Below are 72089 nucleotides of genomic sequence, written 5' to 3' on the forward strand. Positions count from 1 at the left end.
GATCAGTCCAAATTCCAGAGCTGAGGAACTAGATTCCATCCCTGATGAGAGGAGCTACAAACTCACTTTGCAAAGGATGTGGCTGAAGGGAAGGATAGAAAATAGGGGTCATTTTGTGATCAATTTCTCACTATCCCTTCTGCAAGTAAAACACTAACTAGCTAACCCAGTTGATATCCTAAGAAATGGCCAGACACATCTAAATGCTAAGGTGAAAAACAACTTGTATTCTCTAGCTGAGATTTCTAGTGTATAAATTACAGCTGTTTGAGTATGCATTACTTCTGCCTATATCTGAGGATAACAAAAACATCCCCCAAAACATAGTTCTCCATAGCCATGTATTCCAGGGCCAAACTTCTGCTTCTCAGGTATAACTTGATCCTGTCCAATCCTGCATGTGCTCGACAGACCACCTACTGAGAGATGAAGCTAGCTGGCCTTCTGGGTCGGGTGGGGACTTGAAGAACTTTTGTGTCTAGTTAAAGGATTGTAAATGCACCAATCAGCACTCTGTGTCTAGCTAAAGGATTGTAAATGCACCAATCAGCACTCTGCAAAATAGACCAATCAGCAAGATGTGGGTGGGGCCAAATAAGGGAATAAAAGCAGGCGAGGCACGCCAGCAGAGGCAACCTGATCGGGTTCCCTTACATGCTGTGCAAGATTTGTTCTTTTGCTCTTTGCAATGAGTCTTGCTGCTGCTCACTCTTCGGGTCCGCACTGCCTTTATGAGCTGTAACACTCACCACGAAGGTGTGCAGCTTCACTCCTGAAGCCAGTGAGATCACGAACCCACCCAGAGGAATGAACAACTCTGGATGCGCCACCTTTAAGAGCTGTAACACTCACTGCGAAGGTCTGCGGCTTCACTCCTGAAGTCAGCGAGACCACGAACCCACCAGAAGGAAGAAACTCCAGACACATCTGAACATTTGAAGGAACAAACTCTGGACACACCATCTTTAAGAACTGTTACACTCACCGCGAGGGTCCGCTGCTTCATTCTTGAAGTCAGGTAGACCAAGAACCCACTGGAAGGAACCAATTTTGGACACACTACCATTTGTTTAATCTTGGAAGAGGGTTGCTACATAATAGGCTTGCCACATAATTACAAAATATTTTCCCTGGATTCCTATATCTCCCTCCTCTAGTTTGCTCTTAAATATACTTTGTATTTTAATAACATTTTCCAAATACACTGCACTAAAAAAAATTAGACGAGTGTTTTTAAAAAAACACTTTGATCTTACTTCCCAGATTAAATCTCCCCAAATCCATTTAACTCTAATTTCATATTAAAATGCCATGTATTGTTTCCTTAATAGAAATAATGACAGCATTACCACAGGAGAAGGTCAAAGAGATGAGAAGACTCAGTGAGCCATGTCATATTTATGCTGCATGTGGATATTTTTTCTTCTTTATTCTTTTGCTATTGACATTAGCCTTTGAAAATCCTTTAAGAAATTTAAAATTATAGCTGCCTATTAGGATTTATTAAAATATCTATGGAAGCCAGAACTCATTTTTAACACTTTGTGCTCTTATAGGAAAATCTTCCCTAAGATCAGGCTCCAAATGGTAATATTATGCAAAAAATTCCATAAATGAATGAATATTGTATGTAGCAACCCTGGAAGTTTGCTGATGAATATTGCTAGAGTATCTACTGGGGCAAACCAATCTATAGGATCTCTTCCCTTCCTTTCCTCCACGTTTCCCTTCCTGTATGCCTCCTTTTATACAAATGTATATCAAGATTCATCTTTGATGAAAAAAATTCACAAAAGAGCAATATATCTTCTCACACAGGAAATCTGTGTAAATGGAGTGGATGGGTTTTTTTCCATTTCACTCTAGTGACACTTGGAAGGGAATACATGAGCTCATTGTATATGCAGTGGAGATGAGATTCCTTGGTTACAATTGTTGCAAAAGTAAAGCTCTATGTTCTACCACTGATCCCTACTCTGGTTCCTCCATTATGGCTCAGAAACAGAAAAATCTAGCACAATATAATCTAATTCGAAAGTCAATTTAAACTCAGTTATTTTTTAAAGGAATTTTCAAAGCTTATTCTGTACTCCTACTCACCATCTACAGAAGGCATGGAAAATTTGAACAGTCAGGTACAACAAGTAAGTATATGGTGAACAATACAGGAGCGGGGTAGTATATTCTCATTCTTGGTATGATTTTGCTCATCTTCTCAGGTACATGGGCATTTGGCTGTACATAAAGAATTAACACCTGATACAGACTCAGGCAGGTAGTATTCTATAGCCACCCAACTGGGTGCCTGTGCAACTTCCTGGCCTGAATGATCTTGTGGTAGCGTGGACATAGCCCCCACCACCAGTGATCAGTCTCCTGCATAGACTTCATTCATGAAGTGTGCTCACTTTGCCTAGTGGCCTCTTGGATCCTGTTCACAGCTAATGTCTTTGCTTTGTATTCTGAGTCCAAGGAAACTCATGGGCACTTGCCATCCATGTAAGGAGCTCAGGTTATTAACTAGCCTACCTCTCATCAACTTCTGCCACCATACTTCTCAAGCTCCCCAACTTTATGGGGATATAGGCCCAGCCTCTTTCCAATCCCTCCATGGAATAACATGTGTGTGTGTGTAGTGGTTTAAAATATTTAACTTTACCTTAATTTTTAAACCACATTCACATGTTTATGCAGCCTAGGAGAAGTAAAACTCAAAAGAAAAAATATTTCTGTAATTATTGACCCAAGAAAACCCAAATCTATTAATATATGGAAAATGAGAATTAAAAATGAAAATTCAGTCTGGGCACTGTGGCTCATGCCTATGATCCCAATGCTTTGAGAGGCTGAGGCAGGAGGACTGCTTGAGCCCGGGAGTTCAAAACCAGACTGCGCAATGTCACAAGACCCTCGACTCTACAGAAAATTTAAAAATTAGCCAGGTGTGGTGGTGCACACCTGTAGTCTTAGCTACTCAGAAGCCTGAGATGGGAGGATTGCATGAGCCCAAAAGTTTGAGACTGCAGTGAGCTATGATTGTACCACCGCACTCCAACCCACGTGACAGAGCAAGAACCTGTCTCTAAAGAGAGAGAAAGAGAGAGAGAAAGAGATAATTCACCTTATATGTTAGCTACGAAAAAATGGCCAGGCGCGGTGGCTCATGCCTGTAATCGCAACATTTTGGGATGCCTAGGCAGGTGGATCCCTTAAGGTCAGGAGTTTGAGATCTGCCTGGCCAATATGGTGAAACGCTGTCTTTACTAACAAAAATTAGCTGGACATGGTGGCAGGCACCTGTAATCCCAGCTACTTTTCATGCTGAGGCACGAAAATTGCTTGAACCTGGGAGGGAGAGGTTGCAGTGAGCCGAGATCAAGGCACCACACTCCAGTTGAGGTGACAAAGTAAGATTCTGTCTAAAAAAAAAAAGAAAGAAAAGGGAAAAATTGACCCCCAAATTGACCAAACCAATATTTATGACTGGACAAAATGTCCTACTTTTTCCATAACAGATTCACACATAAATTTAAATTATACAGTAAGAATTCCTTGTGTACTTAAATTGGTCACAGTAGGCAGGTGAGTAATTAGGAGTTCTGTAAAGAGATAACTGCATCAATAAGCTTGAAATATATTATTATATTTGCTAATTAAATCAAAGGATTTTTCTCTGCTATGAATTTCAGACCCTATAGCTATAGATTGAGCTCTACGCTAATTGCTCTGAGAGTATTCATGATCTCTCTCTAGAGAGACAGTAAGCTTCACTGGGACAGGTACACTGTCTCATATTTCTTCAGATGCCTCAGCAAAAAATATAAAATTGAACACATAGTAAATGAATTCATAAGTACTGATGATTGCTTGATTAATTGAGAACCTTAAATTCAGAAAATTCCTGTAAGAAAAAGACGTCTTTTGTTAGGATGATCTTATATCTGGATCATATTCTTCTTCCTCAGTCAACACTTCATCTCCGAATTTATGAAAAAGATCTTTCCACGTTTGTGGAATTGGATTAAGATAGGAGAGCATAGTTGACGAGTGCTACATTTTTAAAGAAAATACGTTAACCACACAGCCACGAAAGTTCTTATCCATGACAGGAAGGTTGATTAGACCATATCAATGAGCTATTGGGAAGGCAAGAATAATAAATAATAAATAAATAAAAGATCCTTTCAACAAAACAGAGAGCTGCAAATATATAACAATGCATAATTTATTTCCATTTATGTGTTAGAAGCTTGTGAAACAAAATGACAATTTTTTTGTAACATAGAGCTGCAGACTTAGGAAGCAAACCTCTTTGTAGCAACTATTAAAATCACTATAAATTTTAGCATACTCTGGAACAGTGTTTCCCAGTGAGTTTTGTTTTAAATGTTAATAGTCATTATGTGGACAAAAAAAAAAAAAAACCCTAGTGTCAAATAATTTGGGAAATACTGGATTAAATAAAATTAAACAGGTTTCTTAAGTGCAGGACTTCTCAAAGCCTTAGCTATGCTAATGGGCATAATGAATCTCAGAGAGAGAGTTATAATGAGTACACTTCTAAAATTTAAGAAATACTTTGCCTCAGAAGGAAAAGGTTTGCATTTCTGAAGAAAAATAAATGTATTTGCAAGAACTAGACATTTAAAATAGTGAACATGGTTCAAACATGCATCAAAGGATTTATTTTAATGCTTTTAGGTATTAAGTCTGTCTAAATGGTTTGAATCCATCTGTCAAATAGCTGAATCTACACTATTCTAAACATTTACCATTTCTAAATATCTGGATATTTGGCATTCTTTGAATAAAGAAGCTTAGCTGGTGGGTGGAACTTTTGACTGTAGTCATAGGCAAAATCTATACAATAGGTATCATTTTTTAAAAGAAAGAAAAAAGTCATAGTTTCTACTACATAAGGTTTATTTATTTATTCACTCAACAAGTATTTACTGAGCACCTACTATGTACTGGGCATCCTTCCAGGGCTGAGGCTAGAGTGGTGAGCAGGTAGGGACCCAGGGAAGATATAAATAATACGTAAGGATGCAAGATAATTTCAAATGATCCATGAATTTAATAAAACAGAGCTATAAAGAGAGAGAAACCAGATGGATACTTTTGTGTGAATGATCAGGGAATGTGTTGCTGTGGAGTTCATAATTTACATTCAACTGAATGATTCATATGAGACAACCAGCAAAGATCTGGGGGAGAATATTCCAGCCAGATGAAACAAATGTCAAGCCCTAAGGTAGAAACATGCTTGGCATTTTCAAGCATCAAAGAATCTGGCTGTGTGGCAAGGGCAGAGTAGGGAGAGGTAGATGATAGGTACTGATTTAACAGGCTATGTGAGAGTACCCTAGGATTCTACATGACCCACAGTAAGTGCTCACTTGGTTAAGGCAATGATGATGATGATGATGATGATAATGACGACGGCGACGATGATGAGGATGACAATGATGTTTTAGAAATAGAAATAAAATAGAATAAAATCTCTCTCTCTCTCTCTCTCTCTCTCTCTCTCTCTCTTCTGTTTTTGTTTTGTTTTGTTTTTTAGAGATAGAGTCTTGCTCTGTCACCCAGGCTGGAGTACAGTGGCATGATCTCAGCTCATTGCAACCTCCGCCTCCCAGGTTCAAACTATTCTCCAGCCTCAGCCTCCTGAGTAGCTGGGACTATAGGCATGCACCACCATGCCTGAATAATTTTTGTATTTTTAGTAGAGATGGGGTTTCACCACATTCGCCAGGCTGATTTCAAACTCCTGACTTCAGATGATCTGCCTGCCTCAGCCTCCCAAAGCGCTGGGATTACAGGTGTAAGCCAAACTGTCAAATGTCCATGTCAGGAAAAACTTTTAAGTAAACTTAGAGTTAAAATAAATGCCAGTGGTTCTTGACCTTTCTGTCATGGTATACATTATATATTACATAAGTATTAGTCAAGGGAAGCAACACTAATAAATAACAGTTCATTTCTCTTAATGAATGAGAAATCACAATCTGAGAATCACAGTCTGCTTTGATTTCACAGCTCTCCCCTGAGTGGTGATGGAAAGAGCCCGAAACAGAGATTCAGGCTCTTTTCATCATGCTGCTCTGCCATCTTGGAACCCTCCATTTCTTGTCCCAAGCAAACAGGAAGGAGAGGAGAGAGTTAGGAAAGTTACACCAGATACCTCATGACCTCCCAAAAGTAATATACACATCTCCTGCTCACACTTCATTGGTGTGGATTAGTCACATAATCCTATCTAGATCCAAGGCCTGGGAAACATAGTCTTTCTGTGCACCCAATAGAGAAATGAAACAGTTTACTGACTACCTATAAGCACATTGCATTTGCCTTTGCCACAATATGCTTAATGTCATGGGCAGGGCCAGATTTTGAAAAGAAAAAAAATTCACCCTCGAATTGGATGAGAAGTATAACAAATAGTGCAGCAAACTTTTTGAGAGATTTTAAAACTCTCACTTCAGGCTGTGAAAACACCAGACAGATTCTGAGTTATCTTAACCTTTTCTTCCCATTCAAGAAGTTTATCCAATTCTCAGTAATGGCCTTGAATCGGACTGTAAACTATTTTTGTAATAAATTATTGGTAAACTGTTTTAACTCTTTGTGAACAAGCCTCAGGATGGTTTGCTACACAGTGTTGTGTGTAAACATCATGGTTAGGAGCTGCTAAATGTATTACATCATAGTATAATACATACACCAAACATAAAAGACTGTATTCATCCCTGTTCAGTTCATTTGCCCATTCTTTCAATGATTACTTACTAAGCACCCACTATGTGCCTTGGCAGTCATATCAGGACCTTCATGGCTCAAGAACAGTTTTATCATCCTCATTCTGAAAGTCCAAGCAGACTCCCTTCCCTGAGCCTTTCCCCGATGATGGCTCCACATTAACTAAAGGGTAGGGAGTGAGAGGCGAAGAGACCGAAGTCTCTTGTAGACTTCCAGGTCTGAGGCAATTGTGGAACTGCAAGTGGAGAGAAGATGTGGGCACCATTGCATTGGGAAAGAAGAAAACAGAGGACAATATGCAGGAACACAAAATTTTTAAAGCAGTGGGACATTGCAACAGGAAGTTACTTCATCTCCCTCTGCCTCAGTTTGCTTATCCATGAAATAGGTGTCAGGGTTGTGATGAGGATTAAATGAAAAAATGCATATAAACACTTATGTCAGTGCCTATTTTCTAAATAGTGTCTATACATAGTAGGGTAAATGGAGGATCTAGGTAGGAATCCAGGAAACATGCTCCGTGGGATTAGCTGAGGTAACTGATAAACACCGTCCAAGAGCAAACCAAAGGAAGGATGACTAACATGATGAAGTGAACAGATTGTGGAGAAACCACAAGGAAATAACTTGGTGAATGTTTTGCTTGGGGTGAGGACAGACAGGGAGTAAGGGGAGAAGCAGAAACACAGCTGCCCTGCAGGAGAGCTCAAGGCTTGACCCATTGTGCTCCATCCCCACCACGCTGCGGAAAGGAGCCTTCCCTGAGTGAGGGCCCCCCACTCCCTGATTTGACCCAGTCCTGCCAGAATTTCTGATATAATGCAGCAGCTACACAACCCATAGCCTGTGGCCAGAGCACCCTGTAAGGGGAGGAAGAGACAGATCCTATTGAGAAAAAAAAAGGAGAACATAAAAGAAAATGGGGGCCAGTTGCTGTGGCTCACATCTGTAATCCCAGCACTTTGGGAGGCCAAGACAGGAGGATCACTGGAGGCAAGGAGTTCAAGGCCAGCCTGGACTACATAGTGAGACTCTATCTCTATAAACAAAAATTAATAATAATAATAATAATTTTTTATTAAAAAGAAAATGGAGTGCAAGGAGAAACCAAATGTGTCGATGTTAGCTATATTAGGTGCCTGGAATCAGAAAAGGTAGGACACTGAAGTCTAGACAGTCTGCCATTAAACTAAACTTAATTAGTATAATTAAATACAAGTTAATGCATACATATAATTAATATATACTAATTAAATCATAGTACCATGCAAAGCCTGCTGATTGATGGGCTAGATTAGCAATTCAAGTCATTAACAAGAACAAAATTCCAGCATGCAAGACAGACTGTCCTTAAGAGTTAAGCAGGTATTATTCTAATCCTTGGAATCTCACATTGCCAAACTTATTTCACAAGTCATTAACTAATTTTTAACATTCTGTATCTGAGAAAAGAAAACATATCGAAGTGTATCCATTGTTCAGGAGACATCAGTCACAATGAACAAGCCCAGCTTTATAGCCTGTGGTATCTCCCCATCAAGTTTCTGAAATCTTGTTTGTTTTACTGTTTGTTTCGAGACTTGTGATTCTAGGTCCATATATCCCAGAGAAGGGCAGCACATGAACCCATTATCAGCTGTTAAAAACTAAACATAGGCTATTGTATCAAAAATAACTAGAGATCACCTTAGAACGGAGAGTAGAGTTTTGAGGGAATAAGATGCTGTACAAACTTCCCTAAAGGAAGATCACAATGCACCCAGACAATGGCTAAAGGGGAAGAATCTCAGCCCAGAATCCAGAGGAGAGCATTAGCACCTTGGGTAGAGAATGAGCATAATGGCACGAAGAAGACCTCAAAGGCAAAGCTTCTCCTCTGTAACTGTGTGTGAGTCAAGTCTATACAAGATAGATGAACACATGCAGTCTGTGAAAACTGAGTTCAGATCCTACACCTAGAAGTGGATGATACAACACAGGAGAGCTATGACCCCACATGTAGGTCTAAGAATGCTCTATTCCATTGGGAAGGTCAGTATTTTTATTCAATTACATCAGAAGGCTTTGGGTCCCAGCCTATAAATATGTAGAATCCTCCGGAGGATTGTAAACCCTTGTTATCATTATCAGAATGTTTCCAGGCTAGTGAACATTTTGGTGAGTTCAGAACCTTTTTAAATCTTTCTGCAAGTCTGATTACATCCATCTGGCCCTGATTAATATACAATTAACCTGCCAAGCGCTGTCTCAGAACCGCAGAGTCCAAACCATCTCTGAGCCATCATCTTGCTAAAACTGGATATTACAAGAGAATATGAGGCCAATAAGAGTACAAAGGAGGGTGGTATGACTGAGAGTTGGAGGCGTCAAGAGAGTCCTTGAAGTAAAGGGAATGTGGGCCAAGCTGGCAGGAAGCCAGAATTTATATGCCTTTCGAGCCACCCCAGTGTTTAACAAATAATAGATGCATAATAACTATGTGTTGATTGAAAAGGGGGCTAACGAGGACTAATACACTTCACAATAAATTACCAAGGGCAACGTCCCCAAGATTTCAGTTAGTAGAAGCATTCATTAAACATCCTTTCAAGGTTTTGGTACCCCACATGTCCCCAGTGAGAAACTGTGCCTTCCTGAGCATCTAGCAACCTGCTAGGGAGGAATTTGGAAGCCCTGAAGTTCCCAATCACTTCTGATAGAGGCTTTTGTCCAAATCAGTTTGTCTACACGTGGATAGTGAAAAATCTTATCTTTACATGTGGAGAGGCAGGGAGAAGACGACATAAGAATTGATTGTTTGATTAAATTTGTTATGTTTACTTGTGGGTTGTTGTTTCTTTTATTCTTCTGATTTCAGTCCAACATATTTGGGTGGGTCAGGCATTCAGCCTCAGTGTGGTGTACCCAAAGCATTAGAGGGGGAAAGGGAAATAGTATATTCAGGGACAAAGACAAGTCCAGCATGATGTGATGATGTTTGAGCACCTACTTTCTCACTTTTTAATAAGCTATTTTGCTATTTCATAAAAATACAGCATATTTCAGCCTTTGGTTTTTAAAGAGAAATGTTTTCTGAAGACTCAACATTCAATGGTTCTCTCTTTTCTCCTTGAGGTTGATAAATTTGTCCCCTTTGATGTCATCAGTGGCTTTGGCCCACATTGACTTTCCTTTTCCCCGTCCTCCATGGATGGCTCATCTTCCTGGATCTCTGCCTAAGCTTCTGCCTTCAATCTCTTCTCTTCTTATCCTGCATAATCTTCCTTGCTTATCAGGTATATTACATTACCACATATTTGGTCATTTCTTATAGACTGATGATTCACAAGTCTATATCTTTACCCAGATCATACTCTGGAACTCTAATGATTACTGGACATATCATGTTCAACTTGAAGACATTACTCCCTTACCCATGCATTTTCCTGTTTTTCCAGTTTCAGAGAATATAAAATAGTTATCCACCCATCACTCAAACCAGATACCTACAAACACACCCTTTCTTTCTCTCTCACTTCTCATTCCCAGAATATCACCAAGCCCTGTTAATGCTGACAGCTAGATGTCTCTCAGAGCTATCCACTTCCCTCCATCTTTAATGTCACCACCCTAGCTCCAGCTGCCCAAGTCTCACCATGACAACCACAGCAGGCTTGATGGATCTCCCACAAGGCTCCACTCTTGTTCTCTCCAATCCATTCTCTATGCTGCGGCCAATGTGATCTTTATAAAATTCATACAGTTCAAATAAGGTCAGATCACACACACACACACACACACACACACACACACACACACACACACCACTTTGCTTAAACCTCATATTTGCCCTGAGGATAGATGCCAAAATACTTTGCACAGCCTTCATGGCCCTGCATGGCTCCCTTCTACCTCCTCTCCAGCTGTCCCTCACATCACTCCCTACTTTTTCTTTATATTCCAACTCTTCTGTTCTTCTTTCAGTTCCTCACTCTAGTACATCCCACAATCACAATGCCTTTGTCCATGGTGGCTCTGCCTGTAACTCTCTCCACCACCACAACATCCCTTCCAGCATCGATTTTATTTCCGTCTACCCTTAGGATCCCAATTTAAACCTCTCTTCCTCGCAGCAATCTCCCCTTAACTGTGGACTAGGCTAGGTTCTCTGTTATACGTACACAATCCATACCATCCTGCCCCCATATTTCAGACCACTTAGGATTTTATATTTATTTGCGATTATTTGACTTTTATGTCCCCTACCAAAATATAACATCCATGAACAGAGACTACCTCTGTTTTATTTACCATTACTTCTCCAGAGCCTAGCATAGTGCTTAGTACATTGTAACTAGCTAAAAAATATGTGATGAATCAATGAATGAATACTGTATTCCTCCTTCAAATAATATGTAGCCAAGTTTTTTTTTTCCAAGTCTACCTCCTTAACATCCCTCATATTTATCTCTGCTTCTGTTTCCCCAGTTCTCCTCATTCAGAGCTGAACAACCTCTCACCTATCTATTACAAAGGCCTCCCAAAGGCTTCATACGTCTGATCTCCTGGTACAGGTACATCTCTTTTTATGGCACTTCCCAGATACTGAGGTTTTGTTGTTGTTTTGTTTTGTTTTGTTTTTGTTTTTGTTTTACAAATTGAAGGTTTGTGGCAACCCTGTATAAAGCAATTCTACCGACACCAGTTTTTCAACTGCATGTGCTCACAGCGTGTCTCTGTGTCACATTTTGGTAATTCACAAACTATTTCAAACGTTTTCATTATTATTATCTCTCTTATGGTGATCTGTAATCAGTCATTTTTGATGTTACTATTGTAATTGTTTTGGGGCCCCACAAACCACACAAATCAACAAATGTATGGGTTCTGACCGCTCCACCAACTGGCCCCTCCCCTCTCTCCCTCTCCATGGGCCTCCCTTTCCCTGAGACACAATAATATTGAAATTAGGCCGATCAATTATTTTGCATTGGCCTCTAAAGTACAAGTAAAAGGAAGAGTCACATGTCTCTCACTTTAAGTAAAAAACTAGGAATGATTAAGCTTAGTGAGGAAGGCATGTTGAAAGCTGAGATAGGCCATAGGCCAAAAGCTAGGCCTCTTGTCAAGCAGTTAGCCAAGTTGTGAATGCAAAGGAAAAGTTTTGTAAGGAAATTAAAAGTGCTACTCCAGTGAACACACAAATGATAAGAAAGCAAAACAGCCTTATTGCTGATATGGAGAAAGTTTTAGTGGTCTGAACAGAAGATCAAACCAGCCACAACATTCCCTTAAGCCAAAGCCTAATCTAGAGCAAGGTCTAAACTCTCTTAGATTCTATGAAGGCTGACAGAGACAAGGAAGCTGCAGAAGAAAAGCTAGCAGAGGTTGGTCCATGAGGTTTAAGGAAAGCAGCCATCTCCATAACATAAAAGTGCAGGTGCTGATGGAGAAGTTGCAGCAAGTTATCCAGATCTAGCTAACATAATTAAAGAAGATAGCTACACTAAACAACGGATTTTCAACACAGATAAAATAGCCTTCCGTTGGATGAGGATGCCATTGGGGACTTTCACAGCTAAAGAGGAGTCAATACCTGACTTCAAAGCTTCAAATAATGGGTTAACTCTTCGGTTAGGGACTAATGTAGCTGGTGATATTAAGTTGAAGCCAATGCATATTCACCATTTTGAAAATCCTAGGGCCCTTAAAAAATATGCTAAGTCTACTCTGTCTGTGGTCTATAAATGGAACAACAAGGCCTGATGACAGCACATCTTTTTACAGCATAGTTTGCCAAATATGTTAAACACACTATTAGGACCTGTACTCAGGAAAAAAAAAAAAAAAACACATTCCTTTCAAAAGTTTACTGCTCATTGACCATGTGCTTGGTCACTCAGGAGCTCTGATGGAAAGGTATGATTAGATGAATGTTGTTTTCATGTTTACTAGCAACATCCATTCTGTAGCCTATGGACCAAGAAGTAATTTTGACTTTTAAATCTTATTATTTAAGAAATATATTTTGTAAGCATATAGCTGCCTTAGGTAATTATTCCTCTGCTAGAACTGGGCAAAGAATGTTGCAAACCTTCTGGAAAGAATTCGCCATTCCAGATGCAATTAGGAACATTTGTGATTCATGGGAAGAGGTCAAAATATCAACATTAGCAGGAGTTTGGAAGAAGTTGATTCCAACCCTCATGGTGACTTTGAGGAGTTCAAGACTTCAGTGGAGGAAGTCACTACAGATGTGGTGGAAATAGCAAGAGAACTAGAATTAGAAGTAGGGCCTAAAGATGTGACTGAATTGCTAGAATCTTATGATAAAACTTTAATGGATGAGGAGTTACTTCTTATGAAGGAGGAAAGAAAATAGATTTTTGATCTAGGCAATGCCATTTGGGACACAGGCATGGGCAAAGATTTCATGGTGAAAATGCCAAAAGCAATTGCAACAAAGTAAAAATTGACAAATGGTTCAACTTAAATTAAAGAGCTTCTGCACAGCAAAAGAAACTATCTTCAGAGTGAACAGACAACCTACAGAATGGGAGAAAAATTTTGCAATCTATCCATCTGACAAAGGGCTAATATTTAGAGTCTACAAGGAACTTAAACAAATTTACAAGGAAAAAAACCATTAAAAAGTGGGTAAAGGACATGAACAGACATTTCTCAAAAGAAGACATTCATGAGGCAAACAAACATATGAAAAAAGCTCAACATCACTGATCATTAGAGAAATGTAAATAAAAACTACAGTAAGGTACCAGTTCATGCCAGTCAGAATGGCGATTATTGAAAAGTCAAGAAACAACAGATGCTGCAAGGCTGCAGAGAAGAAGGAACGCTTTTACACTGTTGGTGGGAGTATGAATTAGTTCAGCCATTGTGGAAGACAGTGTGGCAATTCCTCAAAGACCTAGAACCAGAAATTCCATTTGACCCAGCAATCCCATTATGGGGTATATACCCAAAAGAATATAAATCATTTCTATTATAAAGATACATGCACAAGTATGTTCATTGCAGCACTGTTCACTATAGCAAAGACATGGAATCAACCTGAATGCCCATCAATGATAAACTGGATTTTTAAAATGTGATACATATATACCATGGAACACTATGTAGCCATAAAAAGGAATGAGATCATGTCCTTTGCTGGGACAAGGATGGAGCTGAAGCCATTATCTTCAGCAAACTAATGCAGGAACAGAAAATCAAACACCACATGTTCTCACTTATAAGTAGGGGATGAACAATGGGAACACATGGACACAGGGCGGGGCACAACACACCGTGGGGCCTGTTGAGGGTAGGGGGCCAGAGGAGGGAGAGCATCAGGAAGAATAGCTAATGGTTGCTGGGCTTTATACCTAGGTGATGGGGATGATCTGTGCAGCAAACCACCATGGCAAAAGTTTACATATGTAACAAACCTGAACATCCTGTCCATGCATCCCAGAACTTAAAATAAAAGTTGAATAAACCAAAGAAAGTAAACTTTTGAGGTACAGTCTACTTCTAGTGAAGATGCTGTGAACATTGTTGAAATGACAACAAAAGATTTAGAATATTCCATAAACTTAGTTGATAAAGCAGCTTCAGGGTTCCAGAGGATTGACTCCAATTTTGAAAGTTCTACTATGGGCAAAATGCTATCAAATAGCATCGCAAGCTACAGACAAATTTTTCATGAAAGGAACAGTCAATTGATGCATCAAACTTCAATTTTGTCTTATTTTAAGAAACTGCGTCAGCCATCCCAGCCTTCTGCAACCACCATTCTGATCAGTCAGCAGCCAGCAATATCGAGGCAAGACCCTCCAACAGCAAAAGATTACAACTCGCTGAAGGCTCAGATGATTGTCAGCTTTTTTTTTTTTTACTATTACACTTGAAGTTCTGGGATACAAGTGCAGAACGTGCAGGTTTGTTACATAGGTATACACGTGCCATGGTGGTTTGCTGCACCCATCAACTCATCATCTACATTAGGTATTTCTCCTAATGCTATCTCTCCCCTAGCCCCCACCCCCCAATAGGCCCTGGTGTATGATGTTCCCCTCCCTGTGTCCATGTGTTCTCATTGTTCAGTTCCCACCTTTGAGTGATAACATGTGGTGTTTGGTTTTTTTGTCCTTGCAATAGTTTGCTGAGAATGATGGCTTCCAGCTTCATCCATGTCCCTGCAAAGGACATGAACTCATCCTTTGTTATGGCTGCATAGTATTCCATGGCGTGTATGTGGCACATATTCTTTATCCAGTCTATCATTGATGGACATTTGGGTTGGTTCCAAGTCTTTTGCTATTGCGAACAGTGCTGCAATAGACGTGCATGTGCATCTGTCTTTATAGTAGAATTTATAGATTTATAATCCTTTGGGTATATACCCAGTAATGGGATTGCTGTGTCAGGTGGTATTTCTGATTCTAGATCCTTGAAGAATTGTGACACTGTCTTCAACAATGGTTGAACTAATTTACACTCCCACCAACAGTGTGAAAGCATTCCTATTTCTCCACATCCTTTCCAGGACCTGTTGTTTCCTGACTTTTTAATGATCGACATTCTAATTGGCATGAGATGGCATCTCATTGTGGTTTTGATTTGCATTTCCCTAATGACCAATGATGATGAGCATTTTTTCATGTGTCTGTTGGCTGCATAAATGTCTTCTTTTGAGAAGTGTCTGTTCATACCCTTTGCCCACTTTTTGATAGGGTTGGTTTTGTTTTTCTTTTAAGTTTGTTTAAGTTGACTGTCAGTATTTGTTTAACAATAAAGTACTTTTTAAACTGAAGTATGTACATTTTCAGACATAATGCTATTGCACATTTAATAGACTAAAATATAGCATAAACGTAACTTTTATATACACTTTTAAATGTGTGCAAATCACTTTTTTGCAATATTTGTTCGACTGTGGTTGTCTAAAATAGAAACCCGCAATATCTTTGAGGTACATTTATATTCCAATCCAATATACATACTTTGAGAAGAGTGCACTTTCTAAAATACAAATCTGAGCATGTCTCTCCCCTGTTCCAAACCCTTTATGTGCCTATAAATCTGGCAACAACTCACACCTCAGTCTCTTTGCACTGAGCCTTCCCTTTGCTCTTTCCCCTCCCCATGTTTTGGCTTAGCAGTGATCACCAATTTTTTTATGTCATGGCATGCATTTTAAAATAATACTTATACAGCAGGCCAGAATATAAAGAGGAGCTCCAAGAGCCCAAAGCTGAGGAATTCAATAATTTAACACACCTCTAATCCATGTAGCTTGTCACCGAGATTGGGGAACTTTGGCTTAGGAAATATTAGTTCAACATTTGAGTCTTGCTGGAGAGTGGCTTTCTCTATGAAATTTTTTCTTCACTTTCATGACCCCAAAACTGCCTGGAAAACTTTTAAATAATACTCTGAATACTTAATTTGTTTACATTCCTGCCTTTTTCTATTGGACTGAAAATCCCTTTGGAACAGAAAACATAGATTATTCATCGATGAATTCTCATAATACAGTGATGGTGCCCAGTCGAATTGATAATGAGCAGAAAAAAGGAAGAGAAAGATCCAAGAATCTTTAGTCCAAGTATCCTGGATGGTTGTTGGGTCAATTTCCCTTGGTCATCATTTTTATATTTGTAGACTGTTTTCTGAAACTAAAACAGTTTCTTTGTGTTCCCCCAAGCCCTTTTTCCTAGAGGTAAGCTTTCAAACTACTACTATGACTAAGCAAAGTGCTGGCATTTCAAATGATAAATATCCCAAAAAGCAAAAAATGGCTACTCTGTGAAATTGACTTTTAAGTGCCCAATAGACTATTGAGGTTTTTGCTGCCAGAAAATTTTCTGTCAACTGATGCTTCCAGAATCAGATGTTTCTCATCAGCAAGAAGAGAGAGATTCCAGAAGGTGAAGATTTTATAAATGCATTGAAAAATGTCAACGTTTTTGTTTCAAGTTATGATTGAAATGAGCATAACCTCATATTGTAAAACACTAGGAATGCTCTTGATGTGGTGAAAAGGCAAAAAGGAAAGCTGAGGCTGCCAGAACAACTTTTTGATTTCTCAGATGAACTTGACAACAAAATGAGTATGGCCAGAAGTCCATCCTCACCCGGAAAGCACTCGTGTGCTCACTGAGAAGCCAGTGAACATCATAGCTGATGGCCAACTCCAAGGAAGCTCATTCAAGCACATCTATCCAAGAAAGGGTGGCTCCAAGCAACATTGCCCAACTGCAATAACTTCCTTCAGACTTCACTTGTGACTGTCAACTTATTGCTACTGACCTAAAAGCCAAACTATGCTTTTTTGTGGTAGTTATTGACCTTGCTTTTTTCCCAAACTTAGCTTCCCTGGTGAATAAACACTCCAGTACTCTTCACTGTAAAGTGTAAATGATACAATGCTTATCTCTCAGAGTTGTTGGAATAGTGAGAAGAGCCACAAAATAACATGAATCTATATATTCTAGTGCTAAACATCAACTGAAATAGAAGATGATGCTCTCCTCTCCTTCAGTAGGGGCACAAAAGAATTCATTGGGACACATGGGAGAGTAAGCCAGCTCTGGGGTCTAATCTAAAGACCTAGGGGAAAAAGGGCTCCTATGAATATGTGATTGGTGGCTTTTTCCTGTGCCCTCTTAGATAAGCTGGACTACATCTCTCAGAATTTCCTTCCCTGCATGGGACGAGGCTAGGATCGACAACAAGAGAAATGTTCATGAGCTTTGGAAGGCAGAGTGAAGTAGCAGCCTTTACACACTGAAGGTATGTCAAGGGCATGAGGCATCGTTGCACCTCCTGGATGTTGTGACTGATCTGTGAGCTCACTTTGTTGACACATGACCCTCCAGGCTTGCAGCAACTCTCATTCCCACCAGAAAGTTCCCTTCAGCTTCCTGGAGTCCAAGCCAGTTTGTCCTGGAGGGGTTTAATTTAACCTCATGGGTTCCAGGTGGGTTTTGCTCTTTTCCACTTAACATCTGGCTTTCCTTCCTGACGGCCCATCCTACCCATCCACAGCAACTTCAAGCCCACACCAGGTGCAGAGACCACAGCATCACACGGAATTCTTTATCAGATCCCACAGTTACAGAGGATCCATATCATACTCTCCTATTTCAGATCATTCATTGTGGCTCTGCTTCTCTGATCGAGCCAAACTAATAAAGTAGAATTCCTTCCCACCCTACTTTCCCCCCCACCTTTCTTAGGGAAATGAAAGGAAGCTTCCTAAGGAAATGCACTGAGCCATCCTCTGTCACAGGTAGAAAAAGTTTCCGTCATAGTCACGTGACTCCAGAATGCACAATCACCAGCGCTTCATCCACTTTCATCCCCAGTAGCTGGGGATCAGCACTAACATTTATATCATTGTAAAAGAAATACTTGTAAGACAAATCCTTGATCTTCAGTCTGAGGCATCCAATGTACTCAGATCCAAAGGAGGCAATTCTCAATTCCTTTTTTTTTTTTTAATTTATTTATTATTATTATACTTTAAGTTGTAGGGTACATGTGCATAACGTGCAGGTTTGTTACATATGTATACTTGTGCCATGTTGCTGTGCTGCACCCATCAACTCGTCAGCACCCATCAACTCGTCATTTACATCAGGTATAACTCCCAATGCAATCCCTCCCCCCTCCCCCCTCCCCATGATAGGCCCCGGTGTGTGATGTTCCCCTTCCCGAGTCCACAGACGGGACCAGGGAGAGGGGATGCTAGTCATCCTCCAAACTTCTGGAGTTCCTAAACTCCCTAAACCCCACATGAGAGAACTTCTGTACTTTAAAATACTCCCTCTAGCATCCTGATCCACATCCTGAATGGCCTTTTCAGAAGCAGAAAACAAAAGTAAATGGTCACCCACATACTATGGAGTTGGTACATTTGCTAAGTTGCTCAGGCAACAGAACCACTGACTCAAACACTTCGGCCAAAACTTTCCAGAGAGTGATCTTTACTGCAGCAGAAAATACCTTTTTCACCTGTAAAATACAACTTCTGTGGTTCAAACTTTCTTTCTTTTTTTTTTTTTTTTTTTTTTCCTGAGACGGAGTCTCGCTCTGTAGCCCAGACTGGAGTGCAATGGTGCGATCTCAGCTCACTGCAAGCTCTGCCTCCCAGGTTCACGCCATTCTCCTGCCTCAGCCTCCCAAGTAGCTGGGACTATAGGTGCCCACCACCATGCCTGGCTAATTTTTTGTATTTTTAGTAGAGATGGCGTTTCACCGTGTTAGCCAGGATGGTCTCCATCTCCTGACCTTCTCATCTATGTCCGCCTCAGCCTCCCAAAGTGCTGGGATTACAGGCATGAGCCACCGTGCCTGGCCTCAAACATTCTTTAGAGTAACACAGCTGAACAATAATTGTGCGATCTCAAGAAAGTCTGGGTGTGTTGAGAACACTTTAAACCTAAGTACTTTGCTATCGTTTGAATCATGGTGTCCCCTCCAAAATTCATGTGGAAACTGAATCCCCAGTACAATCTGATTGAGAAGTGTGGCCTTTAGGAGCGGATGTAAAGAAACAAAAGGTGGTCCAGAGAGGAGGCAGGAAGGGAAGTTTTACTCGTGGTATCTTGGAGGAAGGCAGGAGAAATGGCCCCTGCAGAAGACAGCTGAGTGTGTTTGTCCCAGCCCAGGCCTAGAGGACAGGTCAGCCCTATCCTCAAGGAGGCTGCAGACAGAAGCCAAAAACACTGTTTCCAGTGGAATTTATCGCTCAGGATCCATCAGGATTACTCCAGGACCCAAGGGACCAAATCTATGCAGTTGGGGAGTGGGCACATATTTACAAGAAAACACAGTGTTGCTTTGGGCACTGGAGAGGACCCGGGAGCAACAACAGTGGATACCTATGGGCTCTACCAGGGCAGCTCAAGGCCTGGAAGCAGCTCTCTCCCTAGAGCCCCTGTAACAGTGGACGCTACATATTTCCCACTAGTAGCCAGTGGGCAGGGGATATCGGCAGGAAGTAAAATAAAGAAAACTGCGTGTGAGCCCATAGATGACACCTAGGGACTCCTAAAGTCTCCATAGTTGCTGGAGATATAATTTTAATATAATTCCACAAGTGCCCACAGGCTAGAAGGGTGGAGGATACCTGGGTTCTATTCCATGAGATTACAGTGAGATGAATGAGGAAAATACTTATCCCAAAAGCAAATGCAATATATGGAAACCACAGAGTATGAGTTCAAACTAACCTTTCCTTACTTGATATTTACACTTACCAGACAATTTTTAAAATATATTCTTTTTTAAAAAATTGTCTTCAAATAACGTATGCCTTTGCCACTTGACAATAAGTTGGCTCTCCATTCATTGTTTGCAGAATCGCATCCGCTAACAAAGAGGTGGGCCCCTGTTTTTCAAGCCAGAAGATTTAATTTTGTTGATGCCTCCTCCTCAGTGTTTCTTACAAAAACAATGAATTTTGTCCCATGCTGTTTGTAGAAGAGAAAAACACAGAAGGCAAGATTTTGTGAATGCCATCTGTGCTATTAACAAGTCACATTATCTCAGACTTTCACAGTGCAAGGCAGTGTCCCAGGCACAACATTTGGTCTGTGTCATGTACAAATGCCTGAAGTTTCAGCTGCATTTTTTCTCATCTGTGAAACTCAGGGGACTGCCCAGAAGTTCTTAAAGGATTCCTTCAGCTTCAATATTGCATCTCAGAATTTCCAACATGATATAACTTCCTATGAACTCCTTCCACAGAAATAAACCTTCCAAAACCCTCACACGACATTTTTGTAAACTACTGAGTGGTATATTATTTTTAAAAAATCACTTTAAATAAAGACTCACTTTTATTTTAAATTGGAATAATATTGACTGTGTTATAAAAGCCCTATTATCATTAATAATAACCATAATATATGAAAAGTTCCACCTAAGTTCCATTACATTAATTTTGTAATATAAAACAGTTTACAAAAAAGGTTGCAATGGTGTATGTCATGTATGGTTTGGAGACCATAGAATATATATTATATAATTTTATACATGAAAATATATATGTAGGTGCAAAAGTTATAAATGTATATGTAAATGTAGACTGAAATTTAACTAAATATTATGGCAATAAAATAGACTTCTTCATAACTTTTGCATTTTAGTTCTAAACTAATTGAAAAAAAGGCTTTAGAATTTTACTTGTAAACCCTCTCCACAAATAATGTATTGCTGATATATCATCTTTGTTCCCAATAAAGTGGATAAAATCATCATAACAGTTCCTCTGTAAACATTAGTTAAGAACTAAAAACATATAAGAATTTCCATTAAATAATTGAAAGTTAAACAGTTTATCATCTTGATCTTTAGAGAAGATCATCTTGAGATTAATCTACACAATTATACCCATGTTTCAGCATCAATGTTCATTATGATCTCATATTTAACCAACAATTTATGATGGGTACAAATTTTTAAATATGTGAGCAAGAATAAAAATTATTTTTAATTATACTACCACAAGGGAAAGAGGTGTTTGGCTGAGAAATAAATTAGCTGAGCCAGAGAATCACGAGCAGTGTCTTAACAGGCTTGCTGACATGTTCACTAGGTCCATCTCAGCATCCTTCATACTGACTTGTTTTGAAGGGAAAAAAAATTATTGGCCTGTGTATGGACTTTAAAACATGGCATTCTTGTCTTTAATAGTGTGATCCCACCAAGTACTTTGCAAGCTCCCAAATTGACAACCACAGATTAGGAAATGTCATAATACTGACAATATTGAACCATTTCCTAAAAGGTTTTGCTGTAACTGAGTTCTGTTTGTCGAGACTGCCAGAGCTTAGGAAAAAACACAGCTTCCCCACTGTTTTCCTGGGACTGCCCATCTCACGAGGCACACAATCATTGGAACATCTAAACACATGGTCTTTCGTCCAAGGCAGGCCCTATAGAAGACCTTTCCTTGCTAATACATTCTCTCTTCATGGGGATTGTTTCTGTGGCTTGGCAAATTGTTTGCCATCTTCTTCATCCATTCCTGGTTCTGAATTATCTGTGTGATTTGATCTGGGACGTGGGGTTCCCTTGATCTTGCTAGCCCCCACTTCCAGTTTTACATCAGCTGCTGTCCCTGACTCAGCACTCTAAATAAAAGCAATTGTTTGCTCCTCTTCCGGTATGTATTACTTTTTGGCTCTGAGACAACAGCGCTGAAACTCGACCTTAGGGCTATAGGAAAAAAGTGTTAAGTTCTAAGAGTATGGGATAACATCCATGGTAATAGGCAAGAGAAAACTCATCAAACTGCTTTTCTAGACACACTGACATCTCACTTGAATATAAGAAAAAATAGAGTTTGTGAATTCTCTTAATTAGGCCTATTTTTTTCTGCATCTAAATTGTGTTTCTTTCTAATATCAAAAAGGATCAAAGAAGTCTACTGAGGCTGTTTTCTTGTCATTTAAGTTTCAAAAACAGTAAAGTACTTTAATTTCACTTAATTGCCATAAATTCAACACAGCTTAAAGAAAAAGAGTTTGTAGTGCTAGTTTTCTTTTCTTTGTCAAAAAATCATTTTTACAAATCCCTTCTATATCATTCCTAATTGTATTTTGTATTTCCCAATTCACTCTTGTTAACCTTTGCCTATCACATTGGATAAGATCAACAGATTTTGCTGACAGAATAAAAGTATTATGCACATACAAAGGAAACCTCAGGTTGAACTCTATGAGATCATTCACAGATGTCATCACTAGCAATAGGAGAAGAGATTGTCTTGCAACTGTAAGAGTAGCCAAGGGAGTCTATGCCTGCTAAGAAGGCAAGAGGCAAGGGCTACTGGTAAGAGTGGCCTCTTCCTCTCAGGAAGTGACTTCAAACTATAGATATGGCAAAAGAAAGTGGTCCAGATCAGCAGGTTCTACCTACGACACCAAGCATTTCCAAGGGGAAAGCCTCAGAAAACTCAATTGAAATCTCCCATGGAGTGAACAGCCAAAGCCTTGGCATTGCAAGATATCAGAAGAAACAACCCATCAACTGGAGAAACATGTTGTCACCCTCCTGAGACTTTATGTTTCACAAGACCTAACAGGCCATCCTAACTCCAATCAGGGGTTGTAAGGATAAGATTTCATTCCCTGGGAGACTTCTGGGACCAAGGACTCTTCTCTGACACCGCCATTGTCTTTTGCTACTGGGGTCACCATTACAGCATTCACTTGCCTATGTATAGCTTATTACTATTACTTCAGGAAAATTATTTACAAAGAATAAAAGATGTAAAATGTAAGAAGGAAGTATAGGAGAATAAGAAACTAAATACACCCAGTGCTACCCTCTATGAGAGTATAAAGGAAGAGGTAAAGAAATCTCAACATGGAAAAACCTAAAGTCTTTTTTATTCTTGACAATTTGGCTTAAGAAAATTGAAATGCCCTTATAAACAAAAATTAACCCAATACTCTGGCTCTGACAGTGACATTAGCAGTGGTGTGATGCAGCTGGCTCATTCAGGCTGTCAAAGAGCCACTTGTTAAAGTGTCAGGAAATTTGTGAGCTCATGTTAAACACAGCCATTTTAAAAATTAAATTATATAAGCTTAAAATTAAATGCATTATATCAAAATAGAAAGACAATAAATACTCAAAATTCTCACTACTTATTTTACTATATTTTACAATTATCTATGTTATTGATGTTATAGACATGTATTTTATCTGTATGATGAAAATACTATAAAATTGTGTGCTACTGTACTCCTCTTCCCAGTTCTTCTTTCAGTAACATCATGTTAGTAACTTGAAATCAGACATGGTATGAGTATTAATACTATGGAAATCAACAAAAACTAAAAACCAGGGTTTCATTTATCATTTTGATTGCCTAGGCTTAAGAAAGAGATGGATAAAATATTAATAATGAAGATAAACTTAAAAATGTATATATCTGTAGCAATGTATTCTAAACACAAAATATCATTTTAAAAAATTTTCCTCAATTTGAAAATTATTATCTGACTCAGCAAAGAAGTCACTCATCATTAAATAAGTGGCATTCCAACATAGTCCTGAAGCTGAAAGAGATTTTTGCTTAATAAGTGTAATTTGTATAAGGATGACAAATAGTTTAATTATAAGACACATAGCAAATGTAATGATGATAGATTGTACTGGGAAAAGAGTTAGCGGATTAGAAAGAAACTTCATTTTTCAGGTAGCAGTTGCAATCATAAGTTGGCTAAAGACACAAGAGTTCACCAAAAATCAGCAAAAGGATTCTTTAAGAATCAATTGGATATATGGAATTTGCAATAAAATGTATTGTATATGTTATTATTTGTAAATAAGTGCTACACATCTGTATATCTGTACTATTTATAATAAAAGCATATATATGCATGTATGTATATAACACACACACATATGTATATAGTGTGTATATATACATATATATGTATATATATGCTATACTTTGAATGTGTCCAGCAAAAAGCATGTGTTGGAAACTTAATTTCCAATGCAACAGTGTTAAGACGTGGGACCTTTAAGAGATGACTAAACCATAAGGGTTCTGCCTTCATGAATTGCTTAATGTTGTTATCATGAGAGTGGGTTTGTTACTGTGGGGGTGGGTTCCTTATAAAAGGACAAGTTTGGACCCTTCTTGCTCTCTCTCTCGCTCGCTCTGTCTTGCCCTACTGCCTTCTGTCATGGGATGACACAGCAAGAAGGTCCTCACCAGATGCTAGAGCCAGGATGTTGGATTTCCCAGACTCCAGAATTTTGAGCTAATAAATTTTCATTCATTATAAATTACCTAGTCTCAGGTATTCTGTTATAGCAGCACAAAATGAATTAAGACTATAGGGATAGGTATATGATATAGATGCAAATATATAGATTTTTTTGATGTGATTAATATTTACCAGCACACCATTAGACATTAGACACAGGGATCCCACAATATTCAAAATTTATTTAAATAATTATGGAAATGTATATAAAGCAAAAGGATAGAAACAATGACAATAAAACCAAAATGAAGGGATAATCATGGCAGCATAGAAAAGGAAGACATGGATAAAGTTACCATACTAACATGCACACCCTGAGGTCTTGGATCACTGCTATGGAGTAAACTGAGAATACAACTCTACATGCAGAAAATTTAGTGACTGAAAAAGGAGATCTATAAACTAACTTTGTCAGACTGGGTCACAAAAACTTCTTGGCATTAAATATCTCTTGCTCACCATTGAACAGCACTGGAGAAGGTAAAGATCCATTCTCTGAATAGCCTGAAGCACAAGAGCTCAGGAACCCTTGGTGCTTCTACCAGTTCTCTGGGTGATGCTTCTTGCTCTATTAGGTGAACAGATTAGTATTTCAGTGTTTCACTATACCACATTGAAGTGGTCCTTGTGAAAGCCAGAAGGCTTGATGGGTGAGCTATTAAGATCTCTACTGAACTTCTATTTGTTTAATGAGTTCTTCACAGGGCACTCCGGAATGTTCCCGTCACTTCAGATAGTCCTGTCACCTAATTTCACTTCAGATAGTCCTGTCACCTAATTATCATTCAAAAAGTTTGTTTGCTTAAGCAACCCTCTGGAACATGACAGTCTTCCCTTTCTTCCACCACTAATTAAATTTTACCAGTCACTCAAGGCCCAACAGAAGTCCCAGCTGTTCTATTATCTGATTACATATTAGCTGATCAGAAAGCTTATCTATTTTCCATGAACAAATCTAAACATCTTCCTGGATACTTCCCAACCAGAATTACTTGAGATTGGAGGCCTATTGGCAATAGGTAATCCTGGCTAACTGACTAAATGATGTAAATGCTTTATATGCATAAAAAGGAAATCTGAGAACCAAGGCAAAATGTCAACTTTTAAATCGCAACCAGATCAACAAGGCAACTTTTAAAATCCTGACATACTTACGTTGCACAAATGTTACAGTCAAGGCACTGGGAATATTACGTGGAATACACTTTCATTTAGACATACTTTCTTAAAAAAATACATTATGTCTGAAAATAAAAACCTACTTCTCTCTTTTAGGATAAGAACTGTATCAAGAAACATAGTTAGATGGCTTCTCCTTTCAGGATCTTCGAGTAGATGTACTTTCCCTGTTTCTCCCACTAAGTACAACTAAAAGACATTATATGTAAAATAAACATAAGAAAAAAGGAGGAGAGAAGGCAGACCACCTAGGGACTTCATGATGTGAGGAAACACAGTGGTGAGTTACCTGGGTTTTCTTTTTAACCTCCTGTATACCAGACTTGGAGCTGTAAGAAGCTGGTAACCCAGAAATTAAAACAGGTATAGACAAAAAGAGCTCCAACAAAAGCCTCCACCCTCTAGCCAAAGGATCAAGAAAGAGAAAGCCCAGAAAAAAAAATTTAGACAATAACCATATTACTCCAGCCAAACACCACAGGAAAGATGGTGGCCCCGCCATGCCTGTGCCAGAAAGGGGTCAAGTGGAAAGCCCAGATTTCTACCCTTATGAGGCTATGATGAAACACCCAACACTCTGGTATAGTAACATTAGAGAAAGTCAAGTATGGAGCCAGCATCACATCTCTTCCAGCCAGTTACAGAGTCCCTTCCAATGGTGTCAGTGGGGATTTTGTGGAGCTGGAGCTCCCAGTCCAGCCAGCAATAACAAGGAGCTTCCCTACTTTAGATGTCAACAAAGGCCAAATGGAAATCTGGACTTCTACTTCCACTTGACAATAATGAGGTAACACTCCCCACCAATTATGGCAGTGTGTTACAGAGAAAGCCAATTAAAACTGAAGGTTTAAGTAATATCTAGTCTCACAAAATAACACAAAACTATCCAGATCTCAGTAAAAAAAAAAAAAAAAAAAAATCACTCACCACACCAAGAACCAGGAAAATCTCAAACTGAGTTTAATAAAAGACAGTCAATAAATGCCAAAACTGACATGGTAGAGATGCTAGACTTTTCTGACAAAGATTTTAAAGTAGCCATGATAAAAGTGCTACAATGATCAATTATGAAGATGTTTGAAAAAAATGAAAAAGTAAAATTAGCAAAATCTATAAAAGTATCAGCAAAGTGATAGAAGACATAACAAAGAACCAAATAGAAATTTTAGAATTCCAGATTACAAAAAGCAAAATAAAAACTCAATGGATGAACTCAATAAAAGCATAGAAGAAACAGAGGAAAGAATCTATAAGCTAGAAGGTAGACCAATAGAAATTATTCAATCTTAACAACAGAAAAAATAGAATTTTTTAAAAAGTAAATAGAGTCTTAGGGACCTGTGAGACTATAACAAAAGATCTAATCTGTCATCAAAGTCCTAAAAAGAAAGGAGAAAGAGGGCAGTTCTAAAGAAAGTACTCTAAGAAATAATGGCCAAAAACTTCCCTAATTTGGGAAGAGATATATACCTATGGGTTCATGGAAGGCCAAACAGAATAAATTCAAACAAATCAATATCAAAACACATCATAATTAAACTTCTGAATATAAAGACAAAGAGGAAAATCTTGAACATAGTCAGAGAAAAACTGCACCTGAGCAATAGGGGGAAGACAATTGTAAGACAATAGATTTTTCATTAGAAAGCATGGCGACTAGAAAAAAGTGGCACAATATTTTTTAAATGTTGAAAGTAAAGAACTGTTAATACCCAGTGAAAATATCCTTCAGGAATGAAGGAGGAATCATGACATTTTCAGATAAAGTAAAACCAAGAGAAACTATTGCCAGCAGAATATACCCTAAAAGAAATGTTAACCAAAGTTTTTAAACAGAAAATAAACAATAAAATAAAAAATTTTGGAATATAGGAAGGAGGAAAAAAATGAGGCACATAAAATTATGAGTAAATTCATTCAGCTTTTCTTCTGCTCTTGACTTTTCTAAATTATATTTGACTGTTGAAGCAATAATTATAACACTAGCTTATGTTATTCTAAATGTATATAAAGAAAATTCTTTACATTAGTTATAAAGAGAAGAGGGTAAAGGGATGTAAAGAGAGGTAAAGTCTCTATACTTCACTTGAAATGGTAAACTAATAGCACTATTAGACTCTGATAAGTAATGTACATATAATGTAATACCCAGAGCAACCATTTGAAAATTTATACAAAATGATACACTTAAGATCCCTAGAGATAAATAAAAATGAGATTCTAAAAAATATGTTCTAGCAATTCACAGGAAGTCAAGGAAAAAAGATTATAGAAAAGCAAAAAATAAAGTGAACATAATTGTAAGACCCAAAACTATTAAAATACTAGAAGAAAATCTGGTCATTGGCCTAGGCAAAGAACTTATGACTAAGATCTGAAAAACAAATGCAACAAAAACAAAAATAGGCAAATGGGACTTGAACTAATAAGCTTCTACACAGCAAAAGAAATTATCAATGGAGTGAACAAACAACCTTCAGAATAAGAGAAAATATTTGCAAACTATGCATCTGACAAAGGGCTAATATTCAGAATATACAACCAACTCAAACATCTCAACAACAATAAAAAATACCAATAATCTCATTAAAAAGTAGGCAAAGCACATGAACAGACATTTTTCAAAAGAAGTTATACCAACTTCTTTTGGCCAACAAGCGTATGAAAAGATGCTCAACATCACTAATCATCAGAGAAATGCAAATTAAAACCACAGTGAGATACTATCTTTCAAGAATCAGAATGGCTATTATTAAAAAGTCAAAAAATAACAGATGTTGGCAAGGATGTGGAGAAAAGGGAATGCTTATACACTGTTGGTAGGAAGGTAAATTGATATACCCTCTATAGAAAACAATATTGAGATTTCTCAAAGAACTAAAAATAGAACTAATATTCAACCCAACAATCCTACTACTGAATATCTACCCAAAGAGAAGGGTCGATATTCCATCATAGCAAGAAGATACTGGCACTCTTATGTTTATCTCAGCATTATATGTGATGGAACTGGAAGCCATTATCTGAAGTGAAATAACTCAGAAACAGAAAGTTAAATGCCATTTGTTCTCACTTGTAAGTGGGAGCTAAGTAATGTGTACCCATGGGCATGGAGAGTGGAATAGTAGACACTGGAGACTTGGAGGGGCAGGAGGGTGGGAGAAGGCTGAAGGATGAAAAATGATGTAGTGGGTACAATGTACACTGTTTGGTTGATGGCTACACTAAAAGCCCAGACTTCATCGTTATGCAATATATCCATGTAACAAAACTGCACTTGTACCCCCTAAATCTACAAAGATAATAAGTCAATAAATGAAGTGAACCAACAGAAAACAAAAAATAAAAAGGCATATTTTAGCCCTAATATATCGATAATTACATCAAATATAAATTGGTCTATATATGCCAATTAAAAATAAAAGACAGTCATTGTCAAAGTGGATTAAAGAACTTAACCCAGCTATGTGCCATCTACAAAAAAATTACCACAAATATGTGATATAGGCAGGTTGAAAGTAAAATGGTGGAAAAAGATATAATACTTCCTTCTTATCCATTGGGTATACATTCTAAGACCCCAATGGATGCCTGAAACCACGGATAGTACCGAAGTCCATATATACTATGTTTTTCCCTATACATACACATATACCTATGATAAAGTTTAATTTATAAATTAGGCACAATGCGAAATTAACAATATTAATTAATAATGCAATAGAGCAATAGTAACAATATACTGTAGTAAAAGTTGTGTATATGTGGTCTCTCTCTCTCTTTCTCAAAATATCTTAATGTTTTCAGGCCATGGTTGCTCATGACTAACTGAGGTCATGGATAAAGAGAGATTATTGTACATCATTCAAACATTAATCAAAGCAGGAGTGACTATATTAATATCAGATAGTAGATTTCCAAACAAAGAAAATTACCATCGACAGCGAAGGATATTATATATTAGAAAAGGGTCAATGAACCAAGAAGGTACAGCAATCTTAAATGTGCATGCAACAAACAATGAAGCTGGAAAATATGGGATGCAAAAACTGATGGAATTGAAAGGAGAAAAAGATAAGCTCACATGATGTTACAGTTGAAAGTTTCAGCACCCTCTTCTCAACAATTGACAGAAAATCAGCACAACTATATAAGAATTCAACAAAACGATCTATTATGGACAGAACTGTGTTTCCCAAAAATTTGTATTTTGAAGGCTTAACATCCAGCATCTTAGAATGTGACTTTATTTGGATATTGATTTTTTAAAGAGTTAATTGAAATGAGGCGGTTAAGGTGGCCCCTAATCCAATCTGATTGGTGTCCTTCTAAGGAGAGAAGATTAGAATATACAGAGTGAGACACACACCAGGGATGTGTGTGCACATAAAACAGGCCATGTGAGAAGTGTGGTATTAAGATATATAGGAAATATATATATATACACACACACATATATATGTGGTATTATGATATATAGGAAACATATATATGTATGTAGGTTTTTTATATATGTTTTCATCCATGGGTCCTGGTTCATAACTCCCATATCCCTTGTTACTGTCTTTTGTTGTAATGTTGGGTGTGTTAGGCTTCAGAGGCAGGCCTCAGGAAATGGAACTTCTTGCCTGTCTTGCTTTCATCTGTCCCAAGGTAGGACTGTAATCTTTCCCTACCTTTCTGATTGTGGGTCTTAAGACCCTCCCCTGTGAGGGTCCCACCTTATACTCTGGGAAAAGAAAGGCTTCCATAAAAACCCAAGAGGCCTGGGTTGAGAGAGCTTCTTGATACCTGAACATATGGAGGTTCCTGGAGGGTAGCATACCCATGGAGGACAGGGAAGCTCCATGCCCTTTTCACCATATGTCACCTTATGCATCTCTTCATCTGTATCCTTTGCAATATCCTTTGTAATAAACTAGTAAACAAAAGTGTTTCCCTGAGTTGTGAGCCACTTCAGCAGATTAATTGAACTCAAAGAGTGGGTCATGAGAACCCCAACTTGAAGCCAGTTGGCCAGAATTTCTGGAGGCCCAGACTTGCAACTGGAATCTGTGGGTATGGGTGGCAGTCTTGGGGACTGAGTCCCCAAGGTGTAGAATCTGACACTATCTCTGAGTAGATTGTGTGAGGGCTGAATTGGTGTCTGCTGCTTGGTATGTGGGGAAAAACCCACATGCATTTGGTTACAGAAGTCTTCTTCTATTTTGATGAATGCTGTGGTGTGAGAGTAGAGAAAAAACACATTTGGAGAGGGTTTTTCCCAATCCAAGACACAGAAATGAGGCAGCCACCTGCAAGCCAAAGAAAGAGGCATCAAGAGACACCAAACATGCCAGCACCTTGATCTTGGATTTCCAGCATCCAGAACTGTGAGAAAATAAACGTCTGTTGTTTAAGTCACCTAGTCTGTGGTATTCTGTTGTGGCAGCCCAAGCAGATGAATGCACCATCAACCAACAAAATTTGACATTTATAAGACAATCCATCCAACAACAGAAGAATTCACATTTTTCAAGTGTCCAAGACTGTATTTGGGGTTATTAAAGAAAATAAATTTAAAAGATTTAAAATTATACAGTGTGTCCTCTGACCACAGTGGAATCAAGCTAAAATTCAACAAATAAAGAAGAAAATCTCTTAGCACTTGGAAGGTAAACAACATACTTCTGAATAATCCATGGGTCAAAAGGAGGTCTCAGTAAGAAAGGACCAAAGCAATGAATAAACAGCTAAGATTTGACAGGAGTGTTGAAGGGAAAGCACTGGAGTACAGCAGGGGAGTGGAGATGCACCCGTGGCAACTAGAAATCCAGGAGGACAGTGTGGAGGCACCTGACCTCTACAGCCCCATCTCCCCTGCTAGGATCAGATCTGCCAAGAGTCAGGAGGGACATCCAGTTACAGAGAAAAGGTAATCAAAAAATCTCCACCAGCCTCCACTGTCACCAAAATTCATGCCTACAGTCTTTACAATGAAAGAACCAACAGTCCTTACACTCACTGAGCCCAGTTTGGAGAGCTACCAGGAATTCATGTGGCTACATTGTCCTGGATTAGGAGCACAAGGCATACATTTCCATCCCCCAACTCCTGTGAGCTAAGCTGCTGTAGTACAGCACCATCTTGGGATCTTTTCCCAGGATGGTGCTGTACTACAGCAACTTACACACACCTCTGGAGTGTACCCTGCTCAGGGGAACCAGTAGTCATTGCACCTCTCCAGCCCTAAGGATTTATCTTCATTGTGCCAAGCCCACATAGGTGGCTGAATATCGCAACCTTAGCTGTGCAGAACTTGGACCCAGGATTGGTTATGACTCTAGTCCTGAACAGCAGGAAAATCAACCCCCATCACCTGCACTTCCAGGCGAAGGAACAGTTTGTCAACATTGCCCAGGAAACACATTTGTGAGCCAGCCCAACTGCTGTACCCTTCCACAAGCAGGAGAGGCCCTAGACCTTCCAAGCAGGTGATATGCTCCTGGGCCAGTGCAGTAGCTGCATACCCATGCTCAGGACCTAAGAAACAGCCCCACAGCACCTCCTGCAGACACATCCCGGGATTTTCCAATGGCCCTGAAACCCCAGTAAGGGCCTGAGAAACGGCCCCACAGCCCATCCCTGGCAGAAATGCCCCCAGGCCAACCATGCAACCAAGAGCCCCCATCTTGGACTTGAAAAATAGCCCAGAGAGGTGCGGTGGCTCACGCCTGTAATCCCAGCACTTTGGGAGGCCAAGGCAAGCAGACCACAAGGTCAAGAGATCAAGATAACCTGGCCAACATGGTGAAGCTCTGTCTCTACTGAAAATATAAAACTTAGCTGGGTGTGGTAGTGGGTGCCTGTCATCCCAGCTACTCGTGGGGCTGAGGCAGGAAAATTGCTTGAAACTGGGAGACAGAGTTTGCAGTGAGCCGAGATGGCACCACTGCACTCCAGTTTAGGCAACAGAGGGAGACTCCGTCTCAAAAAAAAAGAAAAACAGCCCATGGGCCACCCCTGGCAGATACACCTCAGGTCAGCTGAGCAGCCCTTTGTCTGCATCCCAGGCCCAAGAAATAGCTCCATGGGCCAAGCCAGCAGAAACACACCCAGACCAGTGAATAAGTCATGTGGCCATGTCCTGGGCCTGAGAAATAGTCTGGTAAGCCACTCCTGGCAAACATGTTTCCAGGCCAACTGAGCAACCATGCAGCTGTGTCCTGGGTGTGAGAAACAGATCAGTGGTTCAAACCCAATAGACACAGCCACAGGCCAGCTGAGCAGCCATACAACTACATAGCAGGCCTGAGGAACAGCCCTGCAGGCTCCCTCTGAGCAGGCATCCCCAAGCCAGTTGCTCACAGCCAGAGTAACAACCCTATGGCCCCAACCACAGTCAGTCAGACCCCAAGTTGGCCACCCCACCATGTGCACATATGTGCCTCCAATCTGTGAAACAACTCAGCAAGCCTACTCCTGCAAAGCTAAACCACCATCACCATATACTCTTCCAGCCTAGGCCACTAAGAAACTCCCAAATGCCACTAGTGTGGATTACAGCTGAAGAAACTACAAAGACACCACACAACTATGTCCACCTAAAACCAAGGCCAACACACACCCACCAAACTGACGACGCAAGCCTCATTCATAGGAATAAGGTTTTCCCTATGAAACCTTATTTCAACACCATAAAGTCGGAAGAGGCAAATTTCCCACCAGATGCATAGAAATCCATGTATGAATGTATCAACCATGAAAAAGCAAGAAAACATGTCACCTCCAAAGTAAAACAGTAATTCTCAAGTAACAGATCCCAATCATAAGGAAATATATAAAATGCCAAAAAATTTGAAAGACTAGCCTTACAGAAATTCAGTGAGATACAAAGAAATACATATAAATAAATCAACAAAATCAGGAAAACAAATGATTATTTGAATAAGAAATTTAACAAAGAGATAGTTATCATTAAAAAGAACCAAACAGAAATCCTAGAGATGAGGAATTCAATAAATAAAATTTAAAATACAATCTAGAGCTTCAAAGTCACAGTAACCAAGCAGAAGAAAGAATTTCTGAACTTAAAGATGGGTCTTGTGAAATAACATGAGAGGAGAAGAAAAGAAAAGAAGAAAGGAAGGAAGAAAGAAAGGCAACAAGATTTATGATATACCATTAAGCAAACAACTATTTGTATTATGAGTGTTCCAGCAGGAGTAAAGAAGACAAAGGTGAGGAAAATATTATTAAAATAATAGCAGAAAATTTCCCAGGTCTTGGGAGAGAGATGGACATCCATGTCTCGGGACCTCAAATCCCCCCCAGTAGATTTAACCCAAATTGTTTTTCTCTGGGGTACATTATAGTCAAATTTTCAAAAGGCAAAGACAAAGAAAACATTCTAAAAGCAGGAAGAGAAAGGCATCAAGTCACATATAAGGCAATCCTCAGTAGACGAACAACAAATATCTCATCAGAAATCTTACAGGCCAGGAGACAATGGGATGTTATATTCAAAGTCCTGAAGGAAAACAACAAAAAAAACTGTCAAACAAGAATATCATACCCAGCAAAGCAATTCTTCAGAAATGAAGGTAAAATAAAATCTTTCATAGACAAGCAAAAACTAAAGGAATTAATCACCACCAGACTGGCCTTAAAAAAATTTTCAAGGAATTCTTACATCTGAAAGTGAAAAGATAAAAACTACCATCATGAAAATATGCAGAACCATAAACCTTACTGGTAGACCCTATACCAAAGGAGAAAGACAAGGGAATCAAACCTTATTACTACAGAAAACTACACAATGGCAAAAATATAAATAAAAGAAACTAAGAAACAAAGAACATACAAAGGAGCCAGAAAATAGTAAAATTGACCTCACCTCTCAATAATGACCATGAATACAAATGGATTAAATTCCTCATTTAAAAGGTATAGATGACTGAGTGGATTAAAAACAACACCCAGCCATATTCTGCCTACAAGAGACTCACCTCACACATAAAGACACAAATAGGCAGAAAGTGAAGGGACAGAAAAAGATATTCCATGTGAATGGAAACTACAAGTGAGTAGGAAAAGGTATTCTTTTTGTTATTTTTATTATACTTTAAATTCTAGGGTACATGTGCACAACATGCAGGTTTGTTATATAGGTATATATGTGTCATGTTGCTTTGCTCCACCCATCAACTCGTCGTTTACATTATGTATTTCTCCTAATGCTATCCCTCTCCCAGTCCCCAACCCCCTGTCAGACCCTGGTGTGTGATGTTCCCCTCCCTGTGTCCCTGTGCTCTCATTGTTCAACTCCCACCTATGAGTGAGAACATGCGGTGTTTGGTTTTCTGTCCTTGTGATTGTTTGCTTAGAATGATGGTTTCCAACTTCATCCATGTCCCTGCATCCTTTTTTATGATTGCATAGTATTCCATGGTGTATATGTGCCACATTTTCTTTATCCAGTCTATCACTGATAGACATTTGGCTTGGTCCAAGTCTTTGCTATCATGAGTAGTGACACAATAAACATACATGTGCATTTGTCTTTATCGTAGAATGATTTATAATCCTTTGGGTGTATACCCAGTAATGGGATTGCTGGTTCAAATGGTATTTCTAGTTCTAGATCCTTGGGAAATCGCCACACTGTCTTCCACAATGGTTGAATGAATTTACACTCCCACCAACAGTGTAAAAGTGTTCCTATTTCTCCACATCCTGTCCAGCATCTGTTGTTTCCTTTTTAACGATCACCATTCTCACTAGCATGAGATGGTATCTCACTGTGGTTTTGATTTGTATTTTTCTAATGACCAGTGATGATGACCATTTTTGCATATGTCTGTTGGGTGCATAAATGTCTTCTTTTGAGAAGTGTCTGTTCATATCCTTTGCCCACTTTTTGATGAGGTTGTTTTTTCTTGTAAATTTGTTTAAGTTTTTTGTAGATTCTGGATATTAACCCTTTGTCAGATCAGTAGATTGCAAAAATTTTCTCCCATTCTGTAGGTTGCCTGTTCACTCTGATGAGAGTTTCTTTTGCTCTGCAGAAGCTCTTTAGTTTAATTAGATAGTATTTGTCTATTTTGGCTTTTGTTGCCATTGTTTTTGGTGTTTTAGTCATGAAGTCTTTGCCCATGCCTATGTCCTGAATGGTATTGCCTAGGTTTTCTTCTAGGGTTTTTTTGTTGTTACATCTTACATTTAAGTCTTTAATCCATCTTGAGTTAATTTTTGTATAAGGTGTAAGGAAGGGATCCAGTTTCAGCTTTCTCCATATGCCTAGCCAGTTTTCCCAGCATCATTTATTAAATAGGGAATCCTTTCCCCATTGCTTGTTTTTGTCAGGTTTGTCAAAGATCAGATGGTTGTAGATGTGTAGCATTGTTTCTGAGGCCTCTGTTCTGTTCCATTGGTCTATATCTCTGTTTTGGTACCAGTACCATGTTGTTTTGGTTATTGTAGCCTTGTAGTATAGTTTGAAGTAAGGTAGCATGATGCCTCCAGCTTTGTTCTTTTGGCTTAGTATTGTCTTGGCAATGCGGGCTCTTTTTGCTTCCATATGAACTTTAAAGTAGTTTTTTCCAATTCTGTGAAGAAAGTCAGTGGCAGCTTGATGGGGATAGCATTGAATCTATAAATTACTTTGGGCAGTATGGCCATTTTCATGATATTGATTCTTCTTATCCATGAGCATGGTATGTTCTTCCATTTGTTTGTGTCCTCTCTTATTTCACTGAGCAGTGGTTTGTAGTTCTCCTTGAAGAGGTTCTTCACATCCCTTGTAAGTTGGATTCCAGGGGATTTTATTCTCTTTGAAGCAATTGTGAATGGTAGTTCACTCATGATTTAGCTCTCTGATTGTCTATTATTGGTGTATAGGAAAGCTTGTGATTTTTGTACATTGATTTTGTATCCTGAGACTTTGCTGAAGTTGCTTATTAGCTTAAGGAGATTTTGGGCTGAGATGATGGGGTTTTCTAAATATACAATCATGTCATCTGCAAACAGAGACAATTTGACTTCCTCCTTTTCTAATTGAATATCCTTTATTTCTTTCTCTTGCCTTATTGCCCTAGCCAGAACTTCCAACACTATGTTGAATAGGAGTGGTGAGAGAGGGCATCCTTGTCTTGTGCTGATTTTCAAAGGGAATGCTTCCAGTTTTTCCCCATTCAGTATGATATTGACTGTGGGTTTGTCATAAGTAGCTCTTATTATTTTGAGATACGTTCCATCGATACCTAGTTTATTGAGAGTTTTTAGTATGAAGGGCTGTTGAATTTTGTCAAAGGCCTTTTCTGCAGCTATTGAGATAATTATGTGTTTTTTTGTCATTGGTTCTGTTTATGTGATGGATTACGTTTATTGATTTGCATATGTTGAACCAGCCTTGCATCCCAGGGATGAAACCCACTTGACCCGTGTGGATAAGCTTTTTGATGTGCTGCTGGATTTGGTTTGCCAGTATTTCACTGAGGATTTTCACATACATGTTCATCTGGGATATTGGCCTAAAATTCTCTTTTTTTGTTGTGTCTCTACCAGGCTTTGGTATCAGGGTGATGCTGGCCTCATAAAATGAGTTAGGGAGGATTCCCTCTTTTTCTATTGATTGAAACAGTTTCAGAAGGAATGGTACCAGCTCCTCTTTGTACCTCTGGTAGAATTTGGCTGTGAATCCTTCTGGTCCTGGACTTTTTTTGGTTGGTAGGCTATTAATTATTGCCTCAATTTCAGAAACTTTTTATGTTTAAATAGTATTAGGGTGCCAAAATGATAGGGCAAAGATAATATAACTTTGGATTAAGAAGACATAGTGTCAAAGTAGATGCTTTTAGTTTGGGTTTTTTGTTTTGTTTTGTTTTTTGTTTTATGTTTTTTAGAAGATATAGTGAAAGTTCTTCCTTTACACCAGTGATTCTCAAACCACAACATGTACTGTGTGCATGCATCACAATCACAGGGAGCAATTATGGAAACACAAACTGCTAGACCCAGACCCAGACCCAGAAAATTTCTAATTCAGTTGATTCAGTGTGTCTCATGTTGGAAGGCAGCCTGAGAACTGACAGTTCTAGCAAGTTCCCAGGTGATGCTAATGCTACTTGTCCAGGAATCACACTTTGAGAACCACTGCTTTACTGCTTTGTAGCCCTGTGACAATAAGTGCACCACTTAATCATAAGTACACTACTTAATCTTAGTTTCAGTGTCCTCGCTGGTGAAATTCATATGGCAATATCTACCCAAACTGTCAGAGGCGTTCAAACCTGAGCAACTCCATCTTGAATAGGGACTGGGTAAAAAAAGGCTGACACCTACTGGGCTGTATTCCCAGTAGGCTAGGGCATTCTAACTCACAGGATGAGATAGGAGGTCGGCACAAGGTACAGGTCACAAATACCTAGGTGACAAAACAGCATGTGGTAAAGAAGCTGATCAAAACCCACCAAAACAAAGATGATGATAACAGTGACCTCTGGTCATCCTCACTGCTCATTATACAGTAATTAAAATGCATTAGCATGCTAAAAGACACTACCACCCGCACCATGACAGTTTACAAGTTTACATCAGTTACCCTATATGGTCTAAAAAGGGGAGGAACCCTCAGTTCCAGGAATTGCCCACCCTTTTCCAAGAAAACTTATGAATAATCCACCCCTTGTTTAGCATATAATCAAGAAATAGCTATATGTATCCTTAGTTGAACAGCCCGTGACACTGCTCTGCCTATGGAATAGCCATTCTTTATTCCTTTACTTTCTTAATAAACTTGCTTTCACTTTACTGTATGTAAGGGAGGAGACCACCCCTCATATTGTCTTATGCCCAATTTCTACCTCCAAAGAAAGAAGAAGGAAAAACTAAAAGGCAGAAATGAAATCCACAGGCAGACAGCCCGGCGCCGCACCCTGGGCCTGATAGTTAAAGATCGACCTCTGGCCTAATCAGTTATGTTATCTATAGATTACAGACATTGTATAGAAATGGACTGTGAAAATCCCTATCCTGTTTTGTTACGATCTAATTACCGGTGCATGCTGCCCCTAATCACATACCCGCTGCTTGCTCAATCAATCACGACCCTCTCACACGCACCCCCTTAGAGTTGTGAGCCCTTAAAAGGGACAGGAATTGCTCACTCAGGGAGCTCGGCTCTTGAGACAGGAGTCTTGCCAATGCCCCCGGCCGAATGAACCCCTTCCTTCTTTAACTCAGTGTCTGAGGAGTTTTGTCTGCGACTTGTCCTGCTACATACGGACTCACCCCAAATTCTTTCTTGCATGAGATCCAAGAACCTGCACTTGAAGTCTGAATCAGGACTCCTTTCTGATAACAAAACTATACAAAACAGTACTTCGTAAAAATCAAAATAAGAAAATGTATGTGAAAACATTTTGTAAATTAGAATGTGCTATATAAATACATTCTGTTATTCAAAAACTATTTTTATAATGCTTATTATGTGCTGGCTCTATGTTGTGAAATAAGAGCAAATCAATCATTGGAGCTTGTAGTCTGGTATGAAAGACGAACATTAAATAGATCATTATTTAATTATCAATGCAAACAAGTGTTATTTGTCAATAATGAATATGTTTGAGAAAAGATTAACATTTTGAAACTGAAAGCAGTATAGTAAAATTATATGACTACAAAAATTAAATCAAGTAAATAACAAATAATGAGGCCATAGAAAGTTTAAAGATAAAGCTTTATCAACCCATCATCTATACTTGAGGGTACTGGATTCCTGCTATGGAAATTAGTTAAGAAAATAATCTCAAACCCTACTAAATTACTGTCAAGCAAGTCGAGTATATTTTGTAGTATTTAGAGTGTTCAAGGTCCAGCAATCAGATTCAGTATAAAAGGGCAATTGAATAGGGGAAATATATTCAATGTTCTTTCCAAGCACCTTCGGGAAGTGGTCCTAACCTTTCCCTTCTAGCTTTCAACAACACTTTGTGTTTTGCAAGTTATTAATCAGAGCATACTGCCTTTTATTAAATCTGACTGGTAATAAAATAGACGTTTTTCTTAATCAAGCCCACACTGTGGCTTAAATCACCTTTAGGCCAAAATTTATTCTCCTGGGTGGGAGGCAAGCTCATCAGAAGAATCTCAAGGAGGATTATATCTGTGGGGGAGGATTTCGAAGCTTTCCCAAGCAGGCAGTGAATAGGGACTCTGTCTGCCTTCCCAGAAATAGCCAGCAGGCTAGAAGAGTCCAATGCTACCCATCTGCTTTTGGTGACAAATTGGTGGTTTGCTCATAAACTTGAAAATCCAGCCAAACCAGTGCAGGGTTGGATCACAGGCTCCTTTTTGGCTCTGTTCTGGGCCCTTTTAAAATTAAAAATGGGTACTCTTTTTTCTGCTCAATACTTTAAAATGGCAAAATGTATGATTTCCTCAAAGAAGTTTCCATAAACTCTTTAAGGAAAAAGAGCTTTGTTTTTCAGACTTCACCCTCCAGGAAGAGGCCAAATTTCCATTATGGAAACTGAATTTACCCTTGCCACTCCTATGTCTCATTTACTGCAGAGGGCAGGCCTACAAATCTGGATTAGACAGACCTTAGCAGGTGATGGGACAGAGTACACAGCTTTATTTAGTTTAACATCTTGAATCCATCTTGGGACAGTCTATCCTTCAAAAGCAATCCCCCAAAACTGGTCATGGTGGTACATGCCTGTAGTCCCAGCTACTTGGGAGGCCAATGTGGGAAAGTCACTTGAGGCTGGTTGGAGGCTATAGTGTGCTATTATTGTGCCTGTGAATAGCCACTGCTTTCTAGCCTGGGCAACATCTCTAAAAATCATAATAACATTTAATTTAAAACAAATCTTCAAATAGTCCATTTAGCCACCATCTCTTTCTACTTTTCTTTGTACTTACTTTGTTGTTTCTAGTCCCCTTTCCTCTCTCCACACTGGTTCTAGGAAGTTAATTTTGTATCTTGAAGTTTGAGACACCCTAAGGGATTCCCCACACCCAGTTCTCCACATATTTTCATGCCTAGAATCACTCTCATTAGTCTTCCCTCATATTTGTATCCTTCATTTCTGTTGGAAACTGCCTTCAAAGTTAAGACCCTCTAGGTCTGCTCCCATAGGTAAGGGATGAGGACAGGTGGAGACAGATCAAGAAGACAGTTGTGAGGGATAGGGCTGGGAGACGGGGCTGCAGATTGAAGAGTATGATAGGCTGGACTCCCTGGGGAATTCAGACTCTGACTCAGAGATTTGTGTGCAGGAAGCTTGTTGGTTAGAATGCTCAGGATCAACTTGTTGGAGAGTGAAGGAAGAAAGATTGGGCAGAGGGAAAAGCTGGACAGTCACAGCAAAGGAGCTGGAATGGCCCCGCACAGTCATCCCAAATTGGCATAAGGAGCCATGTCTTTGATCACCACACTGCATTTGACTAGTCATCAGATGCAGATTACCCCAGGAAAGGCATTCTTGGTAGAGGCAGTTCTCTTCAGTGGAGGACAATCTCCAGAAGGGAAGTCAGCCACTTAGCAACTGGAGGAATGAGTATTTAAGTCTTGAAAGAGGAAGTCTAGGCAACACACCACAGAATCTGCTAAAAAGACTAACGACCATCCTCCCATTTTTATGACTTCCTACCAAGCAACAGGGAGATCAGGGTCACTGTTATCATGGGGAATAGGGAGAGTCAGTTGGCATCCCACCAGGAGTCAGATGACACACCCAAGACAGGGCAGAGGGTTTAATTACAACGGAGCTATTTGCAAAAAACAGATCAGGTACAGGGAAGAGCAAGATAACCACATAGCCATTACTACTCCTAGGCCAGAGGAGCAAGAGAAAGGAGAGAGTGATGGAACCCAGAAAACAAATACCAAGTAGAGGAAGTCATGTTGAAAGGAACAGAGATCTTCAGCTGAGGCCACAGCCAGCTCAAGGTCCTCACAAAGAAGGAAAAACGGAACTGAATATACCAACCTTGTTCTCTTGCCAGGGCTCCCATTTGGCCCAGCCTCATCAAGCAAGGGAACTTATTGCTATAGTCCACGCAGGTCAGCTTCCTGGAACAGAGGGCAAGGAGATAAGAGTGGAGAATGGATCTAGAGGCACAAATAGAAGCTATCTGACATAGACTTAAAGGGACATTTACTGCTCAAAACTTTCAGCTTCCATGCTTGCTCCCATTTCCAGCCATGTATATACAAGGGAGTGAAGTCCAATCTGTTTTCACAGTTGAGACCACACCCTAGAGAGCAAATTCATAATGCTAAGTGCAGTAGCCGTGAAGCATCAATGCATGTCTGACATTAGGAAGGTCCAGACTTTTTGAAAAACTCTTTAAGCCTTTGAAATGTGCTAGTAATGAAAGTCAGTGATTTGGTGTATTTAAGAAAAGGGGGAATAAGAAAGAAAAAGAGCATAGCAATGATGAGAAGATAATTCCCTGGGAACATATCAGTCACCTAAGAGCCTTTACCAAAAAGAAAAAAAAAAAAAAACGTTTGAACTCTATGGACACAAAGTTACAGTCAAACAACCCTGATATATGTATCTTTAAAAGAAATCTATAAGTGATCTTGATACACAATCACAGTTAAGAACCATTGTCAGAGTCCCAGAATGGATAGGCTTATGGTAGAAGTAGTAGGGACTCCTAGAAAATATAGAAAAAGAAAGAAGAATTTCCCAAGCCAAAGTAGAACATTCTGACACTGCCCCTTAGCCTCTGACTGGTTTAAAGAGTATGAGGGCATAAAGTACTTAAAAAGCATTTTCTAAAAACTAATGCCAAGCAGTTTGACCACAAAAATAAACCACTTGCTCTTTCTTATTTTATTGATGTTCAGTATCCCTACTGGGCTATTTACAGTTAGGTGCTTTGTCTAAGTATGAGCCAAAGTATATAGAGAGGAGAAGACTAGTGAGTGTTTTCTCAAAATACAACCCTACTGTGTGGTAAACCATATATGTCAAAACTGAAGAAAAATTTGTCATTATAAACATCAGTGGCAGGTCTTAGAAGACATTTGGAAAATGACAGCCTCAACTCACCTCAAAACTTCTCCACTCCTAACTCCAGTCTGTACACAGTTCTTGAGCCAAACTGCTGCTGGAGTCCATGATGACCCAGGTGTAAATAAGACCTTGGACTCTGAAGAAAATTAAGAAGCGAAAACTGGGGCTGGCATTTCTCCCTGGAGAGTTGGCCTAAAGAAATCTAGAGAGAAGCTAAAGGAATGGAGTGAGTCCTCATCCCTGAGGCTGAAAGAATACAAGACCTGGGAGAAAGGACATTCCAGCAGCCTGCTGTCTACTGGTAGAATTGCAACCATATGTAGTGTAGTATGCCTACAACCAGACCTGATCCTCAAGGAATCCACAACATAGAACAACCGTCTGACGGCATCCAGAGAGGGAAGACGTATGAGGACAAGGCACGTATGTAAGACTTTACAATCAACAGAAAAGAACTAAATTCTCCCTTTTAAAAAATAGAGACTACATGAGTTTGAAACCAGCTTGTGCAACGTGATAAAACCCTATCTCTACAAAAAATACAAAAAATTAGCCAGGCATGGGGGCATGTGCCTGTAAGGACGAGGTGGGAGGATCATGCGAAGCCAGGAAGTCAAGGCTGCAGTGAGCCGAGATCATGCCACTGCACTCCAGCTTGGGTGGCAGAGCGAGATCCTGTCTCAAAAACAAACAAACAAACAACAACAACAACAAACCAAGAAAAGAGGACAGGTTAAGCTAAAATACAAAAATAAAGCTATATTCTATTTATAAGAAACATACTTTAAAAAATAATAAAGAATGGTTGACAATAAAGCAAAAGGCTAAAAAAAAAATCAGGCAAATATCAAGAAAAAGAAAAGAGAAGTGGCAAGAAAAATGTCACACAAGTAGAATTTAAAGATAAGAATATTAAACAGAATGAATAAGAAATTATGTAAATAAAGGCATAATTTATGAAGAAGATAAAATAGTGATGAACCTATACACATCACAAAATAAAAGTTAAATATGTAAAGCATACAAAAATAGAAATAAAAGAAGAATTCAACTAAAATACAATTATAACAAGCTATTTTAATACATTTATTACAGAATTTGTTGTATATAGTGAACAAATAAGTCAAAGGCAAATTAAATAATACTTGACTTTCAGATGGAATAAAAATTTACATTCCTTGGGGGGGCGGAGCAAGATGGCCTAATAGGAACAGCTCCAGTCTCCAACTCCCAGCGCGAGCGACACAGAAGACCGGTGATTTCTGCATTTTCAACTGAGGTACTGGGTTCATCTCACTGGGGAGTGCCGGACGATCGGTGCTGGTCAGTTGCTGCAGCCCGACCAGCGAGAGCTGAAGCAGGGCTAGGCATTGCCTCACCTGGGAAGCGCAAGGGGGAAGGGAATCCCTTTTTCTAGCCAGGGGAACTGAGACACACAACACCTGGAAAATCGGGTAACTCCCACCCCAATACTGCGCTTTAAGCAAACAGGCACACCAGGAGATCATATCCCACACCTGGCCGGGAGGGTCCCACACCCACGGAGCCTCCCTCATTGCTAGCACAGCAGTCTGTGATCTACAGGCAAGGCAGCAGCGAGGCTGGGGGAGGGGCGCCCGCCATTGCTGAGGCTTAAGTAGGTAAACAAAGCTGCTGGGAAGCTCGAACTGGGTGGAGCTCACAGCAGCTCAAGGAAACCTGCCTGTCTCTGTAGACTCCACCTCTGGGGACAGGGCAATAACAAACACAGCTGAAACCTCTGCAGACGCAAACGACTCTGTCTGACAGCTTTGAAGAGAGCAGTGGATCTCCCAACATGGAGGTTGAGATCTGAGAAGGGACAGACTCCCTGCTCAAGTGGGTCCCTGACCCCTGAGTAGCCTAACTGGGAGACATCCCCCACTAGGGGCAGTCTGACACCCCACACCTCACAGGGTGGAGTACACCCCTGAGAGGAAGCTTCCAAAGCAAGAATCAGACAGGTACACTCGCTGTTCAGAAATATTCTATCTTCTGCAGCCTCTGCTGCTGATCCCAGGCAAACAGGGTCTGGAGTGGACCTCAAGCAATCTCCAACAGACCTACAGCTGAGGGTCCTGACTGTTACAAGGAAAACTATCAAACAGGAAGGACACCTACACCAAAACCCCATCAGTACATCACCATCATCAAGACCAGAGGCAGATAAAACCACAAAGATGGGGAAAAAGCAGGGCAGAAAAGCTGAAAATTCAAAAAATAAGAGCACATCTCCCCCGGCAAAGGAGCGCAGCTCATCGCCAGCAACGGATCAAAGCTGGACGGAGAATGACTTTGACGAGATGAGAGAAGAAGGCTTCAGTCCATCAAACTTCTCAGAGCTAAAGGAGGAATTACGTACCCAGCGCAAAGAAACTAAAAATCTTGAAAAAAAAGTGGAAGAATTGATGGCTAGAGTAACTAACGCAGAGAAGGTCATAAACGAAATGAAAGAGATGAAAACCATGACACGAGAAATACGTGACAAATGCACAAGCTTCAGTAACCGACTCGATCAACTGGAAGAAAGAGTATCTGCGATTGAGGATCAAATGAATGAAATGAAGCGAGAAGAGAAACCAAAAGAAAAAAGAAGAAAAAGAAATGAACAAAGCCTGCAAGAAGTATGGGATTATGTAAAAAGACCAAATCTACGTCTGATTGGGGTGCCTGAAAGTGAGGGGGAAAATGGAACCAAGTTGGAAAACACTCTTCAGGATATCATCCAGGAGAACTTCCCCAACCTAGTAGGGCAGGCCAACATTCAAATCCAGGAAATACAGAGAACGCCACAAAGATACTCCTCGAGAAGAGCAACTCCAAGACACATAATTGCCAGATTCACCAAAGTTGAAATGAAGGAAAAAATCTTAAGGGCAGCCAGAGAGAAAGGTCGGGTTACCCACAAAGGGAAGCCCATCAGACTAACAGCAGATCTCTCGGCAGAAACTCTCCAAGCCAGAAGCATGTGGGGGCCAATATTCAACATTCTTAAAGAAAAGAATTTTAAACCCAGAATTTCATATCCAGCCAAACTAAGTTTCATAAGTGAAGGAGAAATAAAATCCTTTACAGATAAGCAAATGCTTACAGATTTTGTCACCACTAGGCCTGCCTTACAAGAGACCCTGAAGGAAGCACTAAACATGGAAAGGAACAACCGGTACCAGCCATTGCAAAAACATGCCAAAATGTAAAGACCATCGAGGCTAGGAAGAAACTGCATCAACTAACGAGCAAAATAACCAGTTACTATCATAATGGCAGGATCAAGTTCACACATAACAATCTTAACCTTAAATGTAAATGGACTAAATGCTCCAATTAAAAGACACAGACTGGCAAACTGGATAAAGAGTCAAGACCCATCAGTCTGCTTTATTCAGGAGACCCATCTCACACGCAGAGACATACATAGGCTCAAAATAAAGGGATGGAGGAAGATTTACCAAGCAAATGGAGAACAAAAAAAAGCGGGGGTTGCAATACTAGTCTCTGATAAAACAGACTTTAAACCATCAAAGATCAAAAGAGACAAAGAAGGCCATTACATAATGGTAAAGGGATCAATTCAACAGGAAGAGCTAACTATCCTAAATATATATGCACCCAATACAGGAGCACCCAGATTCATAAAGCAAGTCCTTAGAGACTTACAAAGAGACTTAGACTCCCATACAATAATAATGGGAGACTTCAACACTCCACTGTCAACATTAGACAGATCAACGAGACAGAAAGTTAACAAGGATATCCAGGAATTGAACTCATCTCTGCAGCAAGCAGACCTAATAGACATCTATAGAACTCTCCACCCCAAATCAACAGAATATACATTCTTCTCAGCACCACATCATACTTACTCCAAAATCGACCAAGTAATTGGAAGTAAAGCACTCCTCAGCAAATGTACAAGAACAGAAATTATAACAAACTGTCTCTCAGACCACAGTGCAATCAAACTAGAACTCAGGACTAAGAAATTCAATCAAAACTGCTCAACTACATGGAAACTGAACAACCTGCTCCTGAATGACTACTGGGTACATAACGAAATGAAGGCAGAAATAAAGATGTTCTTTGAAACCAATGAGAACAAAGATACAACATACCGGAATCTCTGGGACACATTTAAAGCAGGGTGTAGAGGGAAATTTATAGCACTAAATGCCCACAAGAGAAAGCAGGAAAGATCTAAAATTGACACTCTAACATCGCAATTAAAAGAACTAGAGAAGCAAGAGCAAACACATTCGAAAGCTAGCAGAAGGCAAGAAATAACTAAGATCAGAGCAGAACTGAAGGAGATAGAGACACAAAAAACTCTCCAAAAAATCAATGAATCCAGGAGTTGGTTTTTTGAAAAGATCAACAAAATTGACAGACCACTAGCAAGACTAATAAAGAAGAAAAGAGAGAAGAATCAAATCGACGCAATTAAAAATGATAAAGGGGATATCACCACCGACCCCACAGAAATACAAACTACCATCAGAGAATACTATAAACACCTCTACGCAAATAAACTGGAAAATCTAGAAGAAATGGATAATTTCCTGGACACTTACACTCTTCCAAGACTAAACCAGGAAGAAGTTGAATCCCTGAATAGACCAATAGCAGGCTCTGAAATTGAGGCAATAATTAATAGCCTACCAACCAAAAAAAGTCCAGGACCAGATGGATTCACAGCTGAATTCTACCAGAGGTACAAGGAGGAGTTGGTACCATTCCTTCTGAAACTATTCCAATCAATAGAAAAAGAGGGAATCCTCCCTAACTCATTTTATGAGGCCAACATCATCCTGATACCAAAGCCTGGCAGAGACACAACAAAAAAAGAGAATTTTAGACCAATATCCCTGATGAACATCGATGCAAAAATCCTCAATAAAATACTGGCAAACCGGATTCAGCAACACATCCAAAAGCTTATCCACCATGATCAAGTGGGCTTCATCCCTGGGATGCAAGGCTGGTTCAACATTTGCAAATCAATAAACATAATCCAGCATATAAACAGAACCAAAGACAAGAACCACATGATTATCTCAATAGATGCAGAAAAGGCTTTTGACAAAATTCAACAACCCTTCATGCTAAAAACGCTCAATAAATTCGGTATTGATGGAACGTACCTCAAAATAATAAGAGCTATTTATGACAAACCCACAGCCAATATCATACTGAATGGGCAAAAACTGGAAAAATTCCCTTTGAAAACTGGCACAAGACAGGGATGCCCTCTCTCACCACTCCTATTCAACATAGTGTTGGAAGTTCTGGCTAGGGCAATTAGGCAAGAGAAGAAATCAAGGGTATTCAGTTAGGAAAAGAAGAAGTCAAATTGTCCCTGTTTGCAGATGACATGATTGTATATTTAGAAAACCCCATTGTCTCAGCCCAAAATCTCCTTAAGCTGATAAGCAACTTCAGCAAAGTCTCAGGATTCAAAATTAATGTGCAAAAATCACAAGCATTCTTATACACCAGTAACAGACAAACAGAGAGCCAAATCAGGAATGAACTTCCATTCACAATTGCTTCAAAGAGAATAAAATACCTAGGAATCCAACTCACAAGGGATGTAAAGGACCTCTTCAAGGACAACTACAAACCACTGCTCAGTGAAATAAAAGAGGACACAAACAAATGGAAGAACATACCATGCTCATGGATAGGAAGAATCAATATCATGAAAATGGCCATACTGCCCAAGGTAATTTATAGATTCAATGCCATCCCCATCAAGCTACCAATGAGTTTCTTCACAGAATTGGAAAAAACTGCTTTAAAGTTCATATGGAACCAAAAAAGAGCCCGCATCTCCAAGAAAATCCTAAGTCAAAAGAACAAAGCTGGAGGCATCACGCTACCTGACTTCAAACTATACTACAAGGCTACAGTAACCAAAACAGCATGGTACTGGTACCAAAACAGAGATATAGACCAATGGAACAGAACAGGGTCCTCAGAAATAATACCACACATCTACAGCCATCTGATCTTTGACAAACCTGAGAGAAACAAGAAATGGGGAAAGGATTCCCTATTTAATAAATGATGTTGGGAAAATTGGCTAGCCATAAGTAGAAAGCTGAAACTGGATCCTTTCCTTACTCCCTATAAGAAAATTAATTCAAGATGGATTAGAGACTTAAATGTTAGACCTAATACCATAAAAAATCCTAGAGGAAAACCTAGGTAGTACCATTCAGGACATAGGCATGGGCAAAGACTTCATGTCTAAAACACCAAAAGCAACGGCAGCAAAAGCCAAAATTGACAAATGGGATCTCATTAAACTAAAGAGCTTCTGCACAGCAAAAGAAACTACCATCAGAGTGAACAGGCAACCTACAGAATGGGAGAAAATTTTTGCAATCTACTCATCTGACAAAGGGCTAATATCCAGAACCTACAAAGAACTCAAACAAATTTACAAGAAAAAAACAAACAACCCCATCAAAAAGTGGGCAAAGGATATGAACAGACATTTCTCAAAAGAAGACATTCATACAGCCAACAGACACATGAAAAAATGCTCATCATCACTGGCCATCAGAGAAATGCAAATCAAAACCACAATGAGATACCATCTCACACCAGTTAGAATGGCAATCATTAAAAAGTCAGGAAACGACAGGTGCTGGAGAGGATGTGGAGAAATAGGAACACTTTTACACTGTTGGTGGGATTGTAAACTAGTTCAACCATTATGGAAAACAGTATGGCGATTCCTCAAGGATCTAGAACTAGATGTACCATATGACCCAGCCATCCCATTACTGGGTATATACCCAAAGGATTATAAATCATGCTGCTCTAAAGACACATGCACACGTATGTTTATTGCAGCACTATTCACAATAGCAAAGACTTGGAATCAACCCAAATGTCCATCAGTGACAGATTAGATTAAGAAAATGTGGCACATATACACCATGGAATACTATGCAGCCATCAAAAAGGATGAGTTTGTGTCCTTTGTAGGGACAAGTATGCAGCTGGATACCATCATTCTTAGCAAACTATCACAAGAGGGAAAACCAAACACCGCATGTTCTCACTCATAGGTGGGAACTGAACAATGAGATCACTTGGACTCAGGAAGGGGAACATCACACACCGGGGCCTATCATGGGGAGGGGGGAGGGGGGAGGGGTTGCATTGGGAGTTATACCTGAGGTAAATGACAAGTTGATGGGTGCAGCACACCAACATGGCACAAGTATACATATGTAACAAACCTGCACGTTATGCACATGTACCCTACAACTTAAAGTATAATAATAATAAATAAATTTAAAAAAAAATTACATTCCTTGAATAGTGAATACATATTTATTTCATATATTGAAGGAACATTTACAAAAGCAAGTTATGTACTTGGCTACAAAAGAAAACTCACAGGCTAAATGTACTATAAATTTTATAAGCCATATTTTCTGATAATAATATAATACAATTACAAATAATAAAAAGTTGGTGCCAAAAATATCAAGTAGTTGAAAATTTATCCACAAATATCTAGACAATGCTTAAACAGACAGTCTGATTCACAAACTATCTGAAGAGCAATGAAAAGGAGTTTGTTTCAAATTCTTTGACACTAAGCAAAAATTAAATGCACAGTTCTAAATGTCTTTGTAATTTAAAAATAGATATAAAAATAGAATCCTTGTTCATACTTTTTGTTTTGGTTTTGGTTTTTTGGAAAGGCAATGTCTTGGCATGTTTCTGTCCTCAAACTCCTTCTAGGCTCGAGAAATCCTCCCATCTTGGCCTCCCGAAGTGCTGGGATTACAGGCATGATCCCCTATGCCCAGTCAGTTCACTCATTTAATACACTTAAAATAGATCCTTAAAATAAAGGAAAAAACACACAGGAGAAAGGAATTAGTAAATCTAAAATATTTTATTAATGGAGAATAAAAATTGGTAGACATATAAAATAAATACAAAAGGTTACTTTGAAAAAAAATAAAACAGATAATATCATTGTGTACCTGATTATAGCACAAATAGACAAAATTAGGAATAAGAAAAGGGATAAAATTACAGATTCAGGAGATAAAAAGAATTAGAATATTTCATACAACCCTGTGGCAACAAGTTTTGAAACCCATGAGAAAGAAATGATTTGTTAGTAATGTCAAAATAATTTTTGAGAGGCATGGAAAACTTGAATAGACTAATAACTATTGAAAGAAATTGGAAAGTGATTTAAGTCTACTATGGAAAAGGGCACAAGACAGGTAAGTCAACAGCTAAGCTTTACCTGTTCTTGAAATTATCAAAAGCTTCCCAATTCACTTTACTAGACCAATATATCTAATGCCAGAACATAAAAATCAAGTAAGAATATGCCAGGCACGGTGGCTCATGCCTGTAATCTCAACACTTTGGGAGGCCGAGGCAGGCGGATCATGAGGTCAGGAGATTGAGACTATCTCAGCTAACACGGTGAAACCCCGTCTCTACTAAAAATACAAAAAATTATCCGGGCGTGGTGCTGGGCGCCTGTAGTCCCAGCTACTCGGGAGGCTGAGGCAGGAGAATGGCATGAACCCGGGAGGCAGAGCTTGCAGTGAGCCAAGATTGCGCCACTGCACTCCAGCCTGGGCGACAGAGCGAGACTCCATCTCAAAAAAAAAAAAAAAAAAAAAAAAAGGAAAAATAATCTCACTTTTAAATATAAATGCGAAGTATCTAAATAAAACAGAAATCTAGCAATCCATCCAATGAATACTATACTATGAGTAAGGAATATATTCCAGAAAAACATGAGTAGTTCACTATTGGCAATAACTTTAACCCCTCCATAAATTCCATTTCATATCTCCCACTCTCTGACCACTACCTCCTCTTGTTCAAGATAATTCTCTTTGGTATCCAACTTTTATCATTTTCCCTCAACAGGATCTCCAATCCATTGATCATACAACTTTTTCACCAGGTCTCACCCCTCTCCCAGCTTTACTCCATGAGTGATCATAATCATGTCCTTGCATACACCTTTGACGATTCTTGTCCTAATTTTGTTCTTTCTTGGGAAACGACAACCCTGACTAAATCCACTTCAACTTTTATACCTTCAACCAAGTATCTGAATTTGACTAAGGAAAACCACACAGCCACACCGACTGGTCTTACTTTAAGTCTGTTTGTTGTTGAACCCCAGATGGCCCCTTAACGCTAACCAGTAACTACATTTCTCTAGTGCCTTCACTTCCCCACTTCCACCCTTCTCTCTCCTTAAGCCTCACCCATCCTTATGTTCAGCTGATGATCTTATTTCCCACTTCACTAAGAAAGTTGAACAACCAAAAGAAAATTTCAGCAGACCCACACTACTATATCTATCAGCATCTGTTGAAATCTGTACTCATGTAGTCCACTTTCCTGCCTTTTACTGAAGAGGAGGAATTGGTGCTCCCATCTAAAGTTAGTATCTTTACTTGTGCACTAGATGAAAACATAAATTATATGCACTGTTTTCAATTCCACTTCTTCCATTCTCAATGTTTCTCTTTACAACTTTTTATTTAGAAAATGCCAAGCTCACCAAAAAAGCATAATAATAATAAAATGAAGACCCATATACCCTCCACCTACATACACTAATTATTAAATTTTGCCACATTTTCATGATATCTCTCTAGTCTTTATATACAAATACATATTTTAAATACATATGTATGTATTTATGTGTGAAGTATATGCACACACACATATACATTCTTTTGGAGGAACCATTTCAGAGTCAGTTATAAACATTATGTCATTCCTTCAGTGCTTAAGTATGTATATCCTACAAATATTTTCCTATAGGACTGCAATACAGTCCTACAGTCCTCACTATCAGAAAATTTAACATTGCTACAATATTATTTAACAGTCCCTATTTAAATTTCTCTATTTGTCCCAGTAATGTTCTGTATTACAGATTTTTTGGTTATTGTCAGTGATGGTGATAGTGATGACAGTATCGGTGATGGTGATAGTGATGGTGACATTTTAATCCAGGATTCAATTGAGGAGCATACATTACATTTAATTGTCATCCTCGAAGTCTGCATTAAACATATCCTAATATCCTAATCAAGCTTTCACCTCTAACACTCTGCTCCATCGGTGACCTCTTGTCAAGATCACTAATGACTTTCATGTTCCTAAATCCAATATCCACTTACTTTGCCTGTAAACAGCATTTTGACATGGCTGATCGTTACCTCTTCTTTGAAACACATACTTTCTTCACTTAGTTCCAAGAAACTATAATCACCTAATTTTCCTCAGTAATCTAGCCATTCTTTTTCACTCCCCAATATCTTAATATTGGTCCCTTTTTTCCTTCCTCTGCACTTGATTAGTGATCTCAAACAGTATTATGGCTTTAGATAGTATATGCCAATGACTCCCAGTTTTATAGCTCTAGCCCAGACTTCTCACTTGAATTCCAGACTCATATATCTTTTGAAAAGAGAATTTCATAAAGAAATTCTGTAAGAAAAGGAGTATGGGGAAGAAGTTTCTTCCCTTATTTTTACAGAGAGAAGTAAGCTTCTTACTTTTAATTTGTATTTATCCTTACATGGTTCTCGAGTAAAAATACTTATTGTTATTAAAAAATTAATCTCCCCCAAATGAATATGTAATGTAAGGCAATTCCAATTTGAATCTCAACAGATGGGGTTATTTTGGAATTAGATAACTATTAAAGTTTATATAGATTTGTAAATCTCAACAGATAGGGTTATTTTGGAATTAGATAACTAATAAAGTTTAGATAGATTTGTAAATGCCTAAGAAGAACCAAAATTAGCATGAAAAAGAAGGAAACACAAGACACAGAGCAAACTATAAAACCAATATAATCAGATCAATTTGATAGTGGTAGAAATAGACACACTAATCACAACAACAGAATAGTAAATACAGAAATAGATCCCAGTACAAATAAGAGGTGAAAATAGAATGAAGGCATGGAAGGTGTGGCTTATTTAATTAATGCTGCTGCCATAAGCGGCCATGTATCCAGAAGAAAATAAAAGTGGTCCTCTATATAACATACAAAACTGAATTTCATATGAATTAATGGCTTAAACATATGTGCAAACCACAATCTTGCAAGAAAAACCATTCTAGTCATCTAAGTCAGCATAAGGCTGGATGATGCCATTTTAACAAGACTGGAAACTCAGAGAGAGACTATTTGTTCACCAAACAGAACACATTCAGGCTAATGTCCAGAGTGTATTTATTTTTAAAAAGCTCTTCCAAATTGTCAGGAAGACAAACTAATAGAAAGCAGGCCAAGGATATATAGATAATCCAGAGAAGAACAGTTCTAAACAGCCATCAAACATGTGAAAATAGATATAAATTTATTAGGAAAGACAAGAAAATAACACTTAAAATTTATCAGACTGACAAAAGATTAAAAATAACAATAATACCTGTTACTGGTAGGGATGAGGAGAAAACAGGAGGCCATGGAAATGGGAAATGTTATAGGCTTACTCTATGAATTAGATTAAGGTTACTGGTTAAATAACTTTCACTTTAAGTAACCAATTGCTTACTATAAAAATATTTCTTTGGTAAAATTATTGAATTGACATTTTTTTTAAAGGCAGCATCAAAACAGCAGCCCCACATAGAAGTCATTCAAGCAGGCTCATTTGCCCAGAGAAATACCCAAGATCCTGGGAGAGGAACCAGAGGGAAAAGGAGACAGAGAAGAAAAGGGAAACGTAGCTGTGGCCAAAGGCTTAGATTCCCTATCAGCCACTTAGCCAAAGCACTGGAAATTTCCTGAAGGATTAAAAAAATAAAAATATTCACCAGGAGTAATGAGTACTGATTTCCAGCACAATTAAAATCCTTCCAACCAGCACTGGAAGCCTCCAGCACACAAATAAGTTATATTCCAATTGTCTGTAGCCGGGAAAGTATTTGCCCATAAAAACAGTATGATAAATCTCCTAAAGCAGCTCACACAAATTAAATCACTTACACTGGCAATGAGAAGAAAGAGAAAATGCAAAATCTTGTTGCTAAAGCACATTATTTCAGCAACATTCTGGCTTTGCCTTGGAACCTAAATCTATTCGCATCAATGTTTCAAGGAGTAACAAAATGCTATTCTATTTGTAATCATGCTACAAACTCCATTTGTGACAATGTTTCAACAACGCAAGTTAAATGATTCCTCACAAAAAGAAAATATGAAAGCAATAGAAGAACATCCTCTTGCTCACATCCTATATGTGACCCTGTTTCTCCTCCCAGGTCTCTAGCTGGAGAATAATAACAGTAACAACATCTACTACTTACTCTGATCAAGTTCAGTTCAGGACACTTTTTGCATGCATAATTTAGTTTAATCATCACATAATCTCATAATCTAAATATTATACTCATCTTACTTAAACAAGGCAATAGGTTCCAAAATACTTAACTTGTCCTCTGCCACTTAACCAGTAGGCAACTGAGAGAGACATATTTGATTCTCAAGCCATGTTTTAACCTGCTATATGCCACCAAAGTTCCAGTATTCTGCCCCTAGAAGACTGGGTCATGCACCATCTGGCCCAACTCCAAATTCAAGAAATGCCAGGCTCCTGAATCTTTACCATCACACCCTGCATTTCACAACCACCAACCCAGAAAAGAAAAAGAACATGTGACATCTGGGCCACACATCTCTGCTCCTGAGAACATTCCTTGGAATAAAATGGATCTGCATTCAAATGTATGGAAAGATTCGAGATCCAGTGGAGGGCTCCTTTGTAGAGTTTTGTGACATCAGCGGAGGCAGTAGGGATAAGGATGGTGTTCCAATTCCTGAAGAAATTTCACCAGATTCCAACTGGCTGCAGACAATCCACATTCGGGAACATTTTGATTCATGGATGCCCATGACCTTGAGTGCTAGCCCCACATGAATTCAGCACACAAGGTTCTTGTTTAGTAGGTGACCTTCCCAAAATAGCTACAGATATTAGCTCTCCCTGCAAGATCCCTCTGGGGAAGTTTAAGAGACAGATTTGCCTTTCAGCTTTCCAAATCCCTTGTTTGGGGTTTTAGAAAATAACCCACAATCAGAGCACTCCCTCTACCTATCATCACTTTACTTTTAACAAAACTGAATCACTTGGAGCTTTGTACTGTATTTATTTTCACTGATCTCATTTTCTTCCCTTTCTTCATTTTTTCCACTTCAGGGACCATTTTCCCACATTTTGCCTAAGGCTTTGTCCCATGAGAGGTGATAATAACTAAGTTAAGCGCTGAAAACTTTTGAGATGTTTCATGTAGGTCATTTCAGGTTGTTGCTTTTCTTCTTTCTCTTTACACTAGACAAAAGGGATAGTAGGCCAGGATAACATTGAGATATAATAACAGGTATACAGCTTGACTGAGATGAGCTCGTTTCCTAGTTTGGACAACATGGAATTTTTAAGAGCTGAATTTCTCAAGTGATATCATCATCCTGTGAGCGGAAAAGTCTATCAGACAAACAACTCTAAGGGAGCAGGATACTCTTCAGACGAAGAGCTCTATAAGCCCAGAGGCCAATCAACTCACACTAAAAGGCAAAGGAAGCCAGAGGTCAAGTTGGCCACACCTGGACTCTGCAGGCTTCCAAAGGGAGGAACTGGGCATAGTGCTAAGTCAATGGAAAAAAAACCATATTTATTCATTCACTTATTCACACTATTTGTTGAATATCTACTAAGTTCCTAACATTGTGCTAGGCACTAGGATACAAAGATAAATAAGACCCAGTCCTTGCCACCAGAGAATTGCCCCACTCAAGTGAAGTAGCTTCTAGCATTTGCTGCCATTGTGCTTCTTTTTAACAACAAAAACTTGGGTAAGAGTAACGATAGTAAATCTACTTTTAAAATTCATTGGTTGGGAGTATACATACGCATATGAACTTACAGATTCCTTTTGGTAAGTCTGGGCAGTACCAGGCACAGAGAAGGACTGGGCTAATGAGATGAGCAATAGCAGCGACATGATGAGAGCCGAGCCACCTGTCTCAGCTCTGCCTGAGACAGGATGTGCCTTTTGTTCTAAAAACTTTGATATCTAGGCCCACTGCACTCACTCACAAAAACATCTTCTAATTTATTGCCTAATGCCCACAATTCCATATTCATAAATATAACACTTCTCTAGCTCTATGACACTACCATCCAAACCATCTCCCTCCTGTGCTCTTTACAGTGGCCCTTTAAGGTAAGGATCATTAACAGGTGAGTGGATTGAATGGACTGTGAGGTGACTCGCACAGAATCACCGAGCTAGAGGGGTCAGATCAGGACTCCTCAACCTCAACCATTATACATTCAACTCCAAAGCCTGTGGGCTTTTTACAACATCAAGCTGGTTCCTCTGACAAGATTATATTTGATCTCCTAAAATGTATTGGGCATGTACCAGATTACAAATGAAAGGACAGAAGGAAGAAAGGAAAGGAGGGAGCGTGAAGAAGGAAAGACACGAACACTAGGTGCTTTTTATTTTATTATCTTCGTCACCCACCCACTTAATAAGCTATGATTATTTTACAGATAATTTTACATATGCAGAAACCAAATTTCAGACAGATTGAATAACTTGCCCAAGATCGCACAGTTTATAAGAAATGGAGCTAGAATTAAATCCCAAGTCCACCTAACTCCAAAGCTTATGTGTCTCACTCCTTACCTCACTGCCTAGTATGTTGTGTGCAAGTTTGAGGAACTCATGCACTACCTAAGTATTATTCTTCTCATCCCTCAAATGGGGCCTCAATAGGAGCTACCATTTGTTAAACACGCTTACCTGTATCTATCTCTTTCATATCTCACAACGGCGCTGCAGATAGGCATTATTATCTCGACTGCAGTGAAAATGAGATTGAATCTCGAAAGGGCAGACTGAAGGCAGAGTCAGGATTTGAACCCAGGACTTTAGCACTTTCCACTATTTTGTGCCATCTATCCCAGCTACTACACAGGCATTAGGTGAAGAACAAATGAGATAATAAATACGAAAAACATTCATAAAGTATAAAGTAGTACACTAATATATTATTGTTGGAATTATTATCCTTTCAAATATTAAACCGAGACATTAGACACAGAGGTTACAGGCTAAATAACTTGCACAATATCACATTGCAAAGAAATAAGTATTAGGTTCTAAGGACACTGGTCCAGTGTCCTTTCCACTTTCTGCCCTGACTCAATTCATTAATTTTTTGGTGCCTCAGCCTCCTTCTCAGTAAAATGAGAGCAATGATGTCTAACTGGCTACTGTGAGAATTAAATGATTTTATATAATATATATATATATATATATATATATATGATTGGTAAATTATTTTTCTTTCTTCTACTCAGTACTTCAATTACAGAACTATGCCCTGGCCTCCATGTTTATAATAATTTGCCTTTTTCTTTCTTTCTTTCTTTCTTTTTAATAGAGACAAAGTCTCACTCCACCACCCAGGCTGGAGTGCAGTGGCACCATGATGGCTCACTGCAGCCTCAGACTTCTGTGCTCAAGTTATCCTCCCACCTCCACCTCCCAAGTAGCTAGGACTTCAGGTGCATCCCACCATAGCCAGCTAATGTTTAAATGTTTTTTTCTTTTTCTTTCTCTTTTTCTTTCTTTCTTACTCTCTCTCTCTCTCTCTCTCTCTCTCTCTCTCTCTCTCTCTCTCTCTCTCTTTCTTTTTTGAGATGGAGTCTCGCTCTGTCACCCAGGCTGGAATGCAATGGCACTATCTCTGCTCACTTTAAGCTCCGCCTCCTGGGTTCACACCATTCTCCTGTCTCAGCCTCCCCAGTAGCCTCCCAGCTAATTTTTTTTTTCTTTTTGCATTTTTTAGTAGAGACGGGGTTTCTCCATGTTAGCCAGGATGGTCTCAATCTCCTGACCTCATGATCCACCCGCCTCGGCCTCTCAAAATGCTGGGATTACAGGCATAAGCCACCACACCTGGCCTGTTTTTTTTTTCCTTTTTTTTGTGGAAATGATGTCTTGCTATGTTGCCAGGCTGGTGTCAAACCCCTGGCCTTGAGTGATCCTCCTGCCTCAGCCTCCCAAAATGCTCAGATTATGTGTGTTAGCCACCATGCCCAGCTACTTGCCATTTTCACAATCACAAAAAATAAAGCAGCATTTTGAAAGATCAAGTCCATTCTCAGTGGCTACTTCTGGAAACATTGACTACAATAAGAGCTGCCCAAAGTCTGCTATATTCTGCAAGCTGCTTGCAGGTAATGCCATGGTAATCTTTGTAGATTTGGTGGGAAATGGTGTTCTTTTCATGTCATCATCCTTTCGGCAAATGTCCCAACTATTTTCACAATGAAGAACTCTAATGACCTAATGCACTGAAACCTTAATGCTACTAACACCATCTTCATAATCAATTCATGCTGTCAAGATGCTTCCAGGAATTGTATAGTTTAGCAACTGAGGTTCTCAAAGCAAATAAAACAACCAAGTTCTCAAGGGTAGGTTTTTTCCATGAGAGTGTATAATTCAGCGGATGTTTAACTAGTGCCGGATTTATCAGGATACTTCCAACTCTGCATCTGATAAGAAGTGTCTGGAGAATAAATATCTTCTATTTCTCCTCCTGGCCCTAAACAACTCAAGCCTCACCACTCCCAGACATCACCGAGCTAGCATTACCCTTTGCTACTTGCCAGAAGGTCACCCAGATAGGCTTGTGGATGGTTTGCAAATGTATTTGAAAAATGAAATTCCTTCAGCAACTGCCATAATCTGGTTCAACCACACTTTTTTTTTCAGGCAATTCCTTCACAGGCATCTATCTTCTTATGACACATTTATTTAGATGTTATCATGATCAGTAAGATATTAAAATCATTTCTGCTCACAACTGACTGTCTTAACACCCATGTGTTCCATGAAGTTCCCTCAGCATGAGAAAAATCAATGAAACAGGTGGTGCAAATTTCAATGATACTTAATGCATCGGCACATTTTAGAAATGGCACACATTGCTGGTCACTCCTTCCCCTGGAAAAGCTGCACCCCATATGTCTTCATTCCATCTGAGAGACTGGTCTCTCCTCTGTGCTTCTACAACCTTTAGTTCTTGATTCGTATGAGCTTTTGGCTTAGCTGTTTAGATTTCTGCCTCCCCTGAAGCCTGAGAGTTGCCTCAAAAGCAGACCAGGAGCCACAGCTTATGGATTTGTTATATTTCCATCATCAAGCCCAATGCCAAGGGTCCAAAATGAGTTCAATACATAAACTGTTAATTACCTAACAAATACATATGACCCTGAGAATACACTTCCGTTGATTTTTTTTATGGGCAGCGTTGGTGAAGGGAAAGTCTGATAACTGATTATATAGGTAGAATAGGCCAAGAGTTCCTGTAATTGGCATTCTTTTGGCCTCTTATTATCCCAGTGGTTGGATCCTATGAGCAATGGACAGAACAATGGTTCTGAAATAAATAGTAGCCTCCAATACAAACCACTCGAGCTGTTCTGGAGTCAATGATAAATTTTCCCCAAACTCAGTTCTGAGAAGTGCTGTCAAACAAAACCCATCAGAACTCTTCAGAGAGTGAAATCCCTGGTGTTTCTCTTTTAGCTTAATATAGAGCTCTGTAGTTGGTGGCTCATTGGCAAACTTATTCTCCATTAAAATACCACAGAATGCAGTCTGTCTCTCAGAACTGACACATCTGTGTGCTTGATAACTCCCTCCTTCCAACAACCGATGTTGATTCATTCCCCACTAGTGTCACATGAAGATGATCAATTATCCCAGGGCTCAGTGGGCTCTGAAAAAGCATCTTAGCACAGAGAATACTTCTCTACCAATCCCCGTCATAAGCCTATTTGGTGACCTAGCCCATCTCATCTCTTCTACCTCTTCTTTAATCATCACCTCCTTCCCATTCCCTCCTCTCTGTGACCCTACACACAGGTTCGGAGTGAGAATTGGGGGAAACTGATAAAAGAATCCGCTCAAGTACTTTATAGTCACTCAGAGGTTAGCAATTTTGGCCTGTAACCATGTTCCATAGTGAAATCTTGTCATCTGGAGAACATAAAGATGAGGATTTTTACATAAAGAATTTTTAAGTAAAATAAATATTAAGATGAAAAATACAGCAATTGTGATTCTAACAAATCAATATGTTAGAAGTGCACCAAAAATATCGAAACCTCAAAAGCAAACCATTATTTTCAGAAAGACACCAAATGAAAAGAAATCCATCAAGAAATCAAAGCAACAAAGAGTGCTTTGGATAATTAACAAGAAAAAAAAAATTTAATGATGGCTTCCACCCATCCTGGAACACTTGAGAATTCATATGAAAGAGACTTTTTAAAGTAGGATAAGAGAAATGGGATGTTGTGGGACTGATATGATTTTCTATTACACAAACTGGAAGAATGGATTGTTAGAGACATTACAAAGACTTGGCCAGGCACGTGGCTCACACCTGTAATCCCAGAACTTAGGGAGGCTAAAGTGGGCGGATCACGAAGTCAGGAGTTCAAGACCAGCCTGGCCAACATGGTGAAACCCTGTCTCTACTAAAGATACAAAAAATTAGCTGGATGTGGTGGTGGGTGCCTAGAATCCCAACTACTTGGGAGGCTGGGGCAGGAGAATTGCTTGAACCCAGGAGGCAGAGGTTGCAGTAAGGCGAGATCATACCACTTCACTCCAGCCTGGGTGACAAGGCAAGACTCTGTCTCGAAAAAAAAAAAGTTATTTTTCATACCCAATTTCAGATCCAATTGAGAGGCACAAAAGAGTAGTATATGTAGATAAAAATACCACTTTAACTTTTGATCAGTCTCATACTGAAGAATGTGGCTTCCGTGTTCAGCAACAATGAACTCTTTATTACTGAATCCCAGAAGCAGGCACATATAAGGCTGTAAAAACAAAGACCCCCTCATGTGGGAGCTTGCCCTTGTAAAACTTTCCGCATAAAGGAGCAGGTCAGACTGTGCATATAAGCAGTCCAATCTCCTTTTACCTTCCATATCTCCCTACTACACATGCGCGCACGCGCGCGCACACACACGCGGCAAAAAGGGGCTGAGCTACTTCCTCATCCTGTTCATCACAAACTTCTTTTCTTCCCCATTCTAAAGTTCTTCACTTCAAACTCATTCTCCAATACATGACTCCTTCCCAAGCGAGAAGTGAAACCAGGGTGTTCTACTAATAGAAATCCCTCAACACAAAAAGGAACATCAAGACTGGGGAAGAATAGGTACTATTCATATGGGTGTCATAATTATGTACCCCATAATAATTTTCTGAATGCTTACTTGTAGATAAATTTTGTCTTATGCATGAAGGAGAACAACAAAGGAAGAGGAAATAGCTAGTATTTGTTGAACACCTACAAAGTGCTGGTCACTGTGTTAAGGGCTCTTACATACTCATACATCATCTCATTTAATCCACACAATTCTAAGAGAAAAGTATTAGTATCCTTTTTTTTTTTTTTTTTCTGTTTACAAATGAGGAAATTAACGCTTAGAAAAGTTGTAGAGGAGAAGATATCACAGAGCTTGCAGACACTTTTCAATGCAAAATAAACACAAATGAAATAATTGTAAGGCTACAGCAAAATCTATTGCCCACACTAAATACAAAGTGAATGCAAAGAAAAGCGAACACTGTGATGTTTAGAATGAGAACATAACACATGGATCAACAACCTCCGAAGTCAGAGAACAGAGAGGACAAAATGGAATGACTACTGCAAGTATGTACTTAGAGCTGAAGAGGGATGGGGGTGACGGAGAACAAAGAGAAGTTCCATAGATAAGGAAGGAAGTCAGAAATCTTTGAACTGTTCATCTGGATGATACAACTTTGATCAATAGCAGGCATCCTCACTAAAGTGCACTCCTGTATTTAGGTCATTATCAGCAACTGATACTACAAAAAGGCTGAAGAAGGAAGTTCAGTCTGAGAATAGGCCTGGGTATGGAAAGAGGGAAGTGAATATGGAAAAGCTTCCCTTCTTTGTTTCTACTGTCCTGTAAAGTGTATTTATATTTTATCATCCTCCATTTCACAAGGTGACAATCAGCAATGGGATACGCAGGCACTGTTCCCATGATACAGATGTTAATGCTAAATAATTATTCATTCCTCTGCCACCATTCAAAAAGGGAAGGGCTTGGCCACTCAAATGTTTGGCTATTGTACAACACCATAATAGCTGTAAAAAAACAAAAAAACAAAAAACAAACAAACAAAAAAAACCTGTATATTCTAGTAAAAAGGAAGCCAGTCCTTAACACTTTTATAGTTATAAATTGAATAACAGTACTATTACCTACTGAAGGTGTTTGTGTAATCATAGATTACAGTGTTATAGCTCTACAAATTACAAAACTCCCTCACTTGTAAAATATTTCATTATAATGTCATAGATAAGAAAATTTAAAGCTTGGAGAATTTAAGTAGCTTTTCTGTTGTCACTCATCTTAAAGATAGTAGGTTAAGATCCAAGTCCAGGGTTTTCTAACTTCAAAAAAAATACTCCAAATCTTGCATGACACTACCCAGAGAAATATGAGACAAAAATACCCATAAAATTCTGGAATGGCTCTTAATAGACATGATCGAATGCCTCTCTTGTTTTGTGAGTGAAATTGAACAACGATCCAAATAACAAAAACTTTTGGTAGCTTTGTTTTTTGTCCCTTGTTGACTTGTACAACAACTTTTTTATTTCATTTTTTATCTTCTATTAAAAGTGGAAAAAGCACTAGGACAAATGTTGTGTTGGTAAATGTTTAACATACAGATTCTGAGGGTGGGGAAACCCTGATTTGTCCAGTTTGCCAGTTTCTGTGGTGTCACTCCTTACTCGGGCAATCACAGTCTACTGTTGGGGAAAATGCACAGGATTAGTTCTTGTAAGCCAGGACACACTGAGACTGCCAAAAATTAATCAAAAACCCTCTTGGTGGTATATCTTGAGAATAAATGCAACGATATTAGAGAACTATATGCAAATAGCAAGCTCTGGGCCTGTGATTCACCAGGTTAAGTACGGCAGTCGCTCCCTTCTTCGGGGGATATGTGTAAACACTCCCAGTGGATGTCTGAAACCATGGATAGTACAAAAACTGATTGCCATCTATCAGAACGCTTTTCTATTTGTGTCTTCCACACACAAATGTAATGCCTTCTTCATCTTAACTAAGCACTCATCATGCACCGTGGTTGTAACTTACAGTCTAAGGTGTGACAGCAAAACCAGAAAGAATTTCTTTTTCCTTCGTCACAATTTTATGGACTCATTCTTAATTTGGACCTTAGAGCATGGCAATGCTGCACAAAGGGAGGATTCCCTGGTGATGGCAGAGCAGGATGGCACTAGATTTCATCATGCTACTCAAAATGGCACATAATTTTAAACACATGAATGGTTTATTTCTGGAATTTTCCATTTTCTGACCACCACTGACTACAGATAACTGAAACTGCAGAAAGCAAAACAGCAGATTAGAGGAGGCTACTTTTCTGGACATGGAAACTGATCTGACTTTCAACTGAAGATGTGAGACCTTGTAAAGCAATCTCAGTTTTCCTAAGAAAACTAATGCCAGAACTGCAACTTAAGATTTTCAGCTCAAGGAAGCAAATCACCAGGTGAGAAGAAATGAATGGACATGTTTCCTTGATTTGCCATCTTGGACTCTGTGCTTTCCCTTAGAGCCCTCTAATTTCTGTTATTTACTTTTTTTAGACAGGATCTCATTGTGTCACCTAGGCTGCCGTACAGTGGCACCATGTTGGCTCACTGCAACCTTGACCTCCCAGGCTCAGGTGATTTTCCCACCTCAGCCACTCAAGTAGCTGGGACTACAGGTGTGCGCCACCATAACTGGCTATTTTTTTTTTTAAATTTTTACTAGAGACAGGGTTTCACCATGGTGCCCAGGCTGGTCTCGAACTCCTGAACTCAAGCAACCCATCTGCCTTGGCCTTCCAAAGGGTTGGGATTACATGTGTGAGCCACCACACCCAGTCAGAGCCCTGTAATTTTAATCCCTGCTACCACCACTTTACTGGCCCTTGTGATGAGTTACTTCCCTTTCAGCACTGTTGGTTCCCCTTAGAATAGCTCAAAACTTCAAAATCTTTTCATTGAATGCTAAGAGAGGCTAGAGAAAAGAAGAAACACAAAGAATCTGGGTTTTGATCCTACCTTGGTTTGTTTGCTCCCAAGGTTCACAGACTCTGTCTTACTGAACACTTGGTCTCAAGCCCCACAGGACTGGTACAGCTGGACAGCTCCCCCACCCCAATGCCCACCTGCCCCCAACTCCTCACCTCTACATTCTGGCCACTGTGTTAACTCTCACCACCTGGTGGCCCACTTGGAAATATCTCAATATGTTGATCCACGCTTAAGACCAAGCATTAGATGAATAGAACAGATTCTCACCTGAAGTCATTTCATAATCTATTTCCTCATGCCATTTTCCGACCTGAACCGTGACTCTCTTCCTCATACCAGAAAAGTCCTCTTCCTCTGTGAGAATACAACCACACTTCCTTTACAGATTCACCAAATTTTCATAAAAATATACAACAGTCATAGCATTCTAATAATGAGAAATACACACACACAGCAATGGAGGCATTGTTCCTCACCCCGCAGATGACGTGAGGCCCCAGTAATCTGACCTTCAACACCTCAACACCTTCTCCAACACCTCCACATTTTAGGAAAACAGAATGCTGCAGTTACTCCAGTTTTGGAGAACAAATGGTCCTGCCTCTTATGTTTTCTTTTTGTTAAGGTCATCTTCTTTCCTTAAGGATCAAGCTTGTTTTCCTAAGTCAGTATTCCCTTTAAACTAGCCCTTAGGCAACCATACACACATCCTAAAAGTCCTGCTGGTGCTAAAATCATTTTGGAACTTCACTTTGCAAATTGCCTTCAGATCAAAGTTCTGGCTCACCCACAGTTGTCAGCCTCATTACAGTTTATTTTCCCCACCCATCATATACACCAGACTTGGATCTTGAAAAAAGGCCAAGATTTTGTCATTATTGAGAATATTCAGAAGCATTGTCTGGCAACAGTATCTACACACACACACACACACACACACACACACACACACACACTCCCCACACCACCCCATCCAACACAGCCCCAAATACCTTTCTAACGAAACTCAACCTTATTTTCACATCTGAAGCTTCTATTATTGTTCACTCTTGCCCAATATTTTTTAACAAAATTGCTAGAGATTGGAAGGTAGCACATAGTGTGATCAAATACCAGCTGGTGCCCTCCTGGCAGAAGCTGTAAAAAACCACAATACTGGATACTAAGAGGAGCCTAAAGAAAACAACTAACCCATCATCCTGCTTCCAGCTAGGTTTCTTCTCATATTCAGAGCTACCAGAGGCTGACATGGACTGGACCAGGTCTCAGTTTCACAGTGCTAGCCACTTGCTATTTTTCAAACATGCCAGGCATGGTCCCATTTAAATCATTCACAGTGGGTAAAATGGCACTTCTGTGTGGCTGACTCTCTTACCTCCTTCAAGCTTAAATATCACTCTGCAATCCTTATTCAAAAGTATAATCATTTTTCACTCCTCTCCAGATTCCTCTCTGGATTCCATTTTGTGTCCAATTATGTGGAGAAAAGCAATAGAGCCAACCTTGCTCTTCCTCTTCTCCATATAATTTTCACCTTCTAACATACTACATAATCTGCTTATTTATTACACTTATTAATTATTCTCTGTCACCACCCTCCCCTGTAGAGGACTACGTGCTCGCAAACGAGACGTTCCTGATAAGTCCTGCTCTTGCAAACGAAGCAGGGCGTTCCAATAAGTCCTGCTCTTGCAAACGAAGCAGGGCGTTGGGGGCTTGTTTATGTGTAAACATCTTGAAAATCCAGAAAGTCAGGGAAAGGTCAGAAAAACCACAATGTGTCTTGTGACTTGGCAACATTCCACAAACGACTGTATAAAATAAAGCAGAGCGCGCCATTCGAGGCGGCCGCCATGTTTGTCTTGTCTTGTGTTGTCTTGTGTGTTCATTCCTTTGTTTAGGAAACACGCAGACCCCAACACTCCCCCATCTTTGATTAAATATCCAAAGCACTTAAGATAAAGGCTAGCACATAGCTGGCACTCAAAAATATTTGCTGACTAAGTGAATGCTAGGAGAGACCTTCTTGTTCTGCCTGTCACTCCCCCTACCCTTGCCTCACAAATAATATGCTCAATGGATGGTCATTAGTTCTCTACTCAACCACTCAATATCCTTCCTTCATGTTTCCTTTGTCTTGGAGAAGGTGGGCACTAAAGCTAAAGTGTTGTCATGAACACATGTATAGGAGTTTTCTAATCTTGCCTTTTTTTTTTTTTTTTTTTTTTTTCAGACAGAGTCTCACTCTGTCACCAGACTGGAGTGCAGTGGCATGATCTCAGCTCTCTGCAACCTCCAACTCCCTGGCTCAGGCAATTCTCCTGCGTCAGCCTCCCAAATAGTGGGATTACAGGCATGTACCACCATACCCAACTAATTTTTGTATTTTTAGTAGAGATAGGGTTTCACCATGTTGTCCAAGAGGGTCTCAATCTCCTGACCTCGTGATCCGCCTGTCTTGGTCTCCCAAAGTGCTGGGATTACAGGCATGAGTCACCACGCCCAGCCTCTAATCTTGCATTTTCTTCCAGAACCATACACATGAGCAATGCTGACAGTCTGCAGTATTATCAACAAGTACAATGAGATACATTGAGCCAGGGAGGATGAAGGAAAGGAGAGTGGGGTGAGGAATGTGGAGTATATGTGCGGGTCAGAGAGGTTCTGCAGGTAACACAAGGCAGTGCATATGTGTAAGTATGAGAGAACGAGGTGAGGGCATGCATGTTCAGTAAGGCTTCTGCCTGCACCATCTGGGAGGCAAGCAATTCCACTCATCAATTACCATGCCTCCCTGAACCAGCAAAAATAAACACATCAAAAGCTCAGTCTTCACATGAGTTTTCACCATGTGGTTTAGCTCCCTCTGCAACCCTTTCCCAAAGGAGAAAAAGAAAGTGAACTTTTATTTAAAAAAAAAAAAAAAAAAAAGAAGAAAAGAAAAGAAAAGAAAAAACTGCAGGACTGCAAAAAAAGGATAAAGATGCAAATGTACTGTTGCTGGTTTTTATCTTTTGTTTTCAATTTTATCTCCCCTTTGATAAAACAGGCAGCTTAAAATGTTTAAAAAAGTAATAACTCACTATCAATGAATTGAAAGCCATAATTAATTTGAAATGTGTGCTAGCACCTAGCCATGTATATAGGTTTTTCCTGTATGGTGTGTAGAGGTATTCTAAGTGCACATAAAATATGACTATAAAATGGAATTTACAGTCCAGCACCATACTGGGCTGGAGCAAGTGAAAGTAAGACAGTCCACCATTGTGCCAAGAAACCAAAGATATAGGATCCACGTGTCTGCCAAAGAAACTTTTGTGTCACTCATCACCTTCTGGTGCTGTAAAGAACCATCATCAGAAATGAATTGTTAAAGTACTGACCTTTCTCCATAAGCTGCCTTCATTAAGATTACATATGCATATAAAAAAAATTCTGCTTTTAAAATAGTATTGGTCTTAAAGTCTTTTTAGTCTTAAAGAACATTCTAACAGCATGATTGTTTATGTAGAAAATCCAATGAGATCAACAAAAAAAAAAGCTAGTAGAGAGTGAGCTTGGCAAAGTTGGAGAACACAAGATCAATGTATAAAAGTCAACTGTTTTTCTATTATACTAAAAAGAAAAATTCAAAATTAAATTTTTTAAACACTCTTCACAATAACAACAAAAATATGAAATACTTAGGAGTAAATTTTACAAAATATGTGCAATACCTGAAATCTACAAAACACTGAAGAAAGAAAATAAACCAAATTTAAATATAGGGTAAGATATAATATGTCCATGGGTTGGAAGACTCCGTATTCTCAAGATATCAATTCTCCCCAGTCTGTAGATTCAGTGCAATCTAAATCAAAATCCCAGCAGGCTCTTTTTGCAGGAACTGGAAAATTGACTCTAAAATTTATCTGGAAATGCAAGGACCTAGAATAGCCAGAACAGTTTTGAAAAGGAATAAAATTGGAGGACTAACACTATCTGATTTCAAGCCTCATCAAAGCTAAGGTGATCAAGACAGTATGGTATTGACTTCAACAGAAATAAGCATCAATAGAACACTTACAATGTCCATACATGCCTCACATACATAAACAGCTGATTTTGGCAAAAATGCAAAAACAATTCAGTGGACAAAGGATAGTATTTTCAACAAGTGGTGCTGGAACACTTGGGTGTTTACAAGCAAAAAAAACAAACTTTGATCCGTATCTTACAACATATACAAAAGTAACTCAAATGAATCGTAGACCGAAATGTTAACCCTAAAAACTACAAAACATGTAGAAAAAAGCATGGAAGAAAATCTTTTTGACCTCAGGTTAGGCAAAAATCTCTTAAATAGAATGCCAAAAGCACAATCCATGAAAGAAAAAATAAGTGATAATTAGAACTTTATCAAAATTTAAAACTTCTACTTTTTAAAAGACATTGGTTAAAGAATGAATAAACAAGCCACAGGCTTAGAGAAATATTTGCAAATCATATGCCTGATAAAGTACTTGTATCCAAAATATATAAAGAATTCTCCTTTTTTTTTTTTTCTGCCCTACTAGGAAGTACTTTAATAGTTTTTCTTAGAAAAAAAAAATTCCAGACACTTAACATTTCACAACATTTCAACAGCAAAGTATTAATTGAGAGAGGAGTTTTCAGGAGTTGGGGATTCTAGAATATTAGGAAGAAATGTTGGTATCCTCCTTCATTATAGATGGATGGCATAGGTCACAAATGGGAGACTGGCAGCAAAGCCAATATCAAAACCCAGTGGAATGACACTTCTGTGGAGTATACTTTTCTTCCTGCTATCTTCCCTATCCCACGGAAATGTCTGTCACCATGTAAAGCCCAGTAGCAGGGAGCTTAGGCTCCAGTCTTCCCCCTTGGTTAGGAAAAGGAGTGAAGGGAACATCACTCCTGAGTTTCCATGCTTTCTTCTTCCTCTCCTTGAGGTGGTTCTTCTGTATTCTCCTCTTCTTCCTCTCCTTCCTTCTTCTCTGGTGGCTTCTCATAAGCCTTTTCTGAAGGTGTTACTATCACTCCATCCCAGGTAGATATTTCAGAAGCAAGATAACTGGCATCACCCTCCTGGCCAAGGATCTTCCTAAAGCCACCATGTGAGAGGATTCGGACGAGAGTCTGAGCTGTATAACAGACCATATCCTGCTGTTCTAGGGTCATGACTGTGTGTACTCTGAAGCTGCCACTCTCACAGGGGTCAGTGATACCCACTGAACCTGGCAGGAACAGTCCTGCAGCCGGAATCTGCAAGCAGCGTCTGTATGCAACGTTTAGGGCCAAAGGCTGTCTGGTGGGGTTGTTCATCACAGCATAATGGCCTAGTAGGTCAAGGATCCAGGGTGTGAGGGGCTCAAAGCCAGGAAAACAAATCCTCAAGTCCTTCAGTAGTCTGATGAGAACTTTAACTGTGGACTGAGAAGCATTTTCCTCGAACCAGCGGGCATGTTGGATGGCTGCTAAGGCACTCTGCAATACCTTGATATCCAAATGGAGTTCTGGGTCCAGTTTTCGAAGATTGGGTGGCACTGTTGTAATGAGAATCTTCACTGTAGCATCAGAAGAACTGATTTCAAAGCCAGTTTCATTGGTCAGCATGGTTAAAACTTCAGAAGGATCCTGTGCTCTTAGGCTTTCCACAACTTTGTTCCCCAGGGCAGCAACAGCTTCCAATGTTGGCAGGATCTTTTTTTGTGTGTGTGTGATTTTTTAAATTTATTTTTTATTATTATTATACTTTAAGTTCTAGGGTACATGTGCATAACGTGCAGGTTTGTTACATATGTATACTTGTGCCGTGTTGGTGTGCTGCACCCATGAACTCGTCAGCACCCATCAACCCGTCATTTACATCAGGTATAACTCCCAATGCAATCCCTCCCCCCTCCCCCCCGATGATAGGCCCCGGTGTGTGATGTTCCCCTTCCCGAGTCCAAGTGATCTCATTGTTCAGTTCCCACCTATGAGTGAGAACATGCGATGTTTGGTTTTCTGTTCTTGTGATAGTTTGCTAAGGATGATGGTTTCCAGCTGCATCCATGTCCCTACAAAGGACACAAACTCATCCTTTTTGATGGCTGCATAGTATTCCATGGTGTATATGTGCCACATTTTCTTAATCCAGTCTGTCACTGCCATCAGAGTGAACAGGCAACCTACAGAATGGGACAAAATTTTTGCAACCTACTCATCTGACAAAGGGCTAATATCCAGAACCTACAAAGAACTCAAACAAATTTACAAGAAAAAAACAACCCCATAAAAAAGTGGGCAAAGGATATGAACAGACATTTCTCAAAAGAACACATTCATACAGCCAACAGACACATGAAAAAATGCTCATCATCACTGGCCATCAGAGAAACGCAAATCAAAACCACAATGAGATACCATCTCACACCAGTTAGAATGGCAATCATTAAAAAGTCAGGAAACAACAGGTGCTGGAGACGCAGGATCTTAAGTATCACCACCAGGTCAGCCACATTGTGTCCTGTAGTCATTGTCCCCTTTTTATAGGATCCCACCTGTCGAACTTCTTCAATTTGCACTTCAAATGTCCTTGGAGCCACAATCAGATTATCAATCACATTGTTTATTTTTGTCACCCAGAGAAAGGATAGATGCCTGTTCAGCAGAATTAGGAGCCAGGTCCTGATTCCTCTTCAGCAAGGCCTCACTGAAGGAGGAAGTTTCATCAGGTGCTGGCTTGACCCGGGGGAAGGCCATTTCACACAAATAGAAGTCAAATGGGATATGTGATACCAAGGGCCTGAACCCTCCTCCTGGGCATCCTCTGGAACCAAAGCGCCCACCACGACCACGGCCTCTGTCACCCCTCATGGCGCCTTAAAACACGAACAATGGAGGCCACACCAACCGCCCCTTTCCTCTGAGGAGCAGACAACCGAGAATTCTCAATAGGAAGAAAGCAGACACCCACATTTTTTAATGGACAAACTATTTGAACAGACACTTCACCAATAAAGGAATATGGATGCAAATAAGTACATGAAGATGCTCACCATCATTAGTCACTAAGCAAACATAAGTTAAAACCACAATAAGATATCACTATCTGCATATTAAAGT

The 72089-nt window shown here is 39.3% G+C and overlaps 1 protein-coding gene and 1 long non-coding RNA gene across 3 annotated transcripts; one reads left to right on the forward strand and one right to left on the reverse strand.

Moving 5' to 3' along the window:
- Positions 1–1976: 1976 nt before the first annotated feature.
- LOC105493496 (uncharacterized) lies at positions 1977–54588 on the forward strand. 2 transcript variants are annotated; one of them, XR_011608747.1, is made up of 4 exons: positions 1977–2144; positions 11230–11315; positions 17416–17538; positions 54390–54588. It is a non-coding gene; the product is annotated as an uncharacterized lncRNA (long non-coding RNA). The 2 variants fall into 2 exon arrangements; XR_011608749.1 differs by lacking the exon at positions 54390–54588 and adding an exon at positions 20111–20511.
- A 14993-nt stretch (positions 54589–69581) lies between these two features.
- Positions 69582–71897, reverse strand: LOC105493495 (interleukin enhancer-binding factor 2-like). The gene is given in 3 exon segments (XM_071080908.1): positions 69582–70686; positions 71460–71605; positions 71607–71897. Coding segments are annotated over 3 exon segments (1176 nt in total). The 5' UTR covers positions 71841–71897; the 3' UTR covers positions 69582–69890.
- Between the last annotated feature and the right edge of the window lie 192 nt (positions 71898–72089).

This window comes from Macaca nemestrina, chromosome 1 (assembly GCF_043159975.1).
Source record: "Macaca nemestrina isolate mMacNem1 chromosome 1, mMacNem.hap1, whole genome shotgun sequence".
NCBI lineage: Eukaryota > Metazoa > Chordata > Mammalia > Primates > Cercopithecidae > Macaca > Macaca nemestrina.